This window comes from Mus musculus, chromosome 12 (assembly GCF_000001635.26).
Source record: "Mus musculus strain C57BL/6J chromosome 12, GRCm38.p6 C57BL/6J".
NCBI classification, from domain to species: domain Eukaryota; kingdom Metazoa; phylum Chordata; class Mammalia; order Rodentia; family Muridae; genus Mus; species Mus musculus.
This window is the reverse complement of record NC_000078.6, coordinates 118,722,821-118,794,909: the sequence shown is the minus strand read 5'-3', so window position 1 is coordinate 118,794,909 and position 72,089 is coordinate 118,722,821. Positions and strand designations below refer to the sequence as shown.

Sequence of the window (72,089 nt, the reverse complement as noted above, 5' to 3'; positions counted from 1 at the left end):
TGCTTACATCTTCAGGAGCCAGAGAGCAAGAGAGCAAGAGAGCAAGAGCAAGAAAGCAAGAAAAAGAACAAGAACAAGAAAGCAAGAGAAAGAAAAAGAATGGCAAAACCCCGTCCCTTTTAAGGAGAATTATCCTCCGCCTAGGACTTATTACTCCCTGATTGGCTGCAGCCCATCGGCCCAGTTGTCATCACGGGAAAGGCAGAACACATGGCGGGAAAACTGCCCCTGCACGTGTGCAGATTATGTTTACCACTTAGAACACAGCTGTCAGCGCCATCTTGTAATGGCAAATGTGAGGGCGGCTTACACGCTTTCTCGCGACCAGCCAGGAAGAACGCAACAAACCGGAATCTTCTGCGGCAAAAGCTTTATTGCTTACAGCTTCAGGAGCAAGAGAGCAAGAGAGCAAGAGTGCAAGAGAGAGAAAAAGAACAAGAGAGCAAGAGCAAGAGAGAGAAAAAGCAAGAACAAGAGAGAGAAAAAGCAAGAACAAGAGAGAGAAAAAGAACAAGAACAAGAAAGCAAGAGAAAGAAAAAGAATGGCGAAACCCTGTCCCTTTTAAGGAGAATTATCCTCCGCCTAGGACGTATTACTCCCTGATTGGCTGCAGCCCATCGGCCCAGTTGTCATCACGGGAAAGGCAGAACACATGGCGGGAAAACTGCCCCTGCACGTGTGCAGATTATGTTTACCACTTAGAACACAGCTGTCAGCGCCATCTTGTAATGGCAAATGTGAGGGCGGCTCCTCACAGTTTGATAGTATTTTATGCTAAAAAACTGATAATGCTAAAATGTCAGCATAATAGTAACACTATTAAGAGATCTAAAGATGCAAATATAGGTCAGGGTAGCTACCAAAACAAGAAAAATCTGTACGTTCAAGATTTAGCTCTACCAGCAGATGGCCTATTAAGTAAATCTTTCATGGCTGTGGCAGCGGCTGCGGAGAGGTGGGTGTGGGGTTTGGGGGAGCAGGGGCAGGGAGCTCAGGGTCCGTTCGGGGACCAGGAGGGTCTGGGGCAGGGGCAGGAGGTGAAGGTGATAAAGAAGAATCCTTTCAACGTGGGTCCATGTTACAGCATGGTCAGCTCTGCTTATGTCCACATGCTTAAGACCAGAGTGGCCATCAAGAAGATCAGCCGCTTCAAGAATCAAACCTACTGTCAGCACACATTGAGGGAAATCCAGATCTTGCTGCGATTCTGCTATGAGAATGTCATAGGCATCTGAGACATCCTCAGAGCACCCACCCTGGAAGCCATGAGAGATGTTTATGTTGTTCAGGACCTCATAGAGACGAACCTGTACAAGCTGCTTAAGAGCCAGTGGCTGAGCAATGACCACATCCACTACTTCCTCTACCAGATCCTCTGGGGCCTCAGCCAGTGTGCTGCATCGGGACCTGAAACCCTCCAATCTGCTCATCAACATTACCTGTGACGTCAAGATCTATGATTTTGGCTTGGCCTGGACTGCTGACCCTGAGCATGACCAAACTGGCTTTCTGACCACACACTGGTCAGAGATCATGAAACTCCAAGCGCTACACCAAATCCATCGACATCTAGTCTATAGGCTGCATTCTGGCTGAGATGCTCTACAATTAGCCCATCTTCCCCTGCAAGCACTTCTTGGACCAGCTCAACCACATTCTAAGTATCCTGGGTTCTCCATCTCAGGAGGACCTTAATTCTTTCATTAATATGAAGGCCTGAAACTATCTAGTGTTTCTAATGAAGATTGTTAGGGCTGGGGAAATAGTTCAGTAGGTATAGTGGCTGATATGCAACCACAGAGACCTGAGTTTGGATCCCTAGAACCCATGTGAAGTCTAGGCATGGATCACATGTATATAACCCTAAAACTGACAGAGGGATGAGGGGTGCAGAGGCAGGTGGAGTCAGTCAGCCACTCAGTGAATGCTGGATTAAAGAAAGAGAGAGAGAAAGAGAGAGAGAGCCTATCTCAAATAACATGATGGCAGAAGACTCTCAGTGGTAAGCTCTGGCCTTCACACACATGCACATACACAAACATACATTTATAAATATCACACATGCAAAGTAAAAAGAATGTAATATATAACGTCATACCTCAAAAAATATTAGTTTTAATTGCAGCATTTCAACAAAAAGCAGGGCTAATTCATGCATTTTACTGGTTACCATTGAGTACAAACTCTGTATGGATTGTTGGATTGGTTTAATATACCTTTGTAAACAAATGTCTTTATTGTATGGATACTTTTTACCAGGGACAGGGATCTAACCTAGAGCCTCACACATACTAGACAAGCATTCCACCAGACCCTGTACCCTCAAGCCTTCTTTTTACTTTTAAATGTTGAGCTAAAGGCTCACTAAATTGCCCAGGCAGGCCTTGAACTTGTTACTCCTGCCTAAGTTTCTGTTTCTGGTCTTACAGGTCTTCCTGGACATACTGGTCTTTAGGTTCCTGTTCCAATCATACTGTGTCCTCCAGGAAGATACTTCACCAGTTTGGTACTTTAAAATACAAGTTATTTGTTTTACAGCATAACTGAAATGTGATTGGTGGTTCTAGGGTCTGGGAGGGTAGTTCTCTTTGGGGACTTTGACTTTGAGATCTGAAAACTGAGAAGGATTTAATTAAATAAGAAAGAAGAAAAGAACAAATCTGACAGAAGAGATATGTGTGCAATGACCCTGAGGTGGAAACACATGTTTAAGGATGTGAAGTAGGGCCAGGAGTGTTGAAATGCTTGACCAAGCTGATTCATGAACCTGGCTGGCTCATGATAGATGACTTTTGTTCATTCTGATTGACTTCTGAGAGCAGCCTGTCTGCACAGGCACTCTTTCACAACACTGGACTCAGGAGTTCCTGCCATTAGGGACATTCCTATTAGACTTCCCAACAGAAGTACCACATGTCTTCCTCATAAAACCCTACCAGTGCTACATATCCTTCTGGAGACACAAAGTGGAAGGAGACATGGATGTGCTATAGAAAGGCAATTAATCTGGCTCTAGGCTTCCTTCCTTTTGCATAAAGAAGAGCAAACAGTATCTTCAGGGCAGCAGCTGAGCATTAGATGTGGTTGATAACTAAACAAGGCTCTTTGCCACTTTCTAAAGTATTGCCAAGCAGCCAGCTTCTGCCTTATCAGAGGTACAAATGACCTAGATCTGAGCATATTCAAGAAATCCAATACTGAGCAGGGTACATGCTCCCAGTGCAAAGTGGGAACTTCCTCACTGAAGAAGTATAGCTCCAAACCCGAGAAACTCACTGAAGTTAGTCATACATCTGAGAACATGAATCCCAGGAAAAGCTCAAAGACAACAAAACAAAATCCCCCCCCCCCCGTGGTGGTTTAAATGAAAATAGGCCCCTTAGGACTATAAGGAGTGGCACTATTAGCGAGTATGGCTTTATTGAAGTATATGTGGCCTTGTTGGAGGAAGTATGTTACTTGGGAGGAGGGTCTTCAAGGTTTCAGAAGCCCAAGCCAGGGCCAGTGGCACTCTTCTCCCCTACCCCACCTCCTGCTCTGTGATAGAGAATTCTCAGCTTCTCCAGCATCATGTGCTTCCATGCTTCTCACTGTGTCAATAATGGATTAAATCCCTGAAACTGTAAGACAGCCCCAATTAAATGCTTTCATTTATTAAGAGTTTCATGGTCATGGTGTCTCTTCATTGTCTCTTCACAGAAATAGAACACTGATTAAGACGCCTACCCATCTCTAAAAGATCTTGACAAATGGCTTGCTTAGTGCTCCACGGGTAGTCATGAGTGGGCTGCACCAAGTGCTCTGGTCCAAATATACCTTTCCACTCCTTTCAGTGGGACTCCAAATAGCCAAATTATAAAATCAACTTTAAAAATGGGAGATGTTGAGATGCTCCAATATGCCCAGGATCAGAGGTGAGGAGGACACAGCATCTGTCCCCAACACCAGAAGTAACTGATACCAGTGAGACCCAGGCACACAGGAACTTCACCAGACCAGAGGCACTGGTTCCTTCTGGTCTGTCTGGGCCAGTGCCATGAGCAGACCTTGAGCACAAACTCTGCAGCCAGCTCCACAACACCCAGAGGCAGCTCTACTCCCAGGTGCTCTAACATGCCCAGGATCACAGGATCACAGGAGCTTGTTCACACCAGGATCTCAAGGTCCCAAAGGCAGCATGACTCCCAGGAGTTTGGACACACCCAGCATCTCAGGATCGCAGGATCCCAGAATCACAGGATCACAGAGACAAGAGGAGTTCTGACACAACCAGAATCACAGGAAGGACAGGCTCCAGTCAGACATAGCCAGGGCAGGTAGCACTAGAGATAACCAGATGGTGGGAGGCAAGGGTAAGAACAAGCAACAGAAACCAAGGTTACTTGGCATCATCAGAATACAATTCTCCCACCATAGCAAGTCCTGGATATCCCCAACACACCCAAAAAGCAAGATTCAGATCTAAAATCACTTCTCATGATGATGATAGAGGACATTAAGAAGGACATAAATAAATCCCTTAGAGAAATACAGGAGAACACGGGTAAACAGCTAGAAGCCCTCAAAGAGGAAACACAAAAATCCCTTAAAGAGTTATAGGAGAACACAATCAAACAGGTGAAGGAAAGGAACAAAACCATCCAGGATCTAAAAATGGAACTAGAAACAATAAAGAAATCACAAAGGGAGACTACCCTGGAGTTAGAAAATCTAGGCAAGAGATCAGGAATCATAGATGCAAGCATCACCAACAGAATATAAGAGATAGAAGATAGAATCTCAGATGCAGAAGATACTATAGAAAACATTGACACAACAGTGAAAGAAAATGAAAAAAGCAAAAAGCTCCTAACCCAAAACATTCAGGAAATCCAAGACACAATGAGAAGACCAAACCTAAGGATAATAGGTATAGAAGAGAGCAAAGATTCCCAACTTAAAGGGCCAGTAAATATCTTCAACAAAATTATAGAAGAAAACTTCCCTAACCTAAAGAAAGAGATGCCCATGGACATACAAGAAGCCTGCAGAACTCAAAATAGACTGGACCAGAAAAGAAATTCCTCCAGTCAAGTAACATATAAAGGCAGACCTATCAGAATTATACCAGATTTCTCACCAGAGACTATGAAAGATAGAAGATCCTGGGTAGATGTCATATAGACCCTAAGAGAACACAAATGCCAGCCCAGGCTACTATACCCAGCAAGACTCTCAATCACCATAGACAGAGAAACCAAGATATTCCATTACAAGACCAAATTAACACAATATTTTTCTACAAATCCAGCCCTACAAAGGATAATAGATGGAAAACATCACCACAAGGAGTGAAACTACACCCTAGAAGAAGCAAGAAAGTAATCTTTCAACAAACCCACACAAACATAATTCCATCTCTAACAAGAAAATTAACAGGAAGTAACAATCACTTTTCCTTATTATCTCTTAATATGAAAATTAATATTACCAACATATCCTAATTGGTTGAAATTTTTAAAAAATGTGAGAAATTAGAAATTTGTCAGCTGTCATCCCGTGGTCTCTCTAATTTGGTAATGGGAGAAGTAGGTTAAATATTGTACAATCCATAAACAATTTCTGCTTGTTTGTACATGACAGGGTCTTGCTGTGTGCCACGTAATGGTCTTGAAATCATGCTTCTCCTATCTTAGCCTTTCTATTAGTAGGATTGTTTATTTGATGTTTTTACACTATACTATGGTTTCAGAATAGTTTACATATTTCAAAATTATTTATACAGCCAAAAGAAATGTAGACAATTAATTTGGGAGGTTGCTTGTAAGAGAACAGCAAAGAGTAAGACTAAATGCTTTGCTTGATATTTATAATTATTGTATCAATTTTGAAGAAGAGGACTTTATAAGTTACTCTTATTCTGAGATGAATGCTTTTCAAAATCATCACAGCCAATGAACCAGAATCTTACCCTCAGCTAATGTCTGTGCCACCCTCCAAGCAAAGCAATTGTTCATTGAAACAGTTGATGAATGACTTCATAGATAGACCATCTTAATATACACACCATTTCTTAAATGAATGTAACCTGTTCCCTGTGGGCTGAGAATGAGGACAATCACTCAAGTCAAGTAGCTTTGACCGTAGCAGGAAATCTGAATCCAAAAATCGTTCCTATAATTCATTCCTTGGCACAGCAGAACTGTCAACTCTTAGCTTATCTACTAAGGAGGTAAAAATCATTTGGTGATGTGAGGGACATTCAAGTACAGCCTTATTACAATGAACCCCAATGTCCAAAAACTGTTCTTATTTTGTGTTTGTACCACAGTAAGAGCCAAGATTTTTAAGCTCTACTAAAAATAAAGCAAAACAAACAAACAAAAAGACTTTAAAATGGGAGACGTTATTAAAAGAAAAAAAGTTCACAAGATTATAGCCTATCTGGAGGATTTCACTATTGCTTCTGAGTATAAGGATAGCTCAAGGGTAGAGTGCATGCCTACATGCATGAGACCCTATGTTCGGTCTCCAGTACCACATACAAAACACAGAGAATCAAAACAAAGCACTTTCTCAATATTAATATCTGAAACTGTCTTCAGGCACTCTGATCTCAACTTTCAAGCCCTACAAGGCAGCCATCATACACCGGCTATCATGAGTTTTGTTTTGTTTTGGTGTGGATTGGTTTTTAATAGGGGGCTTCATGTTATTCTGTGATCAGATTCATACCTTTCATTCTCCTCATTTGCCAGCTCCAGCCTCTTCATGTAATAATAATGTGTCTTCTGGAATATTAATTACATCCTCTACTGGAATACTCAAACTCCTCCCTTAAGTCGGAGATGCTATGGACTTTCCAAATAAAGCCATATGAAAACCCCTTGTCTAATTTAAGAAATTGGGTTCCACCTTTAATTTAAGAGGTGGAAGTGTTTAGCTTATGAACTTCAATGTCTACATATAGACACTGAGCCAATCGTACGTTTCACCTAGCTGTCATCTTTAAATTTTAGGAGATCAACCTCATGCCAGTTAAGGTTACTAAGTAAGTAAATCTGAGGTCAAGGCGGGGGACTGAATCAGGATGGCACTGCCTTCTGAGCAACCTGTGTTTAGTGAGCTCTGTTTATGTTCTGTGATCATTACCCATGCTTTTAAAATGAATGGTAGGCACCTCACTTCCCAATTGGGTGTGGAGAGAATATCTGCCTCTGGTGTGCCTTGAGCACTGTGGAACAGCAAAGCAGAGCTGCCTAAAGTAAACTTTGATTCTTAATTTCTTTCTTCCATAGTTCCTTTCCAAGGCAGATAGATTATTTATATTATTTGCAAGAGGTAAAACAAACACACTAGTAGAAATGCTCACGAATATGGCATCAATTACTGTCTTACAATACAGCATGGCAGATTTAGACTTTGGATAAATGCAAATCCTTACGCATCTCAGTGTCTTCAGCATATTTTATGCAAATGGCTGTTAAGAATAAAAATTCTAATTTCAAATGAAGAAAATTCATGACATGCATCTTGAGTTGTGGTTTAATCACTGTATACCCAGAAAGGTATCGACAGTTGTCCCATGGAAGCTATTAAAGTCGCTGTCCAAGGTTAAATGAAATTGTAGTTTATCAGAGCAGCATTGAGAAAATAAGGGAATCTGTTCATGGCTCTTGATTAATGCCAAGCGTGATCAACACAAGGGGGTTCATTAAGCTATACATCATGTGGATGATTTAACATGTCATTGTGCCTGCTGTCTGCTATGAATGTGCACAGCTCCGAGTTTTAAAGTTGTGTCACTAGTGCCTGGGGAGTTCTGTTCAGAAGGAACTCTACTCCTTCTGCTGTGCATTTTCTGTTATCCTGGACATTCCTGGGTATATTAAGCATTGCATATAAATTATTTAATGCTTTTGGGTGAAACATATCATGACTTTTTATTAAACATTCCCCATACTGTACATGGTAAAATTTACTAGGAACTATTTATTACTTTGTTGAATTTCCCATAATCATATCTATGACTTAAAACCCAGTGCAACACGGGTTATAACTAACACAGTCCAGGATAATATTTAGTATTCTTATTAGTATATGTTTTATATTTAATATTTCTAATAATGCTTTCATGCTTTTTTGTTGACTTCCTCATTACTTTCTGCTTATATGGGATACATTTTAAAGTTGATAAAATCTGAGGAAACTCTAACTGCAAAACCATGGCTTAGGTATATTATTACTAATTTAATTATGTATGGGAATACTATTTAGAAATAATGTTTATTGAAAACATTTCCATGTCATTTGGGAAAATAGACTAGACATGAATCATGGTGTCATGTGCGTTGCATTTATGTGTTTTAGAGATTAGTTTTTCAATCATTTTAATTTTTCTAGATACAATCAAGCCTCTATGTAGAATGAAAAGAAGAGCCATGATTTAGCTCATGGTTTTACTTTGTGTGTGTGTGTTTTTTTCCCAGCAGTTTGCTTTACAAAATTAAATTTGCTGATATTATTATTATTGAATGGAGTTTGACAACTTACTAAGAAAATAAAATATTTTCATGGTAAAGACTGAAGGGCTGTGATTTATCTTCTGTCTTATTTATTTGTTATCTAGTACGTGGGATTCAATAGCGTCACACTTTATCTCTCTCACTTAGGACTAACCTCCTCTCACAGTCACTGAAGATTTATGAGAATCAGTGAATGAGAGGCTACAAGCTCAGCTTAGTGGTTGTTATGAGGGAGGACATGACAGGGGAGACGTGACCACTTTGCCTGCAATCTTAAAATAACAATGTTGTCTGCAGAAAAACAACAAGCTATCTCCATAGATGGTGCTTCATTTTGAATATTGTGGGTACACATGTCAATCAAAATTTGGATTGAACCTTAAAACTACTTATGGTCTTGTAATAACAACTATATAATGAGGGCCACAATTTGGAATGGATCATTGTTTAGATTTATATGCCTAGTAGCCTATTAAAATTGGAAATTCTTCTTTTTTTTCTTTTTGGTTTCTTGAAACAGGATTTCTCTGTGTAATAGCCCTGGCTGTCCTGGAACTCACTTTGTAGACCTGGCTGACCTCAAACTCACAGAGATCTGCCTGCCTCTGCCTCCTGAGTACTAGGATTAAAGTCATGAGCCACCATGCTCAGCCTAAATTGGAAATTCTAAGAGTTTGTTTATATATAAAAAAATAAGTGCTTTGCACATGGTCCTGTAATAATCCTAGGTTCTTCCAAAATCAATGCTAGGGAAAATCTGCTTTGCAAATTTCATTTTGAGACAATGTATCACTCACTCTGTGTCTCAGACTGGCCTGCATTCACTGTAACTATGACTCATTTCAAACTGGTGGCAATTCTCCTGCCTCAGCTTCTGAGTGTCATAGTTACAGATGTGAGCCATCACACCTGGCTCCAGGGGAATATTTTACAGGACCTAAATATTCCTATGAGGGAAACTACCATCAGTTATAGACCACATATCAAGATTTGTTTGCTAGGGGTGATAACCTTGCTAGCATCTGCCATTCTCTGGGGAAGATTGAGTTGCCACTTAGGAGCTGGTAAGACCAGGTGCTAGCTTTCAAAGAACACCTGAATAATTGGATGCTATTTTAATTTCAATCTTTAAAAAAAAGATAGGCTGTGGGTTGCACTATCCACAATACTCTCAAAGTAAACTGTTTGATTATTTAAATTGGGTGTTTGAAAATGTATTTTAATTAGGTCCAAGACCAAATTAGAATGGTGTGTAGTGAATACCAAGCATTTTAAAAAGCAATGCAGCAGCCTACAGTGCTTTCTTTTGTGGTTTACAAAATAGGGAGTGTGTGTGTTTCATTTGTCAGTTTTTAGTCACAACCCTGAACTGCTTATTCTAACTATGTGATGGGTCTCCCCTGAAAAACACTGCAGAGGTCATTCACACAGTCAAGGTCTTCTTGAATACTTTTTTAAAAAGGGTACTATATTGTTTTCTCCTGCCATTAATTGCCAGGGGTTTATGTACAAGACAATAATTAATTATACCTCTGGGAAACTCAAGAGTCAACATGAATCAAAGCAGGCTTGGTGAGGATCATAGAAGCCTCACATAATTAAGCAGGGCACCGGAGACCAATTGTTTATGGAATGATTTTGCTGGAGCTAATTGACACTAATTATTTAATCTGATTTTCTTTTTCCTAGTTATTCTTCTACAGTTACTGCTTCCTGCTTGTGATACCCAGGAAGCCTTTGGGTCCTTGATGCCTCCATTCAATTTGGCTGGAAATGGATTTGCTATTGATAATTGTTACTTCCTAACATGTCATATAGATAGCCTATATACAAAACACATGAGAAATCAACAAATGATCCATGATAAAAAATACCTACTATGAAAAAACGTGTATTGACCATTATTACTTCTAGGTTTGACTAGGAGTTAATTTCATTAAAAATGTACATGCAATGAAACTTATATCTTCCACATTATTTTTATGTATGTGCTAAAATAAGGGCTGGAATATACATTGAAAACAGTAAGTTTGTGATGCTGCCTAACTTAAAAAGAAATCCATTGGAGGTACTGTTGAAACTTACAGAACAAGTGCAGGTTAGCTCCTCTATCCGGGGCTATGTGCTGCTGATGTGTACACACAAACTTGGTGTGCCAATTAATTAAAGGCATGCCTTGAGCTGTATCAGATGTCACAAAGCATCTCTATGCCTGTTTATGGATTGCTTCCTCCTCTGACTACCAGGATTCTAAAACAACACTCAACATTGAGATAAACAAAGATGGGGATCAATTTACTTATGTGTGCTTCGATTAATCATGGTCTTCTTAATCTTCCTTCCATGGTATTCAAGCTGCTATCATACATTGTATACAAGATACAGGATCTAAGTAACTTCTGCCTAAGAAATTGGAACCTCTGCCCCATGGATGGTACTGTGAAGCCGTGTCTTTGGGTCCCTGAAACCTGTGTCACCACTGTAGATGTCTCAAGCTTGTCTCTATTTTCCACGCTTCAAGATCAGTCTGTCTTCTCACTTCATTTACTTTCTCTGCCATTAAAGGATACATGGTGACCTCTTATTCCAATTATTATTTGTGTGTTTCTAAGCCAGATTTGTTTGTTCGATGTTGGACAGCTTTTATCATAATTGCTAGATTCCTACTTGGTTTATATTGAAATCACAGTGACATATTTGATTCTACTTGCCCATTAATTTTCAATGAAGTGTTTTTATTTTCTGCATTTATTGATTCATTTTGTATATGGATGTGTACACACACATATAAGTATGGAGATGGACAGTGGCACACGAAGGATAAGTTACAAAATAAGTCAGAGGAAAAGTTACAAGAATTAAGTTCTCTCCTTGCACATGTGATCCAGGAGCAGAACTCATTTAATCAGGCTTGCCATCAAGCACCTTCATCCACTTGGTTCATCTCACTGGCCCTCAATGGAATAACTTTAAAATTCTAGGAACTTCTGGGGCTGGAGAAGTTTCTCAGTGGTTAAAAGCACATAACTGTTTATGCAGAGGACTCAAGCATTCCCAGCATGCACATCAGGCAGCTCATAACTACCTGGAACTCCTGTTTCAGAGAACTGACACCTCTCTGACCACTTTGGGCATATACGAAGACGCAAGCACACACACAAATAAATAATTTTTTTTAATTAAAATTTTAGTAACTTTGAAAATTGTGTTTTTATTAATTCTTTGAAAACTTTGTACAATGTAATCTGGCCATACCCTCCCTGACTCTTTTCAGATCCACCCTATCTGCTCTTACCCTTTTCTACCCAAATATGATTCTTCTTCTTTTCCAAACCCATCAAGTCCAATTTCTATTAGTCAACTCTTCTTGCAAGTGTGTTATGCCCTGGAGTATAGTTCACCTAGGTAGGGTTACACCCTTAAAGAAAACTGCCTCTCCACCATCCAGCAGCTATTAAATATAAATAGTTCCTCAACTAGTAATGAAATTTTGTGCTTCCTTTGTCTTGGGATTCTGTTTGTCTTCAGCGTATGGAGCATATTGTCATAATTGCTATGGATTTATATGTGCAACAGTCTTGCTGTGGCCAGATAACATTGTTTCACTGAACTTATCCAACACCTCTGTCTTTGACAGTCTTTCTGTCCCCTCTTCTGAGGAGTTCCCTGAGCCTCTAGGCAGAGGAGTTATATGCACATGCCACTTATGGCTGAGCATGCCACAGTCTCTACTGTGTGCACACTGACTGAGGACTTCTGTGTTGTCATCTACTGTGTCTAATGAGGTTTGAGAGGAGCCGTATCTAAGAGTTTAGTCTGGTGCCTTTTAAGGTAAAAGGTGCAGCTTTCAGTGCATTTGGAACCATTCTTTTGTTTACAGACATCTGATTTTCCAGTGGGGCAGCCACTTCAAATTGACTGATTTATTTTTTGACATAACTCTTCTAGACTTTGCTCTTTGTGCTGTAGGCACACATATACTGGGTATGTTCTGAGTAATTTCTGCTTAAACCCTGAGTTCAGCTTTGGTGCACTCAGTGCTACTGAACTAAGTCCTTGGGTGTGTAGATATGCTAGCGAAGCAACCTCAAGCTATGAGTCCTGATTGCACAACGCTAAAAATGATACAAAAATAGAACTTTGGAAATGGTCTTTCACATTGCCCTGTTCCTGCAAGATGGCTTCTCTACTCTCTGTGTTGACACCCATTGGCAAGAGGACCTGAGACCAGCCTCTGTGTGTGGCCCTGATTACAGTGACCATTGAACTTTTGGCACCACTGCTGGGTTCACACAGGCCTGCCTGTTAGCACTGGCCTATACGCTCAAGGACCTCCTGAACCTCCATCAGTGCCATCCTCCTGGCCTGTCATAACTGAAGAATTTAACACTGGGCATGTTTCAAGTCTACAAGCTTCCAAAGCATCTTCATGGGAGCAATTTCTCAGTGAAACCCTGCAACAGTGTTTTCTGCCTAGCCAACTAGGGTGAGTGTAACTTTTATGTTAGCATGGTATTATAGAGTGTTTGTGTGAATAAATGGACCATATCCTGTGGGGACATCCTAATGGCTGAGAGCCTCAAGAGCCCATTGGTTTTGTACTTTGTGCAGTTCATCATAGAAGTAAAGGCAGAAACTAAAGGCAAGAACCAAAACATAAGCCATTGAGGTTCATAGCTTATCGGCTTGCTCCCTCTAGCTTGCTCAGCTTGTTTTCTTATGTTATTAAGGATCAACTGTCCAAGAGTAGCATTGCCCACAATGGGCTGAGCCTTCTCAAATCAATAAGTAACCAAGAAAATGCCTCAGTGACCTACCTGCAAGCAATCTGATGGAGCCATTTTCTCAATTAATCTTCCCTTTTCTGAGACTAAAAAGACTCTATCTTGTATTATCAAGCTGACAAAATCTAACCAGTACACACACACACACACACACACACACACACACACACACACACATATACTTTCAGTAACAGCTTTTAAAATGCAGGAGGTTATTTTCATGTTTGTTTTTTTGTCTTTTTTTTTTTTTTAGGATTTTTTTTTTGTTTGTTTGTTTGTTTGTTTCACTATGACACTGTCTACACATGTTCTTGCAACTACTCAAAGTACTCTCTTTTTTTTAATTCTTCTTTTTTTTTTAAAGATTTATTTATTATTATATCTAAGTACACTGGAGCTGTCTTCAGACACATCAGAAGAGGGCGTCAGATCTTATTAAGGATGGTTGTGAGCCACCATGTGGTTGCTGGGATTTGAACTCATGACCTTTGGAAGAGTAGTCAGTGCTCTTACCCGCTGAGCCATCTCTCCAGCCCTGTTTTTTTGTCTTTTAATTAATTCATTCTTTCTTTCTTTCCTTTTTTTTTTTTTTTCTTTTTCTTTTTCTTTTTGGTTTTTCCAGACAGGGTTTCTCTTTATAGCCTGGCTGTCCTGGAACTCACTTTGTAGACCAGGCTGGCCTCGAATTCAGAAATCCGCCTGCCTCTGCCTCCCGAGTGCTGGGATTAAAGGAGTGTGCCACCACGCCCGGTTTTAATTCTTTCTATTAAAACTATTCAATGATTTTATTTTTAAAGTACTTTGAAATGATATGGTAGTACTGTCACATTAATGTATTTAGCTAGATTAATTTGGTTTAGTGCGTTCTCATTTAAAAGGATTCCTTTTGTAAAAAATAATTTTAAATTATGTAAAACAAGCCGGGCGTGGTAATAAATAAGATAAAAATACATAAATTTTATTATTTATTTATACATTATATTATTCCAGAAAATATTTTAAGTTCTTAATGTATTTAATTATAGTTACTTAGTTAATTATAACACACAACATTGGCCACTATATTGGAGGAGGACTTAATATTTAGTTACAAACTCACATGCATATACCAGGTAAACCTGTCAAAGAATTTTATTAATGAAATAATTCCTGACATACTCCATGTGCTATTACCAAATTAAAAGGCCATCTTCAATAGCAGAGATAATCATAACATGTGACTTCTAAAAATCTCCATGACCTTGAAAGTTAACATAATTCCCAAGGTTAATCAGAAACTTGCCTAAGCAAACTTCCTCAGGTCATAGCCCACGTGTGTTTGGAATTTCAACAAACTCAAAAGCCTAAACTTCAACTAAATTCTTTAGTGGGCTTATACAGGATTTCTTGATAATAATTTAATTTTTTCAAAAGAAGCTGCTTTTGTGGGTGGCAAATAAACATATAGATTAAAATCTGTTTGCCTGTAAGGGAATTTAAGGAAACACCAATGCGAGAATGATTGCTAGCATTTTCTTCCCTCCTAAGATTTTTATTCTGGATTTATATGTAATAAACGCTCATTTTAAAAAACACATATCAGACCTGAAGTGGGAGGAAGAGAGCAAAGCCATTCTCTTTCTAAACGACTGTAATGAACACTACTGATATCTTGATGTATTTCTTTCCAGGGTTTTTCTAAATGCATAATGAAAATTTACACAGTTCCAAATACGGTTGAAATTGCATTAAGTGAAGTATTTCTACATCTGGCTTTTCTTCACTTGCCATTGTGCATTTTACAGCCGTGCCATTAAAAATTCTTAAATACTTTCACAGTATTCTGTCATACTGAAGCTGAAGTACTCTGTTAGTGCCTGAAAGTCATCCTCTTTGCAATGTTTCAAAGTCTAAATTGTTATTTACATTAGGGATAATTACTTCAGGATTCACTCCAAAAAGAAAAACCAGGAAGGACCAGTTGCCTCACCGTTTAGCTGTTACCCAGATTATAAAGATTGTCAGGTCTGCCAGTAATTGCAGGAGACAAGTCTTTTGCCCTTTTTCTTCCCCCCCCCCAATTCTGACCTACAGTGTGTCTGTCAGGAATGGTTGACATGAATTAGTTGAGTCCCCCTCAGCATGAGCAGATTTGAGTCCTGGCAAGTCTCATATGGCTCAGCGTGAAGCATTGCAAGGACAACGGGCACAAGACAGAATTCTTGCTCTTGGATCAGCTTGTATGTCACCAGTGTGCATTAATATGCTGCACCTTAGTCTGTAGCTATAGCTTCCTTTTTATAAGATAGAGACATCTTTTTCTATTTGCTAAGAATCTTCCTAGTCTACAAGTCCTATGGTTTTAGTTTTGGAAGCTTAAAGAGGCCACACAATGCAGAGGACACTGTTTCACGTATGCCTGGTCAGAGTCCAGTTGCACACATTCCTTCAAGCCATGCTTTCTATTTTTATCCCTAGTTGTTCTACACCCCACTTCTACCTTCCAGCTCTATATACGGTTGAAGAAATGGTATCAGAGATGATTACCTGGAAGCTTGAGTTCACAAGAATACCATCACCTGTACAATCACAAAGCATCAACTGCCCACTCATATTCTTACATCAAACATTTGTCATCCATCCTCTGATAAATTATACCCAGAGCCCAAGGCAAATCTTTATTTAGAAGTACAAAATGTCCCTTGGAGTTCAAGATAGAAGAATGCAGTACTAACTTGCCTTTGTTCTTAGTCTAGGGTAAAGTTACAGAACAACACAGGTAACCTTTCCTGTGGCTAATGACATTGTAGAACTGCCAACTGCTACATCTTATGGTAGGAACTAAAGTTATAAGGCTACCAATGATCAATCTTGGGCACAAAGATAACTACTGTGAGGCCTCAGAACAACAATGTTTGTTCTGCTGTGTTTTAGCTTTTAGCATGTATCAGAACCATTTGCTAAGACAAAGACAACTGGGCCCCATCACTAGAGTTTTTGACTCAGTCATACAAAGTCTGGTCAGAAGAAATTGTATTTTTATCAAGGTTTTGAGGTGAAGCCAATAACACCTGCCTAGAGATCATACTGGGAAATCAGTGGCTTGCTGGATCATGGACAATCTCTACAGTAATCACATTTAGGCCCTCCATTGGAATTGAAAGTCCATCTAGCAACCTGATGAAGGTTTACGGCTATAGGTAGGAAGCAGATTAGATATTCCTCAGAGACGAATTCAGGGAGTGTCAACGTAGTGACATGGTATACAAAACAGAGAGCAATAAGGAGGTGTCCTTCTGGAATATGGCCCCTAAGAGGTGAAGTGGCTATTCATAAAGGAAGTCACCAGGAGAAGCTGAACTGCAGCAGCAGTCGGCTCTTTACAAAACAGTATCTGCCAGTCTGTTACACATTATACCACTTAGATCCTATCGGTTTGCACCTTACTCTTCTAGAAACCCATCTGTAGTTTTTTTCCCTTGAAACATGAATAGCAATAGATTTCTAATAGAGTAGGTTATTGTTGAATATTGGCTTACAGGAAACATCTCCTTTTCCTGTATTTTTTCCCCAGATAATATTTTCCTCAGCATTTAAATGATCTCCATCTTGAATACCTGCCACTTACAAAGGGTGTTCAATATACCACAGCACCTAAGAATATGGACATGTGGAACTACTTCATAGCTATTGTCACCAAGAGACACTCCCTCTTGTCCAAGTTTCAGCCACAGAATCAATGAGGAGCAAACCAGGATCGATTTTAATTGATTGCCCAGGAGTTTTAATAATTTGCATTCTTCCCTAATGCTTGACAGAATAACCAGCAGAGTTTGATGACCTGTAATTTTAACTCTCCTTCATAACACATTTTACCATGCAGCAGTTCTATCTCTAAGCACCATGCAAGGCTCCTGTGTCATGTTAGAGAAGACAGTGGAACAGAATAAAGAAGAAGTGTGTGTGCGCACACCACACACACACACACACAAGCTCTAATTTCCATAATTTGGGCCACAATGGCCATTGCTGGTGTTAAAATATGTAAAAAAAGGCAATTTTGCAATCATCCAATTAATACCTTTTAATTTCCTCCTTTGTAGACTTCTCTACTGTTACATCACAAATATAAGGAAAGAACAGCATTTGAAATAGTCCTAGAGATTGGAATCAAACATAAGAAAGTATTGGAAATCTGGCAAATGTTAGCAAATGGGGAGATGGTGGTTGCTCACCTGATAATGATTCCTGCTTCTGAACTTACTAGCAAAATCCGGGCTTTGTTGCTTCTGTGACCATCATCTCTTGAATGATTAAGTAAGCCATGATAATCCAAAATAACTGGGATGTTCCAGAGAGGCTCTACAAATCAGCACCACTCTGTCTTCATAGAGTAGATGTTAGGTCTCAGAACAGGATAGAAGACTAACTGAGGTAACTATTAACATATCAAAACTGACGCTGGCCACCATGCTTTCCCAGAATCCCCCAGTCCCTACCTGTTACAGGGTCCTCCCAGCTGGCACACCCCATCCCCCACCGAAATTTTCCAGTCCAGGACTGGGCTGCCCTTCTCTCGGCTGCTCTTTCCTATATAATCCAGTCATTTTGGCTACACAGGTCCTTTTTACCCATTTTCCCTTTTGGCCTTTGTTCTACTGGTCTCCTGGCTCCTCCCTCTCTACCGCTCCCTGTGCTTTCCCTCCATATGGTCTAGCTCAGGGTCATGTTCACTCTGGACCAGAGTGATCCAGATGCCTCTGCCTCTGCATATTTTCTCTTTTTTATTTACAACAAATCCTCTCTTCTACCTTACTATGAGCAGTCATGACATCCCTCTCTCTCTCTTCCTCCTCTCCTCTCCTCTCCTCTCCTCTCCTCTCCTCTCCTCTCCTCTCCTCTCCTCTCCTCTCCTCTCCTCTCCTCTTCTCTTCTCTTCTCTTCTCTTCTCTTCTCTTCTCTTCCCTTCTCTTCTCTTCCTTTCCCTTCCCTTCCCTTCCCTTCCCTTCCCTTCCCTTCCCTTCCCTTCCCTTCCCTTCCCTTCCCTTCCCTTCTCTTCTCTTCTCTTCTCTCCCCCCCCCCACTCTCTCTGCATGTGTTCAAAGAATTTGGAAAACTGGGTTTTCCTTTCCACAAATCTTGATATGGTTGGCTTAGGGTGAGATAGAGGTCTGGTATTTGAAAAGCTCAATCATAACAAGAAAAGAATTTATAAAACCACCACATATCAATTTTTTTTTTACTATATTCAGTCTTCTTTTTTATAAGAATATAATATAGGAACCAAGAGTATAGCTCAGTTGACAGAATGCTTGCCTAGCATATGTCAAGCCTAGGTTTGATTCCAGCACCACATTAAATCAGGCATGGTAGTACATGTGTCCCAGTGGTAGTTGGAGGTGAGAACTTTTGAAGATAATTAGGAATGTATTTGGTCATGAGAGTAGATGGAGCCCCTAGGATGAGATTAGCGGCCTTTTAAAAAGACAAAAAAAAAATTGAGTATCTAGTCTCTAGAATTCTCAACCATATACCTTGTGAAACTCCTCAGTGAGGGCCTGTACCTGGTACTCACCTGGGGCTTCTCCAACTCCAGAATTATAAGAAAGAATTCTCTGCTCTTTGTAAGCTACTCAGATAGTAGCATTCTGTAGTGAAAACAATGATAACACATCCCCAAAGTATGTATGCACACACATACATGCACACCATATGCACACAAACCACTACCACCACACCCAAAAAGATTAAGACAGTAGGGATGAGTTCATGTGTTAGGGGAAGGAGGGTGTGGCATGTGCATACCACAATGAAATGAGACCAGAGGACAATATCCAGTTATCAGTTCTTTCTTTTTACCCTGTAGGTGGTTCTGATAGTGAATTCAAGTATTCGTGGATGTTGGCAAGTGTCTTTACTGAGTCATCTGGTTGGCCTCAAACCCAGGTTTCTTGGCTTACAGAGTTGAAAATGTTTCTACTCTACCCATTTCCCATTAGCAGTTTTCCTGCTTACATAGGGTATAGACTGTAAAGTATCATTTCTGGTTCCTCTCTTAAAGTTTCAGTTCCTAAATTTTAAACTCAATCTACTCAGGATCCAGTTTTATTAGACTATTTTGTGGGGCCAAGGCAGTGCAGACCCATCCAGTGGCTCCAATTCTAGAGGAACAGGGATGATCCCCTTGAATTCCTCCGTGTTCCGAAGCTGTTTTCTCTTCTTGAAGTGTTTGCTGCAGATCATCAGGAACTCAGCTCATCATACTCCATGTCTGAGTTTTCCAGGTGATGTAAATGATTGGTGACCCCACTGAGCAGGCTCTCCAAATAAAAATGAGATGCTGATTTAGTGGGACTTTTCTGCTAAGGAGGGGTAATTTTCAGTGGATCTTGCAAGAAGGCTCATGACACACTGAGACAATTTTAGGACAGTTATCTAAGTTTCCTTCACCTGGTCTGAGCCATAATTAATAATACTTTGCTAAGGTGTAAACCAAATCTTTTCTACTTGTAATTTGTATATGCTTCTTGCAAAAAAAATATCAATATTAACTGACTTGATTTATTTTGTTTCTGGAAATTCTTTTGCTTTACTCATTTTTCAGTTCATTGCATCTACTCTGTTGAGCTCTATTAATAAGGCCCATTTTCTAAATGACTAAAGTGCTTGTAAAATATATTACTGTTAACTTCGTGAATAATATAGTACCTCCATTCCTGCTGGTTTCTACTCACTGACACGCTGCCTTTTGTTGTGTAAATATGACAAAGGTGTATTGATCTTTTCTCTTAAGTGCTTAATCAAACTCTATTAATATGGCTAGCCATAAACTACCCATCAGATGGGTATGACTGTGAAATGTTTGCTTCTATGAACCAAATTTAAATGAAACAATTAATCACAACATGATTTTCTGGGCCTGCTGGGAGTTCACCCCAGATTTTTTTGTGCTGTTATTAATTTGCATGTTGCCCTTGTCTAATTCTATGTAAAGTATGCTGATTTATTAGAACGTCTACTCAACAGTAAGCTGATAATTGGATGCTCTTGAAAGAATGAGTTTTATCGATTTAGTCAATGACCACAGATATTACTGAAGTAAACCTCTTCACAGTACTGGGGCGTATTTTGGCTATGATCAATGTTTCTGAATCTTCCCTCATATTATTTTGTTTTGTTGTGTTGTGTTTGGCTCCATCTGCATTGATTTAAACCTACAGCAGATTTAATGCACTAAATTCATCTTGACACAAAGTTTCATTACTTTTTGAGGGACTCAAACTTCTTTGTTTATTATAGATTAAAAATCCTCCCCGATAGTCTTTGAACATAATCTATTTATTTGTTTTTAAGTCAATAGGTATCAGTAGTTGACAATAAGAAAAGTGAAAAATCAAAGTCATTGCCTTTAAAATAATTGAATTAAGTTTCTCTTTTTCAAGCTGTTGCAAGCATGTAACTGGATACCTTCTAAAAGATTTCTGAATGCTCTGATAACTAAAGGTCAAGTCCAAAATATTCCAGCTTCTCTCTTTTTATGAGTAGAAACAGGTAAGCATTGGGCTAACCCTGAGTCAGAGTCCTTGAGAACCATCTGTGCATACTCAGAGTAGCTGCTTTAAGGCAACTCCATACTCCCAGAAGCACAAAGGAAAATGCCCCGGAACTGGTTCTAAACCAAATATATTTTTCAGTGTTGTGACTTATGGTTCATGAGGAAACTAGAACACACAGGCTGATGCCGTGTTGTCAGAATGAAAAGACAAAGAAAAACACCACATAACCCGTATGCACTAGAAGTACTTGATTGTGTGTGATTTTTTTTTTTTTATGTAACCCATTCTAATGGCCACAATAAAGTTCAGTTTCTTCATGGGTATAATGAAAATAAAGGACACAACAGTTATTTTATTGATTTAAAAACCTAATGTGTGCTGGCTGAAGAGATGGTTCAGTGGTTAAGAGTACCAGCTACTCTTCCAGAGGTTCTGAGTTCAGGTCCCAGCAACCATATGGTGGCTCACAACCCTCTATAATGGGATCTGATGCCCTCTCTGGCATGCAGATATACATGCAGATAGAGTACTCATATTAAATAAATAAATAAAATGTTAATAAGCTAATATGTGTAAGCAATATGTATTCATGTATATACATGAGGAATGATCATAGCAGCAAGTTCAAAATGCAGAAAGGGATTCCTCTTTTCTTTAAATGCAATATATTAGGATACTAACATCCCCACAGGGTTTTAAATTAGCCCTTCCCTGCTGGACATTTAGGCTGTTTCCAGTCGTTTCTATATGAAATAATGTTCTCATGACACACCTTTTACATAGATTAAATCTTAAACATACAAGCATATCTGTAGGTAGCCTTATAAATAGACCTTCCAGGTCAAGGGGCATATTGAATTGAATTTTGACAAGAACTGAAGATTTAACAATGTTTAAGGCACAAATTCCTGTTAATAAAGAGTAGAAACATGTTTTTAACAAAATCTCAATCGTTTGATTTTTACTAAAGGAGACTCAGGAGCCAAATGCTAGGGTGAAAACCTGCTAGCTCAGAGAGGCAGAGAAACCACCCAGCTGACCTCCCTTCTCAGCCAACATCTCAAAAAGAAAGGCCAGTTCTCCTTTTTCACAGTCTTTAAAAAAAAAAAAAAAACCCTTCCAACAGTAAGTCCTGCCTTTCTACTTCCTGTGTGTGTCTCTCTATCGGTCCTCCTAACTTCCTCCCACTTTCTATGGCTTTTTCCTATGTTCACTCCCTGTCAACTGGTTGCTTGCTCTATCTCTTGACCTATGGTTGAGTTTACTTAATCTTGTTTAAAATAAACAGAAAACTCTTGGATTAAAGGTATGTGCTGGGGCTGAGCCACACCACAATTAGAGACGTATACAATCTCAGGGTTCACAGTATGATCAAATATCCTGCAACAGAAACAAGCTGTAGATAAGGGACAGAGGCTGACAAGAACATTGTCAAAGTATCTTCCAAAGATACAGCTGCCTGACCTTTATGGTTCTGTGAGGCAGAATCTTAGTTTTTTGCAGTGTAATTACTGTTTAAATAATTCACTCAATTTTGATTTTGAGTGATTCTTATAATACCACATTACCAGGAACTGCTGGGGGGGGTATGGTAATAAAAGCACTATATTTAGATTACATACAATATGCACTGTATTAATCCTATTCAAGCCACACGCCATCAGCATTAAGGTCATGCAGGAGTCTACCTGTGTTGGTAGAAAAGTGACTAGAGAACAGACCTCTTCGGCTTCTCCTATAATAATATGTTCAATGCCTAGAGCTGTGCCCACAGGTAGGGGAAGGACTATTTCTGTGAACACTGAGCTGAGAACCAGGATGATATAAAGTGTTCTCTCCAGAGACAGGCTGTGAATATTCATATAGTAACGCTCAATTTTCTTGTTAATTTCTACTTTCTGTTGCCTAACATGTGGAATTTGGTCACTTATTAAATATGCAACCCAAAGTCAAAATTATCAAAGGAAAGAAATGTAGATTTTTATCATTTGGTCATTTAATTCAGGAACCTGAGGAAAATTGTCTCCGTCTGAATATTCTTAGACCATTATTATTGCTAAAATTTGCACATTTCATAATGTGGTAATTGTATTTAGCTAGCTGTCTTTTGTTTTGGAGGGCTGGGGTGTAGATACTTACAAATGTGGAATTTAACACCTGAAGTAGTAATTATGTGTACTTAGAAATTACAGGGTAGGAATTGGAAACTGTAATGGAAAAGGCAGGTTATAGAAAATACTATGTAACATATAGATATATGTGTTGAGTATTGCGGGGACACAGAGCAAATGATGCTTGCGATGCCTTCAGGCAAAGTTACTTTCTTAATTTTCTCCCATCCACCTCCCCCTCCAATTCATGAGAAACAAGGAAGCAAAATCCTTGAATCAGACAATAATTCCCAAACACCATGACCTTAACACTGAATTCAGTGCTGCGTGCGTCATACATTCAAATTGTTTGGGCTAGGCAAGGTCTAGAACTCTAGTTTCATATACTATATAATGTCTTCACAACACGTGAAATTATCTGGACTTCTACTCTTCTCCTGCATCCATATAATTCTGTGTTATAAACACAGGAACTTGTAGTGACCGGAAAAACAGCCTGTAATTTAAGGTAAGAATTGTCTAACCATAGGAGGCAAGTCTATACAGATATGGTTTTTAAAAAAAAGTATGAACACTACCTGATTTTCTGAATAGAATGAATTCAGTAGCTTCTCCGTAATAGTTGAGCATCTGACAACTGGAATGTTGTAGGTACTAACTGACTATTTGTCGAATGCATTTATGAGTGAGCAGGAAGGATATGCTTTGCTGGCAAGGTTGAAATGAGGAATCTCAGCACAGGCAACAAGTGGGTCAGCATTTGTTGAAGCCTCAGAAAGAGGTTGTGTGTGAGTTATTAAGTAGTGCCAGTGATATCAAGACTGGATTCCATTAAGCCCCAGGCTAAAGGGCGAACAGCTAATTTCCTAGCTGTACTAAATAGTTATATCAGATATCAGTCAAGGTGATATAGGCTTCTAGATCCCTTGGAAATCACTAAGGGGCAGAGGCCAGAAATTATTATAAGCTTGACTAGGAATTCTGCTAATAAAGTGGGTCATTGAATTTTTTTTCTCAATGCCAAGAAAATAATATCATGATGCGATTGTTTGCTTTGAAAACTTGTTTAGTATTAGCTTCTAGCCAATCAAAAGATTTAGAAATATGCTAAGAGATGGACGATTCTGAATTTTACTTATTGCCTGCTGAGCTGTATTTTCAGATTAAAATCTCAAAGACTCAAAAACAAGAGAAAAGAAGGAGGGAGGAAGGAGGTGTTTAACGGTCTCTGGGAAGATCTTTACATAAGAAAAACCAATAATCGCTAAAGTTTTTTGTTTTTTCTTTTTTTTGAGGAGAATAGATGAGAAGTTTTCTGCATGAAAACTGTCTGTGTATTCATTGTCCAAGAGGCAAGATCTGAAAACATTTACAATTCACAGCATATTAGTTTATCATCCCCTGGCTCAATGGTGGTTTCATAATGTAATTGCTAACCTATCTCCAGTCAGAATGAACGGGAACACATCTTCCTCTCAGAGTCCTGACCTAAAATGAAGATGAATGTTCCGGTGCTGTCAAGTCTGCACTCATTCCAGATCTTTCAGCAGCCACCATGCCTTTTGCTTTTATTCCTGGGAAAAGCCAAATTCCCTTTGAAGTATTTTGGCCTGTGAAATAGACAGAAAGCTTCATTGGAGTCTGTGGAATCAGGGACATGAGCACAGACCACAATCCCTATTCTTTTAGCATTCCTTCTCTTCTACCTCAAAGCTTCTAAATGAAGTACTTTTTCTAGAATATTCTCCCCAACTCTCTGCCCACAAAATGTAATGTAATAGACCAGGCTGTCACCTCCTGGAAAGATATCAATCAAAGGCATATGACAGTTCCCAAAGAAATACTGAGTGTCCCATGTGCATTTCAAGTTTTCTTTCATGCCCTCCTGCTTAGTTCTTCAGGTTTCCTGTATTTCCAGTCTTGAAGGGTACTCTGAAGCAGGGGAGGAGAAGGTCAAGTTGAAGGTTGTAGCCACAAGAAGGTTGTCTTAGTCCATTTTTCTTGGATGCTGTAACAGAATGCCATAGGCTAAGTAGCTTGAAAATAAACATATTACTTACAGTTCTGGAGACCTAGAAGTTCGAGTTCAAGTCATACTTATTTAACACATTCAAAGGTACATCTCATTGTTGAGAAGCTTCAGAGAGAGAAGACTGCATTTCATTTCTTTCTCATGTGAAAGTCTCAATAAAGCTGGTCCAGAGACCTATGTGTGCACACATACAATCCCAGCTCTCATGAGGTGTGGGAGAAGAAGGATCAATGTTCAAGGCCATTACTTAAAAACTGGCCATACGGGAGCATGCTTGGCAGGTAAAAGAACTGTCTGGGATTCCAGAGGACCTCAATTCCCAGCACTCATTTTAGGTGGCTCACAACTGCCAGTAACCCCTGCTCCAAGTCATCTCATACCCCCTTCTGGCCTCTGAAGGTACCTGCACACATGTGACATATGCTTAGATAGACACAAGTGCATACATCTTTAAAATATATACATACATACATATATATATATATATATATATTTTTTTTTTTTTTTAAACCCTATGACATGTTAAATGCACCAGTCCTTGTCACTGAAAGGTTTCATCATTGCACCTTTAATCTTTACAGTTGTTCGCTATCTTCTAAGTAAACAAGTGGCTTAGAAACCTTTGCGCTTTTAACATCCTCTGACTTCCTGAGCTTTTATTTGGGAGGAAGGTTTGGCTCTGAAGAATCTCACAGAAGGATCCGAATTCAAGCAAAAAAGTGAAAAATCTGATGCAGATTCTTAGCTGCTTTTGAGAATGGAAATCTTTTAAGGAAATACATATAAAATTAAATGTGCTTGCACAGTGTGCAATGGAATACATAATGGTCTAAGATCTACTTACAGTGGCCATGGGCTTCTGCGTCTAAACTGAATGATCAGTGAAGAAATTTAATGAGTTTGTCATCAGAACAAAAAAATGTTAAATGCTACTATACTCTTGGGTACATGCGTTCTAACTTAGGAAAGACATGCTTCATCTGAGAACAGAGTAGTTTTTATGACAGTAGTTCCTGCTAGGGAAGGAGAGAAGGAAAGGAGGGTTCAGTATATGTTTGTCTGGGTGAATTAATGAGCACAAAATCATATAGGTAGAACAGAAAAAATGAAATAGAGGTGTTCAGGTTGGAGTACCCAGGTCATTTCTGTTTTATTTAGATACATGCTGTTCCATAGACTTCTGTGAGTGTAGGCATGTTTATCTCATATAATTACTGGGTGCCTGGAGAATTATTAATTCGACTAAAAAAGCAGCTTAAACTTTTATTTAAATTATGTGGCTAGTGGCTACCATAATGGAGCACATGGCTTCAGACCATGAAGAATCCTCTAAATGTTCTGTGACTTTCAATTTGGAAGAATCATTTCTTTGCTCTTCTATAATGAGTAAGGGTATGAATACTAATAAATAATAATACAAATATGAATAAATACTGACTTTTGGTGCTACTCTTTTGACTGGAGGACAGCTGAAAGTTACTGGAGCTGGGGGAATGTATGGAGGACAAGAAAACCTTCCTGTTCATGTCAGTACTTTTGAAGTAGACTGTGCATAAAGGTCAGTATGTGGTTCCATCTGTGTCTATAGAAAAGAAAGAGTCAAAAGCTCTCCAAGTTCTCATGGGGAGACTTTGGATTTGGCAGCAGATTTGATAACTGAAGACTTAATTTCCCCAGTGACTCAACTGATACAGCAGGTTTTATCTTTTTTTTTTTTAATTCAGAAAATTAAGAGTAAATTGGCTGGCTCAATAGACTTACTGACTCCAGTTAGATAAGTATTTACTGTGTTTATTAAGTTGTTTATATAGGATAATAATACAAGTGATTTAATAAAGATAAGACTTCAGATAAATGTCAACACACTTCCCACTCTGCAGCTGGTCCATTTCAAGCAGTTAAAATAAATTAAAAGATAAAACGCTGCTCTCACACAAAATGATCATTGTCCAAGGGAAACATTAAAATGGGAAAAAATCTTCTGCTTTTGGGCACAAAGACTATGCGTATGTGAGACACACCTCTTTATAATCTATAGATTCTTTACGTAGAAGGAAAGGGACAGAAAGCTGTGCTCTGTAGTGTTTGCTATAATGAGATACAATTAAAAAGTACTTACAGTTCATAGACAAGTATTAATGGCCACTGTTATTTATAGCACAAATAATGGGGATCTTTGAATGAGACAAAATAAATGCTATTAATTTTGTTATTTATCTATTTTTACATACATCAAGGCATAGCTACTGAAGGATTACTAAGCTATAAAATGTAGATGCTGTCAGTAGAATTTAAATAGCATAAAACAGATCTCTGCCCAACCTTCTCTGTTTATATTGTAATGTATTTACTTGTAGTTTCTTTAGTAAATGATCTGACATTTGAAAAATGTTGGAGAAAGATGCTAACAAAGAAGGAAGCAGTCTTTCTGGTGTTCTCTAATTGCATCATTTCAGACTTGTGTATCAGAGCCTAACTCCACCATCTCATCATATATATGTAACATATAAGTTTCTTTTGCTTTTAGGCCTGTAACATAGTGGTTGCCATATAATTGTTACTGAAAAGGGTGTTTGAAATCCTGTTCCATTTAGAAATGGTGACCTAATAAACCCTTGGAGAGCTCTTGATGGAATTTGAACTGCTGGATTTTCTCAGGAAATGCTAAGACCGCTATCATACTACAGGAAGTATAGGATGGAATTGTAAAGCATGATAGGAATCAGGTCAAGTTTCTAGTTTGGTTTGGAAAAGATAACTATAGTTACACTGTTTGCAGTGTCTTTCAAATCTCTGCTATACATTTACAGTGGACACTTGCTATTTCACACGCTGGGATGAGATGCCTAGCTCTTCTAGGCACTAAGTAGTTAGCATTTGCAATCAAAGATGTACCTTGATTACTGGCCACAAATCCCTCCAGTTCTAGGCATCCATTCAATATGATCTCATTATCACTTTCCATACAGAAGAGGAATCCCTTCTTGTGGACCTTGACTCTGGCCTTAACTTGTGAGTTATTAAAGCCACAGAATTTGCCCGACATGGTATTGTGTGACATAGAAAGGACTTTGTTTCCCAGAAGGTCTCAGTGTTCATCCTGAAAAACTTTTACTTCCTGAAAGATGAAAAGGGCATGCTGAGTTTCTGAGTTGACAACTCCACCAGATAGCTGAGAGATGGATGTTTCCTTAGACCTCCCAGGCCAATCTGGCTACCTGTTTGGGGCCACTGAGTCAGCCCAGACAGACTGACAAGAGAAATCTTTCCATCCACACTGTCCTGAAGTTTTGTCATGCAGAAAAGGGTGGAGAAACAAAGGAAGCACCTTTTGTTCTCATTCTCTGGTGAGACAGTCCAGCTGCATTGTTGACTTCCGGATCTTTCAGGGTTTGGAAAGGCTGATACTTAGAATGATACAAGTAACTTAATGGTAAATGACACATATTTTAATATTATATATGATTTATCTAATTGGAACAGTGTTTAAATGTAAAAGGCCAATTCCATGGTGTTACTGGTTTTTGTTGTTGTTGTTGTTTGTTTGTTTTACCACCTTGCCCATTGTGTTTATCTAAATGTATTTTGTATAGCATAATTTTCATGGTAGCAACTAAGGCTATTTGCTTTGAGTCTCAAGTCACCTGATGAAGGTCACCTATAGAATAATACCAGTGATTAGGATTCACAGAGATTCCATCCACAATGAAGACCCAACTCTTATGAAACCAAGGGAGAAATATCTGTGAAATGCTTGCAACAGATATATACACATACCCACTTTGCCTAATTATTTGCATTGTGGAAGTCAGCGTTTCAGATTAAAATGAGTCTTAAAATTTGCAAAATTTTTCCCAAGCAAAAAATAAACAAAATAAAAGGAATATGTTAGAGAGATAGGCTATTGGTAAATCTTTCACCTAGAATTTTAAGAACCTGGTTTCCTATGCTTTGGGGGTGAGGTGAGGGAAGTAGAGGAAGGATAAGAAGTAGTAATAAAACTCCTTAAATCTTGCTGCAACAAAAAGAAAGTTCAAGAATTGATTGGTGAACCTTAAGCAGTTTTAAAATATGCCCATATTAATCAATATTTCTCCTAACATTGATGCACTCTAAAGTTCCAACAGCAAGACTGAATATCTTTTCACCAAGTGGTAGCTAACCAAAATGCTTCTCAATAACATATTTTCCATTTCCAGAGAAATAATAATCATATAAAAATACAGTGGTCAGAAGGTTGGAAGAAAGAGCAGAAGATTGCAAGACTAGGCACAGAAGAGAGTCCAAAAAGTCAATAAATGGAGCTAAAAACTTGTCTTCTAAAATCATTTTTCCAGTAAGACAAATAGAGTTTTTTCCACCTTAAATTCTCATTTGACAGCATCCCAGAAGTGTCTTGGCTATTAATGTACTGGGCAGCCGTAGGGAAATGTTCAAAAAGTGGTTCTTAAGGTCTTGATGGTCTCTGCTCCAGACTCATGAGTCATGGGAACACAGTGTGGAATTTAAGAGATAGTTCCCTCCTCACTTTGGAGGAGCTTTTGTTACTGTGCTGACGACTCAATAAGTATTCTTTCATTTTTAAAGTAGTTTCTCAGGGCACGTTGTCAAACACTCTGCAGAGAGTCTTCTGTGAGAAAGGGGTAACAAGATTTAAATTTGTCCCTCACGTAGAACCATGCCACTGTGTCAGGGTCCTTCCCAAACTGAAACACAGTTTAAAGGAAATGAATAGCTGCCACAGTCATGCCATGTTAGGGGAGGGAAAAGGAATATTATTCACTAAGGAACCAGCCCTGTTAGCATTCTTTTCACATCAAGATGTGTGTGGTGCTAGGATTATTTCAGTGGGGGGATTGATGAACAGATAATTCTGGAATTACTTTTAAACAAATAAACATGTGCTGTTTGCATATTCTAGAACTTTCTGAGGTGTTTTCAATTCACCAGCCAGACATGGTTACCTCACAGAGTCTCCAGGTTCAGTTTCTAGTACTAGCATGGAAGTTCATGACCATCTGTAATTCCAGTTCTTGGGGATCCAATACCCTCTTCCAGGCTCCACAGACATCAGGTATGCGTGTATTATAAAGACATACTTGCAGGCAAGATACTGATTCACATAAAATAAAATAAAATAAAATAAAATAAAATAAAAGCATGTGTGTGTTTATTGCTGGACTATCTCAATCCGTCAGCTCCCAATACTGACATAAAGACTTAATTTATGAATGTGTAGGCCTTATAGCTAGAATTGTTCTCAACTAGCTCATATAAATTAATGAGCACTTCATTATATCTTTCCTGTTCCTCTTTTCCTTCCAGCTCCTCTTGTGTCTTTCCCAAATTCGTAATCTCATTTTTAATTATTATTGCTATATGTATATACATATGTATATATGTACAGACATGTGTATAAAACCTGCTGAGTCCCCTTAGCTTTGCTCATACATACAGGTTTTGAAGTCACTACTTTAGAAGAAACTTGATCATGTAGAAATTTTGTTATCTGTGACCCATTCTTAGAGTATTGGTCCTGAGCTTCCACTGGCACAGACAGTACTATACAAACAAATATTCGATGACTGAAAAGTGAGAATAAATGTTTTATTAAAATAGGTCAGCCAGGAACTGGAAGGTTGGCTTAGCAGTTAAGAGTAATGACTGTCCTTCCAAAGGTCCTGAGTTCAATTCCCAGCAACCACATGGTGGCTCACAACAATCTGTAATGGGATCTGATGCCCTCTTCTGGTGTGTCTGAAGAAAGACATTGTACTCACATACATAAAAGAATAAATAAATCTTAAAAAATAAAATAAAATAAAATAAAATAAAATAAAATAAAATAAAATAAAATAAAATGAAAGGTCAGCCAGAGCTGGGCTTGGTGGCAGATGCCTTTGATCCCAGCACTCAGGAGGAAGAGCCAGGTGGATCTCTGTGAGTTTGGGGCCAGCTAGGTCTATATAGGGAGTTCTAGGACAGTCAGTGCTACCTAGAGAAACCCTGTCTTGACTAAGAAAGAAAGAGAGAAAGAGGAAGATGAATGAATGAATTTGCATGTTGTACATGGGCTTTCATGATTTTTTTCATTACATCAATGTAGGTAAGATAAAAGTTATTTAAAATGTTTTTTTTTAAGTTATGTTTAGGTCTCTAATGGAAAAAATGCTTCTTTGGGGTACAGATTTGTTGAATTTTAATTAGTTTTACTTCTTATTCTAATGACCTTCTCTATGTCTATTGAGTTTGTGCTAGGTGGTTAAGTAACTCAATTTTGTGGTAGTATGCGAGTTTTATTTAAATTATAATTACAAAATGTGTTAGGTAATGTCTGATTTAATGAAATATATTTTGTGGGTAGAAAATTCCATGGATTATCCTTAGGTGCCTTCATCACATTTATGAGAGCCAATTTATAAGCAGGCACAATATTGCCCAATTAGCAACCTTGGCTTTATGGATCAGATGTGTTATGTGCTTTTAGATTTTAACATCTCATCTCTTGTGGTCAATCATCTTTCAACACTGCACGCTCAAACACAGCTTTAAGATGAAGAAGCCAGAATCACTGAACGCTGTAGATGCATGACCAATTGCTTTATGATGCTAATTTGTGAGAAATTCAATAGGTCTCTGTGACAATCATGTATTTTGAAAAATATTATCATCAAATGAAGTGCAATAAAGGTTAGCTGATATATTAAAAATGTTATTGGGAATAATTTTCAGGTAAATACGAGAACAGTAAAATATTATAATTTAACTTTTTATTATTTGTCTTGTGGAGTTTTATGTTTGTATTTGATAAGAAGACAATATATTTTGTTTGATAGAAGAATGGAACAGGCTTATATTTCATCCCGTTAAAATGGACATCCAACTTTATTAAAATTAAAGTAAAGTAAGATAAATGAGAAAGTAGAAGACAGATGCAATGAAGACCTTTCTATCGAAGAACTCATTATCAATCCACCATTATCCATATAACCTAAAATGTGAGCTGAGTATTCAATTTATCTGTTGGCCAGTTTGTTTAGATTTGAATCCTTTGCTAAATGGCTTTGTGATTGCTTGAGTCTTTGTCTTGACTTTCTGTCCCCCCTTCCCATCCCTGTTTTTATAATGTTCTCGGAATTAAGGAGAAAAAAACCTAGATGTAATTTGCCTAGGTAATTCCTCCTAACATTATGAGCATCATAACTTTACATGCTTGTGGGTGTCTACTTATAACAATTCATAGTTACAGCTATATTTATATCTGTTGCCTGTCCCCATCCTCAGATCCAGTCATGCATTGTTAAACAAGGACAAGGACATCTGAGAAAGGCTTCCTTAGATAGTTTCATTGTGCAAACACAATACAGTATACTTACAGATACTAACGTATCTGATCTGACTAGATGACATAGTTTGATGTGGCCAATGCTGCATGTGAGGCCTGTCAGCCTCATGTCAGCTATGTCAAGAGTCCTGTCTGTTCTAAGGCTTCTTTTGACCTCTGGAGTTTAGGCTGTAGCTTCAGGAGAGGCAAGGCCAGAACAACTTGGCTAGAGACTGGTAAAAAAGAAATACTACAGGTGCTCAGAGAGACTTGGAGCCATCTCCCAAGATGGGAAGAGCTGTGCTCTGGGAGTTAAAACTGGAAATTCTATTCCTAGGCACTGGCTTTTGATTGAGTTATCTGACAAAGATTATCAGAAGTGAGAAATGGTTTGTAGCAGAAGTCAATTTAACTCAATTTAAACCTACAGCTCGATCTTGTAACGGGAGTATCCCCACCTATCATAAGAGCAAGCAGCATCATTTATTCATAGTGTATTCTCAATTGTGTGTATTAGTATTTAAATGCCTGAGTGTTTACCAATCTTATGTTGAGACTCTTAGTCATTTAATGATAGGATGTGATTATTGTAAGCACGGAAATACAAATAAAAGGCCAAGCCAGATGTGATGGCCCACAGCTTTAATTCCAGCACTTGGGAGGCAGAGCTAGGGGGATTTTTGAGTTTGAAGCCAACCTGGTCTACAGAGTGAGATCCAGAAAAGCCAGAGTTGCACAAAGGCACCATGTCTAATAATAATAATAGTAATAGGAAGAAGAAGAAGGAGGAGGATGAGGAGGAGGAGGAGGAGGAGGAGGAGGAGGAGGAGGAAAAGAAGGAGAAGAAGGAGGAGGAGGAGGAAGAAGAAGAAGAAGAAGAAGAAGAAGAAGAAGAAGAAGAAGAAGAAGAAGAAGAAAGAAGAAGAGGAAGAAGAAGAGGAAGAAGAAGAAGAAGAAGGAGAAGAAGAAGAAGAAGAAGAGGAAGAGGAGGAGCAGGAGGAGGAGGAGGAGGGGGAGGGAGAAGGAGAGTGGGGGAGGAGGGGGAGGAAGATAAGGCCAACTTTGAAATCAAGCATCTCAAATTTCAGATTTAGAGTTTCCCTTCTAGAATCTGTTTCTGATTAATCTTTATAATTTCCCAAGATGTCTGATGCCTCATCTTAAACTTCCTATGCACTCAGTATGTGCCAGCAATGCATAGGACAATAGTCATTTGTTTTTAGTTTCTGAGACATCCTTAATATTCATGAGTAATTGACTATATGAGTTGCGAGAATACTTATTCAGGAAGCTTCAGAATGTGAATGGAAACATAAGTAAGAGGTGAGTAGAATATGCCTTGTGCTTCCACCTCTTTACATACAATTGTTCCAAGCTGTGCTGCAGTGGGTTAGGAAGGGGCTGTCATGAGCCTTCATGAGAGACAAAACCAGGGCAGGGATAAAGCTAAAATTTGAGAAACACAGCCAGCCTTTCTATCTGAATCAAGGCACAATTCTAAAACAAACAAACAGTAAATAAAATAGCATATTTTGGTTAAAAATTCTTGGAATTCAATCAGGCAATGATGGTGTGGTCAGAGGACAAGTTCTCTCTATCAAAGCCTTGCCCCCTTTCATCCCCACAATGGAACCCAGCTTTTTCTTCTATGGTTTCTCAGATGAGCAGAATGTTAATATTGAAAGGGAAGGTAATTCCAAGAGACAATGAAAAAAGAAATTACCTTAAAATAGGTTTGCTCTTTAATAATAAAATATTCCTTATGAGACAATCCAAATCTTGCTACACTATTTGCCAGGGTCTTAATATCTATAAATTGTAACGTTAAACCACAAGAATATAGTTAACTAGAAAGTGTTATTTTTCTATTATGCAACAATATTATACATGTAATCTTCGTGACCAAGAGCAAGCTCACAAGGCAACTGAGGATATAGTTAAAAATCTATGTAGCATGGATACAATTATTTTCATGACCAGGAACTGACTACAGACTGTACAGTGTATTCCAGGTTCCCAGCTTCTAGGATCTGTCACTCATGCTGAGGGAGAGAGGAGTGGCTTTGGTGATGCAGCTGTCTTTGAGTCATTTCTGCTCCTGTAAATAACCCCTCATCCATATTCAAGTAAGTAATCATAATATTCTTCGGTTCGTGAAGTTGGACATTGGTGCAATTATTACTTTGTTCTGTTATGCTTTTCTAAGGTGAGGAAGTCTCTCTCTCTCTCTCTCTCTCTCTCTCTCTCTCTCTCTCTGTGCGTGTGTGTGTGTGTGTGTGTGGTGTGTGTGTGTGTGTGTGTGTGTGTGTGTGTGTGTATGTGTTTGTGTATTTCCAGGAAAAGTCTGTCATACAATAAATGGATAGCCACTACATAGACCTAGCCCATCATGGAATTCACAGACATCCTCCTGCTTCCCATGTGCCAAGGTTAAAAGCGTGCAGTTTCTACTTGATTTCTTCGTCATTCTGTTGAAATAATAAAAGGATTCTTCATAGTGGAAGTTTCTATGCAGATTATTTTAGATTGAAAAAATAATTTCCATTTAATTGACATCACAGAGTCCCTGCTGAGAATTTCCCTTAAAAAAAAAAAACTCTGGAGGGTCAATAATAAGCCATCATGGGTCTGATTGTTAAAAGCTATTAATCCTCACTCATCAGACTTCCATTTTTGCAGTGTTGGGGATCAAATCCAGGATCTACTGCAGGCTGCATGAGTGCTCCACCACTCAGCTGCATCCCCAGTTACACTGTTTTATTTTAACTGTGTCTCCACGTCAGGATACTTTCTTCCCTCTGACTAATAGGGAGACCAGAAGAAGAATTACACCTCAGCCTTGCCTCTCCATTCCTATTGATCGGTATCATATTGACTTTTATCACAATACCACCGAATGGCTGATTCATATTCAGCTTGTGGCCATCACCAGCTCACTTCCTATTTTATTCATTTTTGCTTCCCCTATTACATATTTGTAGTATCTGGTAATTTTCCTAGGGTATATTAATCTATACTTGCTCTATTTGATATTTTTTTGGCTACTCCAATGGTCAAATGTTAATGGATTCTTATGAAGAAATACGGGAATATTTAATAAAGCCCTGTTATCCACATTAAACTAAATAGCATGTTGCTTTTGCAAAGCGTGCCTGTTTTTTTTTAAAGAAACCGCACAATGTTTGTTTATACATGTGTGTGAATTATCACCACTCACAGTGTGTTATATACGTGTAGAGGTTTGTAGTAGATGCTGAATAAATATTTATTAATGGTTAATGACCACCGACTGTTGTACACAGAAGCCATTTCAAAAGCTAGCAGGAATCACTGATTTTTAAAATGCATGCTCTGCCCCGTCTTTCTTTGCCGTTTACATGTAAACAATAAGGATGAAAAACTACAAGCCAAAGGGCTGCTGCTCTCACTGAATAACTGAGATGGCGTTTTTTTGGTAGCACACTCACAAGGTTTGTGGAAATTAACTTCACACTGGGAACTCTGTATTGAAATAGATTGTTTGAGAATAATTCCTCCCTTTGAGAAGGGTGAGGGATTAATCTGCAGAAATGTTCGTGCTAGAGCTTGCGTGTGTTGAAATTTGTCAGGGAGAAGATAAATGGGCCCTCCTTGACAAGTAAATCTCACCATGGCTAATCCCTCGGGAAGGCTGGGGAATTGTTATGGTAGCAAAAGCAACCTGGAAAGAGGAGGCACCATCACTGTTTGCCTTGGAAGGAGAAAGTTAGGGACGTAAGAGTGTATGAGACATCGGACGTGTTTTTATTCACGCACACATTAGAGATATAACGCACAACTATAGCTATATGGGAGTGCTATCTTTGGAGAATCATTTGCATGGTTTAAAATGAGAGGCATGCACGCTTAAAGTGGATATGAGAAACAGTTACCTGAATCATGTCTAATAGGAAGAGATGTTTGATCTGATCTTTAAGGTGTCCACTCAAGTGCCAGGGCTTAACCCTTTTAGCTGCTGACTCAGGAGGAAGTGAGGTGTGGGAAGCTGTTTAAGAGGCTAAGAGAAGTACCGATTTTCTATCAAATCTAGCAAACAGTATGGCGGTTCAATGTGACCTATCTACATTCTAGCCCTCATTCTAAAAAACAAAAACCATTTAGTAACATATCAAGAAAAGGACATTTCTTCAAAGACAAAAATAAATGTTATGAAGTGTCCATGGAACGATGTACTTAGGCTTGCCAGATTTGGGTAAACAAATAAAAGGCAAAACCAGAAAAAAGAAGGAAGGGCTGAGTTTTAGAAACCGGACCGTGAAGCTTTGTGCTTCCTCTTTCCAGCCAGCGCTGAGCAATGGACATCTCTCCGGACAACTGGCACAAGCGTCGCAAGACTGGGGATAAGAGAAAACCCTACCACAAGAAGCGGAAGTATGAGCTCGGATGGCCTGCTGCTAACACTAAGACTGGTCCTCGCGGCATACACACAATCCGAGTTCGAGGCGGCAATAAGAAATACCGTGCCCCGAGATTGGATGTTGGGAACTTTTCCTGGGGCTCGCAAAACAAGGATCATTGATATTGTCTACAATACATCCAATGATGAGCTTGTCTGAACTAAGACCGTGGTGAAGAACTGCATTGTGCTTACTGACAGCACACCATACATACATACATACATACATACATACAGACAGACAGACAGACAGGCAGGCAGGCAGTGGTTCGAGTCCCACTGTGCACTGCTCCTGGGCCGCAAGAAGGGGGCTTCCTGAAGAGGAAGAGATTTTAGACAAAAGAAAGAAAGAAAGAAAGAAAGAAAGAAAGAAAGAAAGAAAGAAAGAAAGAAAGAAAGAAAGAAAGAAAGAAAGAAAGAAAGAAAGCAGGCAGGAAGGAAGGAAGGAAGGAAGGAAGGAAGAAAAGAGAGAGAGAGACAACCATAAGAGAAAATTAAAAAGAAATATGACAAAAGGAAAAAGAATGCCAAAATCAGCAGTCTTCTTGAAGAGCAGTTCCAGCAGGGCAAGCTTCTTGCCTGTATTGCCTCAAGACCAGGCCAGTGTGGCAGAGCAGACGGCTATGTGCTTGAAGGCGAGGAGCTGGAGTTCTATCTGCGGAAGATCAAAGCCTGGAAAGGTAAATAAGCCTCATTCATAGTGTAATAAAGATGTTTGCTGTTCTATATGGGGGGAAAAAAGGCAAAACCAACCAACTGATCAAACAAACAAAAAGAACAAAACTGAAAGAATACCCAAGGCATATTAAAGTCTTATTTTTGGTTTAACAGCCACCTAAATTTGACTAGCAATATTCTGACTTTTCTGGCAACACAAAATTAAATACATGGAACAAGAAATAATCTGTGTTCTCTTGTAAAGGTTATATGAAGGAAAGAAGAAAGGTTTGTTCAGAAAACTCAATCCATGGAGATGACCTGTACTGACTAAGACCACTGTGGAATTCCAACAGCATGGCAAGAGACATTGTCTACAGAGTTAAAAAAACAAAATAAAACAAAACAAACAAACAAACAAACAAAACACAGGGCTTGAACTTTGCACTCACTGAAATACTTTGGAAAGAATACCAAGAAGCTGCAAGGTGGCACTGACTCTTAGGAGTTGGGCCACAACCTGGGAATGTAAACTCAGTTGTCATGAGGTAGCATCATAACATGGTGAGTCTGTGTGACACACTGCAAGATGTACTTCCACGTGAGAAAGGAGACTCAGTGAGTAAGAAGGTAGGCTCTAGATGGTGATGCCTGAGGAATGGAGATTAAAAACTTATCATGTTTATTGCTTCCTCTCAATAAGGGAGAGAGAAATAACTCAATTGTATGTGTGATGGTTTATATATGCTCGGCCCAGGGAGTGGCACTACTAGAAGGTGTAGCCTTGTTGTAGTAGATGTGTCACTGTGGATGTGGGCTATAAAACCTCATCTTAGCTGCCTGGAAGCCAATATTCTGCTAGCAGCCTTCAGATGAAGATGTAGAACTCTCAGCTACTCCTGCACCATGCCTGCCTGGTTGCTGCCATGTTCCTGCCTTGGTGATCATGGACTGAACCTCTGAACCTGTAAGCCAGCCCCAATTAAATGTACTTATAAAAGTTGCCTTGTTTATGGTGTCTGTTCACAGCAGTAAAACCATAACTAAGATAGAATGCAAGGTTTGTTTTTTTAAATAAATAAATAAATATTATTTATTTATTTAATGTATGTGAGTACACTGTCATTGTCTTCAGACTCACCAGAAGACAGCATTGGATCCCATCATAGATGGTTGTGATCCTGTGGTCCTAAGACCTCTGGAAGAGCAGTCAGTGCTTTTAACCACTGAGCCATCTCTTCAGTCTAGCAAGGGCTTTGAAAATCACTTTAAAATGAAGTTTTATTGCGTTCATATCTGTGAACACATGTATACAGTAGGTTCAAAATCACATGCTGCAGAGGAAAGTGGAAACTTCAACACTACTTCCATTTTTAACTGGATTTTTCTTTGTTTTTAGGGTCAGTACTACACATTATCAGATATTCCCACAAAATGCCAGTAGTATGTTGTCTCCTTCTTATACCAATCAGATGTGCTCTGGAGGACAGATTTTTCCCTGAATTGAGAAGTGCCTATCCTGGTAACTTTAGTACAGAGACCCCCAGAAGTATCTGTATATGGCAGAGATTGGGGAAGTTAACTAATGACTCATAAAAATGTTAATGGATGAGTTAATTTCAAATATCTGCTATGTCCAGAAGGCCTTCATATCCAATAACCATCATAGGTATCAAATCTATTGATAATTGGCTCCAACCCAGAGTTGATGGTATGATTTGTCTCAAGAAGGCCCAGGTAACTTGACGTTTCAAAAGGACTCCAAGAGGGAGTGGGCAAGATGACTGAGCAGGTAAAATCACCTGATGTGCAGGTCTGACAACCTGAGTTCAATCTTCAGAACCCTTGCAAAAAGCTGGAAATGGTGGTACATAGCTATAATCCCAGGGAGATGCAGAGACAGGGAAATCACTCGGAAGCTAGAAGGCCAACTAAATTGAAGCATGGCAGAAATAGGGGACCCTGCCTGAGTGCAGTGGAAGAAGAGAAATGATTCCAAAATGTTCTTTGACCTCCACACATGTGATAGGGCAAGCATATGTCCTCATGTGTGTGCATACAGACACCTACACAATAATAATAACATAACAACAATAATAATAGAACAATTTGTTTTCAAGGTAAAAAAAAAAATGCTCCAAGAATTTCATTCTTTTGAATCTGGGTACTCAAACTACAGGGAACATGAGAATGCCAGCAGAGCTTATGAGATGGACTCTTCAGTTGGTCTGGAGCCCCAGAATTTGCATTTTTCACTAGGGACTAGATGAAGGTGCTCTTCAGACCACCCTTTGGGAGGCACTGTTCAGAGCTGTATTCATTCCTGGCCTATCCCTGATCCTTCAATTCTACTTCCCAGAGGAAGGGAACATGCCAACCAGGACACAATGGACTAGTGAGCAGGTCCATGTAGCTTTGACTGTTCCTTGTCCCATTGCTGACAGGAGTGTGAGGCAGATGCTCCCATTGTGTCCTGGTCAGGAAGCAGAGATGGATGCACGTCCTCTCTCTCCATTAACTTAGCCTGTATCTTCTGCCCACAGAATGGTGCTGCCCACGGGTAAGCTCAGTCTTCCCCACCTTAAGGGAAACAACCTGGATAATTCCTTTCAAGCAATCTCAGGGGCTAGCTTTATCTGTCTGCATAACCCCTCATAGGCACAGCCAGAGCTTTGCCTCCTAAATAATTCTAAAAGTACTGTTGAACTGACAGTTGCTGAACTCATTTTAAAGTATTCCTTTCTGCAAGAGTTTGTTGTTTGTTTGTTGTTTTAACGGTGTTTGATCGTGCCATGAATCCATCCCCTTCTGTGCAAGTGTGGTCAAACTCTGAACTGTAACATGGAAACCCAGATGTGCCGATGCATCTAAGTATTGTCCTTTAAAGCCAATCAGTAAAGAAGCCGAAAATTTGATAGGGGAGCTTCTATCTGTTAGATTCCCTTATTTGCCTCCTAATTGGTTCTGACCTTGAATGGAAACTGATGAGGTGTCTCTTATCTCTGAGTTCATTCATGTGAACGCCTCTGACTTTTCTAGTGTTATAGCAGAAAAGATACAAGCAAGAAGGCAGGTATAACCCTGTAAGGGTATCTCCATATAAAGCAAAGTGCTTAACCTGTTGGGTAGCAGAAACGTGTGTGTGTGTGTGTGTGTGTGTGGTTGATGATGATGTAAAGTCTGTGAATGTTCGTTAAGATAAAAATGAAAACAAAAACAATGAGGAGAATTCTCTAGAATGACTCATAGCTCCAAGCTGAGTCTGCTGGGCTCCTTCCACTTCACCCAGTGGTGACTTGGGATGCTGGATTCCTCTGTTATTTCTAATTCACTGTCCCAGTAACAGGCTTTATATTTGTGTTTCCCTATAAGAGCTTGCCTGTGATATTGTAAATCAAATTAATCAGGTTAAAAGTTGGCACACAAAGGGGTCATGGGAGCCCAGTGATGTTTGTTCACAGAACACTGGAGAAGTCTTTAAGGGAATTGCCTGCTAAAATGCTATACATATTACAAATACACATAAATATTCATGTATTCATTGGTGATGGATTGCATGAGTTGAATAATGGACAAAGGTGGTTAGAAAAGCTAGTCTATTAGAAAAATTTAAAATAAAGCCCTTCTGTCTTATAAGCAGAACTTGGAAAACGGCTGTGCCAAGGGTATTTCTTATGCTCAGTTTGTCACCCTATGCAAATTATGGAAAACCATGGGGCATGCTGAACAGTTAAAGTTTCTTGCCCTCTGAAAGATCTCTCTGACTGTGGAGTATAAGACACTCAAAACAGAGTATGAACAATAATTGTTTTTAAAAATATATTTTACTAGACAGCTTGTCTGAAGGTTCTAGCAGGGAAGCGCAGCTACTCATAAACCCTTGATAGAAGATGGGCTCTCCTCTATTTAGGGGAAACGTGCAGCTTTGGGAAGGATGAACATGAAGCAGTGGGGGAGGAACTTGGGCAGTTTTGTGGAAATGTAAGGGAGAGGATTAAGGCAGCTGGAGGAGTCAAGGACACTACAAGAAGACCTACAGAGTCAACTAACCTGGACCCATGGGAACTCACAGAGAACCATCAACCAAAGAGCACACAGGGGCTGGACCTAGGCCCCCTACACACTTGGAGCAGATGTGTTTTTGGTCTTCATGTGGGACCCCTAAGAAGTGGAGTGGAGGATGTCTCTGACTCTGTTTCTTGCCATTGGATGCCCCTCCCCTACCTGGACTGCCTGGTTGGGCCTCAGTGGGAAAGGGGGTGCTTAGTCCTGCTGAGATTAGATTAGGGTGGGCTGGTACCCAAGGGGGCCTTGTTCTACTCTGAGGAGATGGGGAGGGAGCAATGGTAGAGGGATTGTGAGGGTGGGACTGGAGAAGAGAGAGAAGACTGTGCTCAGGGATATAAAGTGAACAAATAAACAAATTAATGAAAAAGAAAAAATAGATTTTTACATTTCTGTGTATGTTTGCTCAGAAGACAGTTTGAGGGAGTTGCTTCTCTCCTCCATGTGTGTTTCAGGAATTGAACTCAGGCTATCAGGCTTGGTGACAAGCATCTTTATGTATTGAGGCATCTTGCTGGTGAGAGTTTGAAAAATGAGAGACTTTTTTTTTTAACTAGGTCACAGATCCAGAGAAATAAACCATTTGACCATTTCCCCCTATGGTTTAAGTGAAATATACAATAAATAAATACAGAAAAATTGTTGCTGATAAGAATCAACTGCCAAGTTTGGAATTTCTATTTCTATATTCCCTACTTTCATAGTAAATCTCACATTTTAAAATCTGGATTGTCTGGATTTCTAAATGGCTAAATAAGCCCATATTATTATCAGATGGAAATTCAAAGAATGATTCAGCCTAAATTCTGCCACTAGGCAATAATATCACCTCCCCATCTTTAAAGAAAAATGGTCTTTTTGGTCTATTCAACTTCTTCAGATCTGGGTCCTGTAACTTTGTATATTGACTCTTGTTAGCCCCACACTCCTCTGGACATGACCCTGGCTTTCTCTTTCTCACTAGAAAATCCTCTGCTGCTTGCTTCCTGGCCTGTGTGATTTTAGTAAAAGACTGTGTTGGTCTGAGTTCTCCTGAGAAACAGATTCTGCCTTACCCTTTTTCTGAAAATCGCCTGATATTCTGGGTTCTTTCATTCTAATCCTGACATGGCTTTGGCCAGTCCCTGAGTTCTCTCCAGTTTGTTTTCTGGGTAATGAATGAACAAGAATCAGAGGGAGGGAGGGAGGGAGGGAGGGAGGGAGGGAGGGAGGGAGGGAGGGAGGGGGAGAGAGGGAGGGAAGGGGAGGGGGAGGGGGGAGAGAGAGGAGAAGAAGAAGAAGAAGAAGAAGAAGAAGAAGAAGAAGAAGAAGAAGAGGAGGAGGAGGAGGAGGAGGAGGAGGAGGAGGAGGAGGAGGAGGAGGAGGGGGGGGAGAGGAGAGGAGAGGAGGAGGAAGAGGAAGAGGAAGAGGAAGAGGAAGAGGAAGAGGAAGAGGAAGAGGAAGAGGAAGAGGAAGAGGAGAGACTTATATGGGCTGAGACATCTCATAATCTAAGACCTTATGTTGGAGAGACAATGATGCCAGTTAAGCATGATCTTGACAGACAAGACCAGCATTGCAATGGAAAGATTCAGGCTCTTGTACTCTTCAGTCTTTGACTGACTGGATGAGGCCCACCCACACTGGGGAGGGCAATCTGCTTTACTGAGTCCGTCAACAACAGTGTTTAGTCATCTTCTAAAATGCTCAAAAACAAACCATGAGATCATGTTTAATCAAATATCTGGGTCCTCCACAACCTAGTCAAGGTCACACATTAAAATCAACCCTTGAACCAGCATGCTCTTTCTTAGACCTCTCAAATATCTGCACAACCCTCAAAAGACATGGAGACAAACTCTTGTGACAGCCGGACTGAGCTCAGGACAGTTCGTTTCCCCTTGGAGAAAGAAATCCCTATTGATATAACCAGTCACCAACGTGTGAAGGGGTTCTGAATGGAGTCAAAAACAGCTCTTGCTGATTGACTGTTTACCGAAGAAGCTACTGTCTTCGTTCAAACTTGCCTCCTTCCATTTTTAACTCTAGATAAACCCTGAGAGACCTAAATGTGTCTGATAGACATCTGTGATCTGATTTGAGTGCTACTGGTGACAACAGTGGCTATACTGCAGTTATTCTTTTATTGAATAGCTATTTGGTGCCAGGCATCCCACATGCCTGTTTCATATGGTTGATCTCACAAGATGGAGTCTTACTGATTTAAGACCTAGGCTGGTCTTAAATCCCCTATGTAGCTGAGGATGGCCCTGAACTTTAGATCCTCCTATCTCTACCACACTTATGATTCATGTGGTCCTGGCAGTTGGACCCAGGTCTTTGTGTATGGTAAGTAAGAATCCAACTAATTGAAGAATTTTTTAAAAGAAGTTGTTAGATTTGAGCCAGAAGCAGAGGTAACAGGCAGAACAGCTTAAGCTTAAGCCAGTGCTCTATCAGGTTAGGCAAGAGGGAGTCTTAGTCTGTTAGACTCAAGAATACCAAACTTGGAATGCTTGATTTGGGAAGAGGGAGACAACCTTGGGAGTCAGTTTAAGATCTCAGTGTTGGAATAATTTTCCCCCATGCTTGAAACAATGAACTTTTATAACACAACTGACTGCTCACTATCAAGAAATATCTTTAATCTTCCCACTGTGGGCTTGGCACTGTGAGCTTGTTCGTGAGTTACTAGTGTGTGTCTTGGTAAAGATATTAACATAGACACACTGAAACAGACAGAGAAGTGCTCACAGAGGTACATGGGTAGCACCACCTAGGAGAGAGAGAGAGAGAGAGAGAGAGAGAGAGAGAGAGAGAGAGAGAGAGAGAACATGGCCTGTATGTGAGGTGACAACTACAATTCATCTTCTAGCAGTTTAAACCTACCAGGATACATTTTGATTTATTTCTTTTCTTCTGATTTAAGTCTCCAAAGTACACTGACCAAGAATAGTATGACATGCAAGATAAAATTGAAGATGGTACCTGAGAATTCTTCACACATTTGGAGCAAACATGAATTTCAAAAGATCTTAAGAAACTTTAAGATTTTTCCAATTGCCTGACACTTTCCCAAGCCCCAGAGTTTGTGTGACATATTGTCACTCAGAACTCCAGAAAGTTAGACTTTCTGGACTCATGCACACATTGGATGAATGAGGGAGATCAGAGGCTAGTCTCTCCCTGAAGGCTTCAGTGGATTTGAGCCCTGGCTTAACAGGGCATTAAGAGGGGTTGGATGGATATACTATATAGCATTCTGAGTGTGCAAAGCTTCTACTCAAAGAAATAAATCAGAAGAGCATGCTACATGCCTCACTGGTGGGTTGACTTAGCTGGTTACAGCTATAATTTCTGGTTTCCTTCTCCAGAAACCAGACATGTCTTTGGTTTTGTCCTGGCCAAAGGCTAGAAATACCAGAACTATTTGGGACCTCTGATTCTAGATATGGATTCTTACTGTCTGTCTTCTCCTTTTATACAGCTATATGTGAAACTGTCACCAAAAATCCAAGCACACGTGAGATGAAGAGGCACATGGTCATCTTCTCAGTGGTCCAAATGACCTGGCTAGTACAAAACAAAATTCATCAACCCAGAAAAAGCCTTATCTAACCTTTGCCAACAAGCCTCTGTTGCAACCCTTTTCTTGGGACCTGGTGTTCCATACTGGAACTCTGTAAGCTCCCTGTCTATTAAGCTGCCACATTCTGCTGTGGATTCCAGAGGCACAATACGGTTATGGGACCATAAACATAAGAGTAAAATTCTGTTGGAAATTTCTACTAGCTGTTATAGAAATTTTTTTTTCTTCCTCAAATTTTGCATCTCTACCACACCTCTGTCTTCCACTGAAAAACAAAGAATGTGAAGTGTGGCTGATGTAAGTGTAGTAGACTTTGCATAGGCCTGAGGTTAGTAAATACCAAGATGCCTCTTCACACTGACTGGCAAAAGCTGCAAACATAAAATACGTAAACAAAAGAGAACTCCATGGATAGCTGGGTGCATACTCCAAAGACCGTTAATTTGCATAATAAATAGTTCAATATTCAGGAGATTATAAAATAGCAATTACTGCTAAGTTGCTATATTTGGGCATCTAACAAAAAAAGGACATTCAAAATGCAAGTTTAGCCTTTACAAAGAATTTCTAAATTTTTTATTTTGAAACAGGATTTTGTTTATTTTTCAAAAGGCCTTTAAGTACTTGGCACACTTCTTTAGAAGAGAAGCAGGAATAGCCTTGCCAAACACACACACACACAAACACACAAATAGACTTTGGTTAAAAAAAAGATAATGAGTCATTAATGTCTTTTCATCTTTGTTGTTGTTTATTAACTACCTGCTGCAGAGAGTGTTTTCCCTGTGTGAAGAGCAGGGGGAGACCAGTTGGGAGATGGGTGTCAGCCTGTGGCAGTACAAGGGGTGAGTTTAGATAGGAGTCATTACATTACAACCTCCTTATGCTAATGGAAAGATAGGCTCCTCTAAAACATCATCGTTGTCAGAAAGATGCAAGTGCTCTGTGCCTTTGCATAGTGTCTGCTCACAAGGTTTTAGCATCAGAAAAGAAGCATAGCTCTTTTAAGTTCACAGTGCAGTTTTGCAGTATTAACTATCTTTATGTAGGACTTCTTGGCTTTTCAGTAACACTGAAGTGTGTGTGTGTGTGTGTGTGTGTGTGTGTGTGTGTGTGTGGTATGTGTGTGTGTCCATTAAGCCACTTAATTACATGCCTATCTATATCAATAACCCAGTTCAAAAAAAATTTTTTTTGCTTCCTGTTTTGACAACGATGTGATGACATCAATGAGCAGTTCCTGTTTATCTAAAAGATCCCTGTTAAAATGAAACTCTTGGACTTGGAATAGAAGTGGCTTGGTTTGTGAGGGATGTAGTTTATCTAACAACAGTGAAACCTCGAAGGATGGGAAATAAGAAGACCAGGAAAGCTAATGCATACTGAGTACCTTTGACATTCTAGGAGTGATACTGAAGAGTAAAGCTCTCTGTTATACAGTGCTGGGATCATATACCTAAAGGTTGTAGACATCACAATATTCAGTCTTTGTAGTTGCTAGGCTACTATACAGAAGGGAAATAATTCTGGTGTAATTAAGACTGTGTAATTATTAATCCATTTCATTAGAGGACACATTTGTACACTTAACCATCTTAACCAAGTATTTTAAATTTTGATATAATTTTATTATATTGTGGCCTACTAATTTGTTTTAATGATATTTAATTTATTTTGTATTTATTTTACTTATGTGTGTGCTGGTGTGTTAAGGGGATTCCACATGATATGCATATGTGTTCCAAGGATCAAAGGTTGCTGGGCTTGGTGGCAGTTGTTATTTGCCTGGCTATTCCTGTAACACCTATTGACATTTCTAATAAAAATTGTTTGGTACAATGTTTTTTGGTACTCAGGGACTTTTGATGACAGAAAATTTTAAGTTAACATTTTTAATTATATTCTTTTTGTTGTATAACAGAGAAGTATTATAATCAATAAAAGATGCTAAAATATCAACCATTTATAGTAGGATAAAAATGGCATGGGGAAGGGGTGTAGAACATCACTTCAACCAGGAGAAAATCCAAGTCTTACAACTGTTTAATAAATGACTATGAGTAAAATCCCTGTGGCATTTATGTTCCATCGACTTTCAGAGAAAACTGTGATATAAAGTTGTACTTTGAAATGTCAATACTACATTCTTTACAGCTATTTTCACTTATGATTAATTTAAGGTGTCACCCTGGATGAAACACATGACATGGCATATAGTTTTTCAGAGTTATGAGCTCTCTGCCCTACTTTCTTTTATGGGTGACTTCAAAGCAAACACCTCTGAGACTTAAAAGTTTGAGCTTAAAGTGGTGCACACTTTGATCCCAGCACTCTGGCAGCAGAGGTAGGCAGATCTCTTAGTTCAAGGACAGTCTAGTCTATATGTGAGAAAAACAAAACAAAAAACAAACAAAACAAAAAACAAAGAACAAAAAACCCAACCTTCATATTTTGGCCAGCACGAGGCAGAATAAAGGTCAACACAGAGTCTTAATTCACTGGTTTCTGCTTCTGACCTTTGTGTTTTTTCTTTGTTAGCTTATTTCTATCCCATCAGCACTTAAGGTAATAACAGTGTGTGGCCAAGACAGCACTTTATGAGTATTTGTTAAGTATGTTTGAAAAATTGCCTTAAATATTCGTTCCCGTCCTAGCCTGAAAAATGTTTTTGTCTATGTCCAGCTTAGCTACTTGGGAGCTCAGGTCATTCATGATGATGATATTCCTTTTAGATATTTATGAATGATACACAGTTTTGTGTACTGGGCAAACTGGTATGTCTAGTCCTGCAACCCTGCCCCTTGGCATCCTCTTGGTGACTAGATGTCCTCTTCTTATTAGCTACTGAGCTGAGAGCATTTCCTCCATTGTTACAGGGAAGAAGTTAGAGTTGATATTGGTGTGTGACTGCTGGTTTCTGTAACCATTTCGTTAGCCTTCCTGATGCCTCTGAAGAATCATTAAGAAGTGACTGCAGTGACTTCATAAAGAAGATAATGAACATTTGACCTTTGAGTCCCTTCCAAGCCTTCACCATTATATATCGTATTCTATATCCTGTTTATAGATTTTCCCATTTTGCCCCCTTAAAAATATCACAATTACTGAATTGATGAAAATAAAGTTAAAAAAAAAAGCTGTTAAAACTGTAAGCATTGCTCCAAAGCCTGACTAAACCTCATTAGAACGATAGTTTTGTTTTGTTGCCAAAAAGAAAGTCTAGGAAGGTATCACAAACCTCTCTGGGGGTGCCTTCGTTTATTAAGATACTCAAATATTAGGTTACTATCGAATGAAATAGGTGTTATCAGAGATGGTAATGAGCTTGGGCTTTCCCTTATTCAGAAGCTCCTGGCTTATAAATGCGGGAATGATACAGAAACATAATGTAAAAGGACACGAGATAGGATAAGATGATTAGATATTGAAGTCATATACTCAACTAGCCCAGATAACAAGCTATTCTTCCTCTGGCAAACACCATAAAGTAAGGTTTGAGTCGGCATAGCACTGAAACAGGAGCAGACCTGGTGTCTGAGTGGGGTATATGCAGGTTGCTCTTAAAACACTAAAATAGGATTGGAAGATGTCTCTGTCGGTAAAGTGCTTGCTAATGCCAGCATGAGGGCATGCACTTGTTGCCTAGTTTCCACATAAAAGCTATGTGAGGTTGTGAGCACCTCTTAATTCCAGCACTGCAGAGGCATGAGAAGGAGGTTTTCCTGGAGCTTGCTGGCCAACTAGTATAGTTGAATAGGTAAGTTCCATGTTCAGTGGAAGACCCTGTCTCATAATATAATAGGGTGAAAATGATAGAGGAAGATAACTAATGTTCACCTGCACTGGCTGGTTTTGTGTGTCAACTTGACACAAGCTGGAGTTATCACAGAGAAAGGAGCTTCAGTTGAGGAAGTGCTTCCATGAGATCCAGCTGTGGGGCATTTTCTCAATTGGTGATCAATGGGGGAGAGGGTGGGGGAGGGCGCGTGCGTGCATACACACACACACACACACACACAAATTGGAAATAAGTGTGTGTTGGTTAGTGAACAACCACTGATTCTGCTCTACAGCTACCACCCCATTTCTTTGTCTAAGTTATATTTGCACCTCCTGAAATGCTTCAATGTCTATAGGATCTGGGAGCTAGCCACTCAACCACTGGCAGGGAAGTGGACCACTAGGGTCCTACTCTGATCCTTTGAGCAATGACTTTTCTAACTGGTCCATACCTACCCCATAAGCTACTAAGCGTTTTAGTATATGTGCTGTTGAATTGAACACATGCTAAGCATTTTAAATATATGTCACTGGACATAAACTTGAATTTAAGCTTGGACCCTTTGCCTTTTCCTTTCTTTGCAGAACTGTTGAGACCAATTTTTCAGTCTGAGAAGAGGAATAAAGCCAGGACCGATAGCGAGCTTTTTATTTATGCACATTTTCATGCATTTGCTCCTTGTTGCTTGGTTCTGTTCTGTGATGGTGGTGTCACTGCTGTCCTACACCATAATTTCCTGGCGCACTTCACTGCTCCTTCATCTCACAAGAAACTGTAAGGGTCAGTGATCTCCGGCGCCACCACTTCCATTTCCTCATTACAAAAATTGACCTTCTTTCTGTCTTTTGAAAGGGCTCAGGCCACTGCCATTCAGATTTCAGGACTGTTGAACAGTAATAACAGTATAGGAGGACCAGGCAAGCGCGCCACAGCCTGGCATTGTGCTTCCTCCTGGAATCCATTTTGGATTTCTTAGTCTAGACAGCAGGCGCTGTTATAGCCAAGGCCCAGCATTATATTTTACAGTAATTCCCTCCTTGTCATTAAATCATTTAGCTGCATTAAAGCATTGTGCGCTGCTTTGTGAATGTTTGCCAAGGTTCTTGGGCTTTCTAGGCAATTTCATGTTCATAACTCGCATCATTCAACTCAGTATGTGCAGCTAACATCACCAAAAAAAAAAAAAAAAAAAAAAGGGACCAGGTAGGAGCTCCTGTAAAGCCACCAACTGCCTCCTCATTGCCTGTCAATGGGGTGAGCATGGAACTCAAACTCAGTTTAGGCAAGAAGAAGTAAAAGTGCTTACGGAATAAAAATATGAACACTCTTGCTCTCCTGGGGGCTTCATTTGTTTGTCTTCGCACTTCACAGAAACTAGATTCCCACCAGTTACCAGATTCTGTGTGTCTAACTGTTCCTGGGGTAAAAAAAAAATTATAGTGTGAAAGTAGAAGATTTGAATATAAAATATCACTATTACATATTAAAATATCTTCTACATGTGAGGCAAAATGTTTTATCTTTGTACTACCAATAAAATTTATAACAAAGAGTTATAACTTAACATGTATTATTCTATTTGATTTGAAGAAGATAATTTATTAACTATTTTAAAAGAAGTAATATTTTTATCCCACCAGATAAATGACAGAGTATTTGCTTAATGATGTCTTTGTCATGAACTACGAGCTCAGGTAAGCTTTGCTTTCATTTTCTGTAAGAGGCATTTATTGCTGTTATATACCATAGTGTGTACAGAGGGGCAGGAAACATGCTTCCTGCCCTTAAAGAATTCATAAATGATGTTGTATTTTATGGTATATTCCTTAAAGTTTAATATTTATAATTTATTTTGTGGTAATATGTAATTATGACATTTAATTTAGAATAACTGTTTCTGACATAGAAAACTATATGTTCAAAAGCTGACGGTTTGGCTGTGGTCATAAATAAAACATAAGTTGAAGAAACAGAAGTTTTGAAAGAAACTTCTTTGAAGAAGTTTGAAAAGTTTCTAATTTTCTCTAACATTTTGGGTCTTCAGTTGAAGGCTTAAAAAACCAATTTTCTCATGGGCAATGGCTATTTCTCTGTCATTGTTCTTCCAACTGTGTGGGGGTGGGGTGAGGTCTGTGTGTATATATGCACAAAATGGTGTACGTGTGTGTGTGCACATGCATGTATGTGTGCATGTCTGGGTGGGTATTGGTGTATATTTTAGATCTGGGTTTCACTGACTGTCCTGAAACTCACAGAGATCCACCTACCTCTGCTTTCTAGTTGCTGGGGATAGAGGTCCAGGATAGCACTCCCAGCCTATGTATATAACTAATTTCAGTTCAGGTTGGTTTTGTTGATTTTATTTTTGTTTTTTTTTTTTTTTTTTGTTTTGTTTTTTTTTTTTTGTGAAACAAAACTAAAGCTTTCTATTTACCACATAAAAATGTTGGAAATTCAAGACACAGTCATTCTCTAAATATACCACGTCAATAATGCTTCTTTTTCATTTTAAAAATCTTTAGTGATGGCTAATTCAGTTTACTAGCAGCATCCACTGTAATGATTTGATGGCAAGTATGTTGTTCTTATCTGTAGCTAAGAACTCTGTTTTGAGTTCATGTGAGGCCCCAGTTTAGGCAATGCTGGGCACTGTGAGCATCTCCTGTTTGAAATGGTTCTTTTAGAGTTACAAATATAATAATTTTTTTCAGAGTAGAAAAGAATTAATTATACTATCTGAGGAGAGAAACATGGAGCAAGCTACTGAAACACCAGCCTAGGAAGAGATAGCTCGATCCACTAAAGACAACTTGAGCCTTGCTCATTTACAATACAGGAGAAGAGCCCCAAACTTCCATGCACAGGAAAGCAGCTCTCTTCACTAAGAACAGGGATCCAGCACCACAGCTCCACAGCCAGGTGCTAAGCTTGGTCTCACCTCAGCAGACATTTGAAAATAGCTTGTGCTGAAGTTGTAGCCACATGGCTTTTTTTAAAAAATATTTTTATTACATATTTTCCTCAATTACATTTCCAATGCTATTCCAAAAGTCCCCCATACCCTCCCCCCCCCACTTCCCTACCCACCCATTCCCATTTTTTTGGCCCTGGCGTTCCCCTGTACTGGGGCATATAAAGTTTGCGTGTCCAATGGGCCTCTCTTTCCAGTGATGGCCGACTAGGCCATCTTTTGATACATATGCAGCTAGAGTCAAGAGCTCTGGGGTACTGGTTAGTTCATAATGTTGTTCCACCTATAGGGTTGCAGATCCCTTTAGCTCCTTGGGTACTTTCTCTAGCTCCTCCATTGGGGGCCCTGTGATCCATCCAATAGCTGACTGTGAGCATCCACTTCTGTGTTTGCTAGGCCCCGGCATAGTCTCACAAGAGACAGCTACATCTGGGTCCTTTCAACAAAGTCTTGCTAGTGTATGCAATGGTGTCAGCGTTTGGAAGCTGATTATGGGGTGGATCCCTGGATATGGCAGTCTCTAGATGGTCCATCCTTTCGTCTCAGCTCCAAACTTTGTCTCTGTAACTCCTTCCATAGGTGTTTTGTTCCCAATTCTAAGGAGGGGCATAGTGTCCACACTTCAGTCTTCATTCTTCTTGAGTTTCATGTGTTTAGCAAATTGTATCTTATATCTTGAGTATCCTAGGTTTTGGGCTAATATCCACTTATCAGTGAGTACATCTTGTGTGAGTTCCTTTGTGAAGCCACATGGCTTTTTATAAGCTGATATGTGTTAGAATTTCCTGACTGAAGCTCTCTAATGGAGGGAATATCAGACAGGTTTCCTTCTCACACATATACTCACTTCAGCCGAAATGACCAGTATAAGGAGCCCGTCAGAAGCTAACTGCCCTCTGGGTGCTGGGAACTGTGGAGGTTTCTCCTTGGATCCAGCCCCTCAACAGAGAGATTTTGTTATGGAGAAGAGAGCTGTCCATTTTCAGATGAAGGCTAGTTTCACTCAATCTGAATATTCCCAGTGTCCCATCCCTTTAAATTAAAGCCTCCCATCACCACATACTTGAATTAAAGTCTCTCAAGTTTGTCTTAAATCTAGCATGATTTTCCATTATGTCCAGAATGATGTGTAGGGAAAGTAAAATTCCCTGAAAAAAAAAAAAGGTGGGCATAACTGCATTAAACTAAAGGCACTTTTAAAGATGAAAAGGCAGGGTTGACAAGACCACTCAGTGGATAAAGGCACTTACAGCCACAGCTGATGACGTGAGTTTCATCCCCAGGACCCAGTTGGTGGGAAGAGAGAGCCAACTTGCCCAAACTGTCCTCTGACCACCATGTGCATACCCTCTTCCTCTCCCCGAGAAAAGACCAAAAGTAAAAGAAAACGGGAAAGTCAGATTACAGCCTCTCATGCTTACTCACAGGTATATCTAGAGACTCAGCATATAAGAAAAAAATATTGTGGGTTAGATCAAAAAATATCTTGCATGACAACTTTTATACAGAACTAGAAGTGCCATAGAAAACACACCTCTCTTTTCAGCTTCCAGTGGGTGACAGAAGTACCCTGCCCCATAGTCACAGAAGAGAGGCCACTGCTTCCTATGCCCCATGAGAAGTTAACACTTCCCCTCTGCTTTAGGGCCATTAATACCATTGGTGGCTTATATTCACACACGTGATTTTTTTAATTTTATCAATCATTAGTCAATATTATCAATCAACAGTCATATACCATTTACCAATAATACAATGACCACACAAAGAGTTTAAGCAGAACTAAAATGCCACTGAACCAAAATACAATTTTCCCATTAAATAGATTCACACACACACACACTCACACACATTCACTTTCTCTCACACACACACACACTCACACACATTCTCTCTCTTTCTCTCTCTCTCTCTCTCTCGCTCTCTCTCTCTCTCTCTCTCTCACACACACACACACACACACACACACACACTGGTGAATAAGACTTAGAGTCAAGGGTAAATTAATTTCTTAATATTCCTTCTTCATCACCCTTAAAGCTGGGTGACCAATAAACAGCAAACATTCTATGAGTCTTGAATTCTTGATCTTCCTGTCTCTACCTTCTAAGCATCAGGATTATAGGCATGCGTCAGCCATTGTCCACATTCTTCCTTGTTGCTTTATTTATTCCCACCTAAAGGATAGGCTGTACACCTGACTGGGAGAGCTAAAAAGTTCAGTTATGTTCAGTGGTCTATAGCTGTTTTCCCTTTACTCAGCCAGCAAACTGAGTCCATTCCCATGTGGCTTGCAAAGCTCTTAGAATATTTTTCTTTATATTCAATCCCACTTTAATGTTGATAAAAATAGGTATGTTCCACCCTGGCTATTCTGCACATGGTTCACTATTTGAAGAAACTGAGGAATTGTTGACACTTCAGGACCCTCAGCTGCCACTTGGTCCACTGGACCAAGAGCTGCAGGAGACATCAGCAGTGAGAAAATTCCAGCTTGTCTTACACCAAATTGTATATCTTAAGATCAATCAAAAGTAGTATTTCAGCCTAGTGACACAAGTCTAGGATCCTAGCTATTCAAGAAGCCGAGGCAGGAAGATCATAAAGTTTTATGCCTGCTGTGGCTACAGATGGGGTTCCAGACCAGCTGGGGCATGAGACTGTCTCAACTGAAAACGTTAAAGGGAAATACAAGTAACAGTAAAGAGATGCCTGGCATGCACATGGCCCTAGAGTCAATTCCAAGTACCTCAAAATCTAGGAAGGCAACACTATTACCTGTCCTATGTGTTTGCTTCCCATTAAAACTATAGAAAAACTATAGCAAAACACCAGCACCCCATTCCTATGGTTTTTCAGTTCCCAGAGCCAAACAGATCTTTCTGTAAAAGTGCAAGCTGTAAGTCCTTCTCTCCATCTGCCCACTATTTCACTCACAGACACCCCCCCCCATCCCTCTTTCCTCACCAGAATTTGCATGTGTACACTTTGGCCTGGTAGCTGTGACAGCCACACTGTGGGTACAGTCTGCAGCACCAGGTTCTCAATTCACCACAAAGAACATACAAACTCTTTGTACCTGACACTTTATACAATATGCTCCCTGGCTTTAAGAAAACATTATTTCATGTTCTTACTCTAATCAGTCTTGTCTGCCAGCCCAGAGAACTGAGAGGTTCATTGTTAGACACTGCTGTCATTTGTCCCATCTCCACCTGCTCTCTGCCTTCAATATCTTTGCGGTATTTAGTGAAAGTAATTTTCAGTTGGAAATCTTCTGCCCTTTCTGTGAGAGCTGTATAGCACTTCATCAATGGCCAAAGAATTCTGAGCTATCTGGGATGTATCAGGACAGTTGATAAAACCTCACGGAGCAACCTATGATAGTACATCCCATCATAAATTAAAAAAAAAAAAAAGAAGAAGAAGAAAGCAGAAAGGACCTTTGTCAGTGTTTATCTGAAGCGCTTTTATTCTTTGCCCTTGATTTCCTCTTCAGAAAATTGATGCGCCCTTAAATTGAAGCAAGAGGCTTGACAGGTGATGGTTAGTGTGATAACTGCTCGGATTTCATCAGCCAGTGTTTTTCTGGTGGTACAATTGTCGGAACTTTCAGCTAGATTACCTGTCATCCACTACATCAGATAAAAGAGCTGGGGTTGAAAGATGCAGTTTTGCCGCTGTACCTTAGAGGAAATGAGAGGTGCAGGTGTGGTAAGAGCTGTGAGGAGGAAACATGAGGATTTTCTAATCAGGCTATTTCTTTAAGAAACTTGGAGCCCTGGTTGGTCGGCAACCCTTGCAAAATCTGCATTGTTGCATTTCTGAAGAGGAGATGGAAAGCCAAGACTCACTCTGTGGGCGGAGCTGTGTCCCCCTCCCTATCTGCTGCAATCACCCCAAGTGCTGAAACCCTTACACATGAGTTCTTTTGTTTGTCTTCTTGGTTGATATGGCTTGATTTTTTTTTTGTTTGGTTGGTTTTGGTTTTGCTTTTTTGTTTTGTTTTGTTTTTGATGGTTTTGAAACAGCGTTTGAGGCCCTGGCTGTCCTGGAACTCACCAGACTGGCCTTGAACTCAGAAATCTACCTGCCTCTGCTTCCTGAGTACTGGGATTAAAGGCCAGTACCACTACAACCAGTCCAGATAGATGAGTTATGGATGTAGGGGATAGTTCTGTGCATCTCAGTGTGCTGATATTTTGATCTTCTCTGAGCTGCTCCAAATCATGAAGGAAGATTTTATTCAGAGGCAAGTTTTACAGAATAACTTTCCAGTTAAAAAGATAGGGAATAATGTGTTTAAGTGGAAATTCACTTTCATACTGTGAAATTGTGAAAAACAATTGGTCCTTTTCCAGAATTTAAAAGTGATATGGAGTGATAAATCAAGCTAAGAAAGATCCCAAGTAAATACATAATGACTTTGTGAGGTTATATTCTTAAAAACAACAAACTGAATAAATCTTTCAGTATGTTCGGGCCTCAGAACAGGAACAGGTATTTGAATACAGCTGTGGCATAATCAATGCTAATTTGTTTTCTCAAAGAAAGAAAAGGAATACCTTGCTTTTTCTTGTGTAAAAAGGCAACAGGACTGGGCCCTAAAAAGCAATTGCTTTCAGAGCTTTCTAGACTTACCCATGGTCATTTCCCTCCCAGAGTGAAACTGTACAAGTAACAATTGTTCACTATTGGAACAAAGTAACGATTTTCCATTTAGCTGTTTTTATTTCAGTATGTGTATACTCATCAGTTGCTGTGGTAGAACATTCTGACCAGAAGCAACTTTGGGAAAAAAGTGTTCATTTGGCTTACATTTCCCACTACATCAAGGAAAGGAACTGACTCAGTCTATGGAGGAATTCTGCTTACTGTCTTGCTTTCCATGGTTAGCTCAGTTTGCTTCCTTATACAACTCATGCCCACCTGCCTACCTCCCCAACCTTCAAGTTGGTGAAGACCGACCAGTACACTTCCTCACGTGATGTTTCAGCTTCCACGAAAGAGAATAGCCTGCTTGTTCTTTATTTAGCCTATGTCCCTCTTCCTGTCCTTAAACCTCAAAGACTCTGTTTAAGGAATCAAATATGTATGTTCCATGCCAGGAAACCTCTCCAGGGTATAAGAAAATCCTACTGCAGAAAATATCAATTCCTCTAATCCTGTCCATGGACTTTTGGGGTCACTGTGGCCAATGCTTATTATTAAAGAAGAGAGCCAGAAAATAAACCAGAGACATGAAGGGGCATTTCAAAAAAAAACAGAAATGGTCAGGGACAACACTACACAGAGGATACTTGGTGCCATTAGTTGGGAAGGAGAAACAAATTAAAACCACAATGAGACATCACAGTGCACATGTGAGAAGACCTCGGGTTTAAAAACAAAACAAAACAATCAAACAAATGAACAAAAACCCCAAGGGTTCCTGGAAAAGTCTGATCAGATAAGAGGAACTCGATCACCTACAAATCACTGCCTTGTAAAACAATCGATCAGGCAGCTTTTTACAATATTAGCAAACATTTATTACATCCAGCAATGGGCTTGCTGAACATTTCCCCTAGAAAAAAAATTAAAATGTTATGTTACCACTAAAACCCATACCAGAATATGTAGCACTTTGATTTGTAGTAAAACAACCTAACACCTTTAATGGATGGTTAAATAGCCTGTGGTATGCCTATACATAAAATACTTGTAAGCAGTCAAAAAAAGGAATCATTAGACAGTTTCTCAGGGTGATATGCTATGTTGATGGGCCTGGCCAATAGAATAAATCATTCATACCCTTAAAAGGTAGAAAAATGCCTGTGACCTTCTCTCTGGGTGGAATGTGACTGTAATGGCTGGAGAACCAGCTGTCATCATGAATCACATGGTTCAGGCCATGTTTAGTTCATGGTCTCATTATGATTACAAACAACATGGATTCCCCCATCTTGTGTATATTCTGTCCTTTGACTATTTAGGCCTGTATTTGTTTTATATGAGAGTAAAATAAACAATGGCTATATCTTTACTTGGGGTTTTCTGTCACATGCAGGTGAAGTTAGTCCTAGGAGGTACAAAATGCATTTACAGTCAACAACAGAGGAGTAAGGCCAGTGGGTGTGGAGGCATTGAAATTGGGAAATAGCCTGAACAGGAGAAGGCATTTTATGGTTTAGCTTATATATATATATATATATATATATATATATATATATATATATATATATATATATATATATATATATATTGCACTGCTTTCTGCATGTGGCAAGAATGAAGCAAGGATCCTAAATACAAGGCTGACGTGTTCTAAACAATACAGACTGGGAAGAGGTAGTGGGCTTGGAATATTTGTCGGAGATAAGGGAACTAAGACTTGCAGCAGAGTTATTTTTGAATCTGTGCTCTACTGATGGAGTGCTCATTTTGTGTTTCCATGCAGAGATGTCAGTGATTAGATCCACGTGGTTATATTTCAAGGAGAGCTCAGAACAGAGATTTAGAAGCCATTGGCATAGGACTGGACAAATTCATCCTGAGACCTCACAACCTTGAGGGGTAGAAGCCAAGTGGAGAATGTCCTGAGGTTACCAGGCATCCTTTCACAGTGAGACCTGAAGGAGGGAGGAGTGGTGACAAGTAGGGGAAGCAGGAATGGGTGTTAGTGACAGTGTTTGGTACAAGGTTAGCATGGGTATGAATTTTAGCACATTCAAAGACCTGGAACTCAATAGTGGTAGAGCATTGGATCAGGGCAAGGAGTGTGGAGTTTGGGTAAGGGTGATTGTTGTTAAGGCCAAAGACACTGAGATATGAGCTTAAATTAGTTATCTGGTAAGAATTGTAAAGAATCTGAGCATTATTTTGGAGGAATGGGAAGTCACTTAGCTTTTAAGCACTGGCATGACTAAATCCTTAGAAGCCAAAGGAGTTAAGGACAAAGAACAAGGGTATACTTGTTTTGTATACAAAGGGTATTACAAAATATCTGATAATTTGCTCTGACTGTAGAATGTGCAGGAGGAGATAGGTCTAATGTTTTCTACTGGCCCCAAAGAGTTAACAAAGACATCTGATGCCTCCATTTCCTCGTGTATGAAATGAGAATTTTGATAACGCCTGTTTGTGAGGTTGCTGTAGAGATGTGAATACTTGAAATAGTGCTGGGAATGGTAACTGTTTGATTAGGTTGAGTTGCTAGAGAGAGGATCAAAGTAACAGTCACAGTAAGATACAAGGACCTCAGCAAAAATAAATGGTTGAGCAACGAAGGTGTTGTCACAGCAGTTTGCAACTCCATCTTTTGTGTTCTTCATTAAATGCATATTAAAAATGCATCAGTTTAAAAGCTATTTTTGTTAGTATAGCTAGCTCCGTGTTTTTGTTTTTTACACAATTTAAGAGACAAATGCATTTAAAAGAATCACTAGCTTATGTTTTGGGGCATACAATGTTTAAACATGTAATTTCCAACCACTTCCCAAGGAGGCAGGAACAGAGCTATAAGCAAAGATTTTACATGTTGTAAAGTTAAATTGGTACCAAGTCAAATTAGACTCTGTAACTTTAGAACTGACACATAATCCCATAGTAGCCAAAAAGCAACTAGCTATGGAGTAATTGAATGAGGTGAAAAAGTTCTGTTCCTACAGATACAATAATAAGATTAAAGCAGAAGAAACAAACTGTATATAAATGGCTACGTAACTAGTAAGAAGATTGAAGCAGTAATAGTAATTATAATAATAAACACAACACAAAAAAGCCTTAGACCTGATATCTCTGTGGAGGATTTCTACCCAACATTTGAAGAACTATTACCAATCCTCCTCAAACTGATTCTAAACAATATTAAAGAGATGAGAAATGTTGGTAGCCGATTCTACGATGTCAGACGTACTCGGAAACCAAGCACAGATAAGAGCCCTACATCATTTCTGATCACTGGTGCAGAGATCCTTAACCAAGTACTAGCAAACCCAATTTAATGGCATGTTAGGGAGATTATAGACCATAGCAAAATAAGACTTATTCCTGGGATGTAAGGATGATTCAACATTTAAAATAGTGACACACTTCATTAATAGATGCAGAACAAAACGGCATGCCTCAACCAATGCAGACAAAGTATCTGATAACCTCCTCACAATAAAAAAAATTTGATTAATTAGGAGTAAAAATAAATGTCTTCCACATAGTGATAACTATGAATGAAAAACAGATGCACAGGAGACACCTGCTTACTGAACATACCTTTATTTCTTCAGTTAGTATATATACATAAATAAATATATAAGTATATCATATTATATATAATGTGTGTGTGTGTGTGTGTGTGTGTGTGTGTGTGTGTGTAAGAGCACCGCAGAGCTATCATCAGAACAAAACACTTTCTAGACAGAATAGTAAGTGCAAACATCTAGAGTGTTTCCAGCATGTTGGAGGAACAGTATAGGTCAGACGTGCTGGGGGTGGGAGTAGTATTCAGCAAGAAGAAGAGCAAGAGTTCACAGACATGACACTTGGCTATATCATTGTAGGCCAGAGCAGTTGTAAGAATACTAACATATACTCTGGGATGGGAGAAGGGCTTAGACCAGAGGGGAGGCATGAACTGACATCCCTCTAATAAGGTTACTCCAGCTGCCAAGTATTCACTAGAAATATTGGGCCTGGATTATGTGAGACACAGAAGGTCTTGAGCAGTGTTCTTTAGTGAGTGTGGCACATGCACATCCTCTGGCCCACTTAGCATACGCTTCCATTCACATTCCCCAGTTTCCATTGTCTTCTGATGTCTCCGAATACTTATCTCCCTCGTTTCTCTGCTTTACTCTCTTCCACCCACATTTGTTGTTTGCTTACTAAGAGCCAGCAATTCCCATCTATTGTTTGAGCTTCAAAGATGAACAGGGAGCAGATAGTTCAGTGGAGTGACAGGCAAGTGGCAATGCTGTGATTCAGAACAAAATGCTAAATGGAAGTTTGTATGAAGTGCAACAAGGAAAGACAGAAGAAATATATAATTGCTGCATAGGGTGGAGTAGTGGTGAGGGATTTTGCACGACAGAGATGATATACAATTAATCTGGAAAAAAATCCCAATGGTCTTTTATTTATTACATTGTTACATTGTTAACTTCATTGGCCCACAAAGATAATTGTTCTGTTCCTGTTCCTTAAGCATGAAATTGTTTTTAAAAAGCATTATGACTGGTAAGATTCACTTAAGTAAAGTATACATCTTAAAAAAATACTATGTATTTTATTTTGTTAATTTTAATTTTACGTGTATGAGTGTGTTTCCTACACGTATGTCTGTGTACAATGTATGTTCCTGGTGCCTGCAAAAGTAAGGGGATGTCAATAAGTTATAAAAGGTTATGAGTTGCCAAGTGGATGCTGAGAATTAAAACTGGATCCTCTGTAAAAGCAACAAATACTTTTAACCACAAAACCATATCTCTAGGCCCCTATATATCTTTAAAATTAATACATTTGATAACATTTTCAATAGTTTAGAAGTCATTCTCATCATTGTCCATCATCTACCACATATGTCATATTGTCTCCCACACATGTATCATCTCCCACAGTGTATTTTCTCTTCATATATGTAGCATCATCTCCCCATACATATATAGAGAGATATCATCTCCCTACAAGTGTCAAATCATCTTCCACACATGTATTATCTCCCTCATACCACTTTCAGTTAAATAGTAGTGTCCTCTGTTCCTTCTTGGAAGTGTTATGGTTCTGTGTGTCTAGTAGTCAGATCAAGCTTTACAAAAAGAAACAAGGCAAAGCAGAATAAAAGTACATATATCAGTCTCAGGGTGACTGGAATGTTCTGCAGTTTGGATAACTTAGACTCCACAAGCACCACAGTCACCAAGGTGCCCACCACATCCTCTTCCTCCATGCCTGACTGTTCACATCCCACCTCAGGAGTTGGAACCACCAGTTCAGAGAATTCAGATGACCCAGAGGCAGTCTGTGGGGCGTGGCCTTCAGTTGACTAGAGGAATGCAGCAACATTTTTTTTTCATGACGAATACAGAACCCTTACTCTTGGGGTGCCACATTGGTGTTCCTAGATTCAAGTTTGAGCTACCTGAAGACATGCCACAGACAAGTTCCAGTCACTCTGATCTTTGTCAACTTGCTTCTCAAGGAGGTTTGGGAATGTATGAAACACCCCTCTTTCTGGCTCATGAAGAAGAGTCTGGTGGCTGCAGCGTTCCCACTATGCCTCTCCAAGTAGCAGCCCCAGTGACTATGTTCACTGAGAGTACCACCTCTGATGCTTCAGAGCATGCCGCTCAGTCTGTTCCAATGGTGACAACGTCTGCAGGCACTTTATCCACGACAAATGAAACAGCAGCAGGTGACAACGGAGAAGAAGTGTTTGTAGAGGCGGAGTCTGAAGGTATTACTTCAGAGGCAGGCCTAGAAATTGATAGCCAGCAGGAAGAGGAGCCTTCCCAAGCATCGGATGAATCAGATCTTACCTCAAGCAGCCAAGATCCTCCTTCCAGCTCCTCTGCAGATACCAGTGGAGGACAGCTGAAGCCTTTCAGAAGAGTACGACTTCAGATGACCTTGAGACATGGTGTTCTCACGGTCATCAGTTTAACCGACAAAGAGGCATAAGCCATGCAATGGGAGGAAGAGGAGGAATAAACAGAGGGAATATTAATTAAGTGATCTATAAACTATGACACTTGTGAATAAGATTGGTGAATCGGTTTTAATATAATGATTGTCGAGTTGAGAAGTGTTTTTTATTTAAATAGGTATGCTCATTTCAACATCCTTTATTAATAAAATGTATTTCAATATATAAAAAATAGTGTAATGCGGATGGTTTGAGAAAGGGCAAAAAGTTCTGGCTAAATTCCAAAAGTTTACACCAACTGATAAAAGTGAAAGTCTTCCTGGATGCTTATGGTCCCAGAACTGATAGAGTGGGATCTCAAGTCAGTGTGCAGGTGACCAAATGGGACCTTAAGTCAGTGTGCAGGTGACCAAGTGGGACCTCAAGTCAGTGTCCAGGTGACCAAGTGGGACCTCAAGTCAGTGTCCAGGTGACCAAGTGGGACCTCAAGTCAGTGCGCAGGTGCAGAGGGCTGGGGGAATGGGTCCCAAAGCAGTCGTGGCCCAGTTTATTGTGAAAAAAGTTTATTTTTTCACATTGTACATTCAAAGATTTAAAATCTAAAGACACATTTTAGACTGTATTGTATAAAGGCCTCTGTAATTAAAAAATAAAATTCAGAGACCATTATAGAAAATTGCAATAAATTTATAGAAAAATAATGATTTGAACCTCAGAATGGAAACAAAAACTGGAAGCAAGTCCAGAGAAAAGGTGAAAAAATGATTGCATGTCAATCAGATGTCCCAACAGGTCAAAACACTCTAAAAATAATGAAAACACTAAAACTAATAATGAAAACTTGAAAACAGTAAACAGAAAATGAGTGCATCCTAGATTTACAACAGAGCCTTGGCGCCAGCGAAATGTAAAATTTTAACAAAATATCCCAGTTCAAAATATACTATCAAAATCTCAGATTTTCCCCAAATGTAAAAATGCATATACATTTTCTTCATAAGCCTGTGGAAAGCAGGCGATTTGCTATGTAATTGACGATGGTATAAATGGATGCACGTATAAGGAAAGTCTAGGAAACCTTTATCTCTGAAAGCAATGAATGCCTATCTCCTTTGATCTAGCAAACCTACTTCTGAGGATTTTTCTGACAGTTAAACTTTGCACACCTGCAGACCACATACCTTCCAGGGACATGCAAATGACAAAAGCTGTTCCACCTGATTTAACTGAAGGTCTCGCTCAGCCGTATCCCAAAGACCCCCCACAGAAGTAGGACTAAAGCCCCTGAGTTGCAATGTGATTTTTTTTTATTGGATATTTTCTTTATTTACATTTCAAATGTTATGCCCTTTCCTGGTTTCCCTTCCGAAAAACATCCTCCCCCCATCCCCTCCCCCAACCCCTTGCTCACCAACTCACCCACTCCCAATTCCTGGCCCTGGCACTGGAGCATAGAGCCTTCATAGGACAAAGGGCCTCTCCTCCTACTGATGACCAAATAGGCCATCCTCTGCTGCATGTGCAGCTGGAGCCATGAGTCCCACCATGTGTGCTCTTTGGTTAGTGGTTTAGTCCCTGGGAGCTCTGGGTATACTGGCAAGTTCATATTGTTCCTCCTATGGGGCTGCAAGCCTCTTCAGCTCCTTGCTCGGGTCCTTTTTCTAGCTCCTTCATTGGGGATCTTATGCTCAGTCCAGTGGATGGCTGTGAGCATCTATCTCTGTATTTGTGAGGCACTGGCAGAGCCTCTCAGGAGAGAGCTATATCAGGCTCCTGTCAGCAAGCACTTAGCATCCACAACAGTGTCTGGGTTTGGTGATTGTATATGTGATGGATCCCCAGGTGAGTCAGTCTCTAGATGGTCATTTCTTCAGTCTCTACTCCACACTTTGTCTCTGTAACTCCTTCCATGGGTATTTTGTTAATACCCAAGATACAATTCACAAACCATATGAAACTCAAAAAGAAGGAAGACCATAGTGTGGATACTTTTATCCATCTTAGAAGGGGGGAACAAACACCCATGGAAGGAGTTACAGAGACAAGTGTGATTTCTTATTTGTATCCGGGGAAGCTGAGACTGGGAGCTTTGGAGAGAGTCACTAGGGTCACAGAAACCAGCGGAGACCCTAGCCTAGTCTTAAGTTCTGCTTATCATTGTCTCAGGCCAACGTTCTGCTTCATTTAAACAGGGCTACTTATTTTAATGTGTATAATCACTGTATGCTAGTGGTGGAGGAGAGAGAGACAGGCAGACAGAGACAGAGAAAGAGACAGAGAGCAATAAAGGGATAACCATAAGTTACAGACACATGTGTGAGATGTTATTCATGTGGAAAGCTGGCTTGCAAAGCTTGCTCTGAAGAAAGCAGGTCAGAAGTGACTGAGGTGCTGAAGCTATTTTCCAAGGCTTTAATTAAAAAAAAAAAAGCATCGTCCTATTGTACTGTCCGTAAAGTGTCACAGAGGTTAAGTTTTACTCTTCAGAATCTTTGATACTCTTGTGCAAGTATCTTATAGAAAACTCTTCAGTGATGTCCCTTAAAATGAAATGTGCCTTCCATAGCCATGGGCTTTGCAGCCATAAATTCAACCAAATGAAGAAAGAAGGAAAATATTCGAAAAATGGAAGTCAGTATTGAACAGCAGAGACTTGTTTCTTGTTATTATTGCCTCTTAAACAAACAACATAACATTTGTTAACACAGCATTTGTGGTGTGTTAGGTATTATAAGTAAGCCTGAGGTGATTAAAGCATTCAGAAGAACGTGGATACATTTTATCCAAATACAGCTTGAACATGGCCTCCTGGGATACTGTGTCTGTGGTGTTACCATTCCATTAACTTATCAGTTAGGTTATAATGGGAGGCTTCCTAAGTGCAGACCTACTACCTGCCCACCGTCCACAAGTCACTGGTCCTTAGAACAATCCTGTGATGCCTGCTCTCTTCTTCTCTCTTGCACTTGAGAGAGATGGGAGCCTTGGAGGTTGAGATAAAAAGTAAACAGAGGGTGGGGAATTAAGTACTATCAGAATATGGACTTGAACTTGAATTTTGGAATCTCAGTACCAGTGATCTACACCCTACACTTACTTTGATTCTGGAGAGATCCTTATACTCTACAGTAATTACATATAAATAGTAGTCTGTATACCCATCCATCCATCCATCCATCTATGCACTGAAAAAAACAAAGCTGTGACAGGTAACTTGCTAGTCTAGACCCTAGAAGTACAGATATGTCAAGATTTTCTTTTGGTCTCTTGTAGATCATAACTTTCTCTATAAAAACATTCTGTATCTGAGCTAGGGAGAAAAATTTAAAAATAGCATTTGATGTTATATCTCGTTTACAATTGACCTAATATAGATGCAAATAGTAACATATGGCTAGTAGTTACTATACACAGAAACTAAGTCTAGATATGGTTTGAAGTGGGTAGCCAAAAATGGAGAGCAAAATATGAGTGTGTGTGTATGTATGTGTATATGTATATATAGATATATGATATGTTAATGATGTATCGTATATAGTTTATAATATAATGTTATATTATATATTATAACTTTACATATTATAAAGGCAATAAGAAAATAAGTAGAGGTCACAGTGAGAGCTGGGGGACTGGGAGCATGGATCAGTGTTTCCAGGGAGATATCAATAAGTAAACTCCAATTAGACTGATTCAAGCAAAGAGAAGTCAGACGGAACAACAAGGGAAAACACTGTATGTCTAGAAAAGTGAATCAGGAATGATAAGTACAAAGACCCTGTGATGGTTTGTATATTCTTGGACCAGGGAGTGGCACCATCTGGAGGTGTGGCCTTGTTGGAATAGGTGTGTCACTGTGGGTGTGGGCATAAGAGCCTCACCCTAGTTGCCTGGAAGTCAGTCTTCCACTAGCAGCCTTTGGATGAAGATGTAGAACTCTCAGCTCTGCCTGCGCCATGCCTACCTGGATGCTGCCATGCTCCCACCTTGATGGTAATGGACTGAACCTCTGAACCTGCAAATCAGCCCCAATTAAATGTTGTTTTTTTATAAGACTTGCCGAGGTCATGGTGTCTGTTCACAACAGTAAAATCCTAAGACAGCCCCTATGCTCCTACTTCAGGGAGCAGAGTACTATAGGTGAGATCACAGGTTGCCATGGAAATCTAAACCTGTAGACCTTTAAATTTTTTGCATTATCCTATAATATACACATATCTCAGCTGAATCATCAAAGAGGAAGCAGGTGGTCCTATGATTCGTGCGAGGTTTTTAAACCAGTTTTAGCTCATGTCCTCACTGGTTTTATGTCAACCTGACAGTAACTAGAGGCATCAAAGGATAAAAAAAAAAATGTCTCCATGGATGGGGCTGTAGGTGGGCCTGTAGGGCATTTTCTTAATTTTGATTTGATGGGGTTCTTAATTTTGATCACTACTGGGTTGGTAGTCCTGGAATCTATTAAAAAACAGACTGAGCAAAAGATGGAGAGCAAGCCAGTAAGCAGCACTCCTCCATGGCCTCTGCATCAGCTCCTGCCTCCAGTTCCTGCCCTGCTTGAGTTCCTGCCCTCACTGCTTTTGATGATGATGAACTGTTTCATGGAACTGTTACTGAAATAAACCCTTTCCTCCCCAAGTTGGTTTTTATTCATGGTGTTTCATCACAGCAATTGTAACCCTAACGAAGACAGCTCATAACATGCCCCATATTAAAAACAAAACAAAACAAAAACAAAAACAAAAACAAAAAATTTCTTACTGGTGACTAAGAAATTTCCTTGAATTCTCAGATATGTATCTTTGAGACACTCATAAGGATGACGGTAGGAAGCATGTTTACACAGAATATCTCCAGGGAGCGTAGTACAATCAACACATTGTATTTCCAGTCTTTTTAATTTGTTTTGAACAACTCTCAGGACTGATCTGCTTTGGAACACGGATAGGAAATGCTTTCCGGGTGTGGTAAGGAATCATCCTTTAAAAGTGTGACATTGTATATGGTTGATCTGCAAACAGTTTTGGTGAAAAGTTCATTCTATCAGAAAAAATATGTAACAGGATTCTCTTGAATCATAGGAAATCCTGCACTCCCTTATCAACCCTGAGGATGGTTCCTCAGTTGAGACTGGAATTTGAAGACCTCATTTTTGAATTTGTCAGATCTGAGCTACTGATCCAATCAGTTCAACATAGCTGCCCTGACAAGTCACAAGTGCAAGGGGGCCTTTGCATGAAAAAGAGGGTCATAGAAATCCAGTCTCCATAGAAACTACAGAAACCATCGATCTCAGCTCTCTTGTCAAATAAAACATAATTCATGACACTTTTAACATCATTGCTTGAAAATAAAGTGCACAATTATGCTTTATAGGATAGTGAAAAAACTGATAAATTGTGTTACTAAAATAAGCAAATTACTAAATTATATAGGCAGTGCAGATCACTATAGCCCCACAACCTGTTTTTAAGTTGCATGACCTTAAGTTACTGGCCCACAGTATATGATGTCTACTTCAAACACAACTCAAAGACTTCCACATTCCGACTTTAAGAAGATGTGAACTTTTTTGATAAGCACTTGATTACTGTTTTGTTTCACTACTTAAAAGTAAAATTAACAACAACAACAAAAAGACTAAACTGCCTTTAAAAAAGATAATACAAAGATTTTCAAGTTTATATTTATCAGGCATTTGTAATAATCGAGGGTCAATTAGTAAATGAATTACAAGGGAGAGTGGAGGAAGACAGAAAGAGAGGGAGAGAGAGAAGCATTTCTGTACATTGCTGCGTTAGTGCATGCTTGTAAAGAGCAAACCCTCATTTCCCTCAATAAAACATTTTTTTTTTTGGTGTGGAAATGCTATCTGTCCAGTGAGTTTCTACAAAAAGTAGAACGATTTTTTAAAAAATTCCACCTTTACTACCAAATGTAGAATTATGATTATTTAAAGTCACTAAAGCCAGAAGCAAGGCATGAGCGTGGGTTCTGTCTTAATTTTAGAACACAATGATCGCATACATTGGTGTTCTTTGTTTCAAATACACCCTGGAACCCAGCAGACCGACCACATTCAACCTAGTTAAATTATCTGAATGGATTTTGGGGGAAGAGAAAGGAGTCTGTTCATTTTAATATACCTTCAGAAATATTTTACTCCTTGATGATGACAGCAGCTCTTGCTGACAACTATTAATACATTATAAACACCCCATCAGAGTTATATAAAAACATGTCAGTTTTAAAGAGAACATCTTTGACAGCAAATTTTCTGATTGTGAAACAGCTGTGCCTTCAGCACAATGCATTAAGTAGTTTATTCCTTTTAGATAGTTAAATTGTGCATGAAATGTTGCTGGCGCAAGGGTTCCAAATCTGGCCTGATTAGCGAACATCTGTTACATTGGAAAAATTCATGTCTACCCTAATTAGCTGTCAGGCTGATGTACATCAGGCCTGATGGTGAGGGATCCTGTGCTGTTTAAGTCAAACAGGTTCCTCTCCTCTCCCGTCACCTGCCCTTTCAAATCTCTTCCTTTCATGTGTTGCTGTAATTAGAGATGGTTGGGCATACAATGGGGCAGGCTACGGTCAGTTATAAGCCCATCTGTGCAATATTTTTATTCCCACCAAACTTAGGAGCCAGGAGATAAAGTAGCTCCCATGGCAAGGTGGCTGTTAGACAGGCTTGGTCTGTGACATTTGATAATCTTTGTCCCAAGGCCTCCCTTGGAAAGACTCTTCGAAACCTAAAGTCACCATTCTGTGGCGACTACAAAGCAGCCAAAGCTTAGGAAGATTTGGCCTTTGTTGCACGTGCTTCAAATAGCAATAGATCCCAGGTGCAATGAGAGCCACTGTGGGGTAGTTGTGGACACGATGATGTATGGTTAGGTATTAGAGCACTGGACAGGTAGAGAAAGGACTGAGTATTATGTAAGTGGAACTTTCACAACAGAAAAGTGACTATAGCCTTCCACACAGGACAAGATGTGATGGTATCAGGTTTATTAGCTCAGTGTATACAAAGATTTCTAATACAAACACAAACTTTCGCTAATGTACAAACAGGCACAGACTGTAACTTCCTGTTTGAACTCTACTGTGAATTGAAACATAGAGTCTGAAGCATCCTCTAGCGGGTGACATCCCCATTTGCCCATAACTGCCTTATATTCAAGAGCTGGGTAGCCTGGGCTGTGTTCAAGTTCAGCCTGGAACACTAAGGTCATAAAGATGACATCATTGGGTCCCATTAGAGTGCAATTGGGGCCTCAATGGGAATGAAAATTTAACCATTCTGACTTCATCTTGTCCTTTCAAGAGTATAAGGTCATCTTGTCTTAAGCATACCTGAAGGAGAATTACAATGCATGCTAACATCCAGAAATGGAGGGCATGCTGTGAAAGGCTATGTGTAGTTCTAACTGAGGAAATTCTCTTATTCACAGCACCAAGGAGTCTAAAACCAGACAGGCTCCCACTTTAAATGCTGAATAGTCTCCAATAGCAACTAGACTTGAGTTTGCTGGCCCTGAGGAGGCTGAGTTTCCCCTGCCCTTCTTTCATTTTTTTTTCCTTCCTTCTTTGTTCTTTTACATTGTAAAAATGTTTTCCCCACCCATCTAAAACAGAACTAGGGAAATGTATAAGTATGGTCTCAAGCATCAGCTCTTTGATGTCCTTATCAGCCTTGCTTGAAGGAAAGGGCAATGTTTATTGAAACACTGTACTCTGGACTACGGATTCACAGGCACCACAAATATCTACTCATCAACCTTGACACCTTCATTTTTTTTAAGGCACCTATAATTTCCATGCTTCTATTTACATATTCAATTACAATAGGGTGTCCTGGTCTCTTACTCTGTTCTGTTTGCTCACTAGAGATGGAGACTACGGATTGTGAATATGTCCCCCACAGGCAATGTCCATATCGGGGACTCAATGTATGTTTGGTGTGTCGATATTGTGTAGCACTGTCTCAGGGATTCACAAGTAGTCACAGACCTTCAGGGAAATGAATCCACTCTGACTACATTCCAGTGAGTCATGAGAAACAATAGTCATCTTGCCTAGAGAAGCTATTGTAGGCTATGGGGACCACAAGAGATTGGTTTTAAAGAAATGTGCTTATAAAAGTTCACCATTCACAGAAGCAGATCCTTCCTCCTCTCAATGGCATTACCAGATCCATGATCTCTGACAGACACTTGATCCAGCTTGATCTGGATCTAAATTTGCACTGAATTCCTACTTGGGCAGCCTGGACCATGAGTTCTGAGCTCCTGCTCCTTTCACGATTACTATCCCAGGCCTTCTGTATTAGGTCCTAGGCTATCAGAACTGTCAATACAGGAAACATCACAAGAACTGGAATCAGCTTAATTCTATAGATTTGAGAGAAGTTCTAAGCCCCATTTGCCAAGCACATGCCAAGCCTTTGGAATTCAAATATTCCCAGCTTCAAAACTGTTTTGTAGCATAGCCATGCATTGATAACAATAGGGCACATTCTGAGATTACATTGATAGTTGATTTTTATCATTGTGTGAACACCAGACTCTGCTTATACAAATTAGGACAGCCATAGATAGCATTTTTAAGGCAGATAGATGTATGGGAACACATAGTCAATACGTGATAGATGATAGATGGGAAAAGGTCTTATGTGGTGACTATAATCACCCCCCAAAAATTAAGTTGTAATGTGAAAAGTACCCTCTAGGAAGCTTTTTTTCTTGTTGATTATGTTAAATGTATCTTCAATTTTATAGCACAGTTCAAATGTTTCAGTCCAGGTTATCTCACTCAAAGCTAGTAACTATTTCCCATTTTTAGCTCTGGATACACTGCAAACATTTGAAAACCAGAAAGAAACAAACCAACAAACCTGACTTTTGGATGCTTACCAGAGTCGGCTTCCCAACTGTCATCACTCACAGCTAAAATAGCCAGCATGGCTACAGCCCATGCTCTCTATTTAAACATCTGATATGTTCCATTTCTAATTCAAGGCTATCCATGCGCTCAGCCCAGATTCCTGTAAGATTTCTGTCTTCACTTTAGAAAAGACAAAATATAGGCATAGAGATGAGGTGATTTCCCTATAGCCACATAATAAATAAAAAGCAGGGTAAAACTCCATTCAATGTTATTTAACCCAAGGAACTTCACAGCTGACACTCAGATAAATCTTATTTTCATACTTTAAATGTTCACTAAAAAAACACTTTCATCTCATTGTTTTCTTGAGATTCTTTAAAAATTGAAAACATTAAGCCAGGTGTGGTTGTACATGCCTTTAATCCCAGTACTCGGGAGGCAGAGGCAGGTGGATTTCTGAGTTCGAGGCCAGCCTGGTCTACAAAGTGAGTTCCAGGATATCCAGGGCTATACAGAGAAACCCTGTCTGGAAAAAAAAATGAAAACATTTATTTGAATAAATAGTAACCTTCAAAGTGGCTACTGGGCGTGGGTGGGCAGACAGTGGAGTAAGTCTAATTTAGTAGCTTTGTAATGATCTATTCAATTTTTTACCCACATTCTTACATTGAATTAGATAGTTATTAGATTGAGTATAGATGTCAACCCAAACTAATACAGACTCTGAAATTTCCTCTTTGGTAACTTTCTCATTTAACTCCAAGTCTGAGTTCTGGATTCCACTACATTTTTATCTTTGGAGTCAACCCTACTC

At 39.4% G+C, this 72,089-nt stretch overlaps 3 pseudogenes; all 3 read left to right on the top strand.

Moving 5' to 3' along the window:
• The window catches only part of Gm6171, a 13,489-nt pseudogene extending 11,714 nt beyond the window's left edge, over window positions 1-1,775 (top strand).
• A 34,849-nt stretch (window positions 1,776-36,624) lies between these two features.
• Gm29689 lies at window positions 36,625-37,414 on the top strand (annotated as a pseudogene).
• Window positions 61,639-62,468, top strand: Gm18441 (predicted gene, 18441; annotated as a pseudogene).